The sequence below is a fragment of the Labeo rohita genome, chromosome 4 (assembly GCF_022985175.1).
Source record: "Labeo rohita strain BAU-BD-2019 chromosome 4, IGBB_LRoh.1.0, whole genome shotgun sequence".
In the NCBI taxonomy this organism is placed as follows: domain Eukaryota; kingdom Metazoa; phylum Chordata; class Actinopteri; order Cypriniformes; family Cyprinidae; genus Labeo; species Labeo rohita.
The window spans coordinates 6,862,591-6,934,679 of NC_066872.1; the positions used below are offsets into that span (position 1 = coordinate 6,862,591).

Here is a 72,089-nt window from a genome sequence, read left to right on the forward strand (position 1 = left end):
TCTTTATATCCTTCAGTCATGGCGAGATTAGAAATTAGGTTTCTCCAATCTAAAAAAAACAAGAATCTAAAGAGTATTGAAAACAACAGTGAGGAATCGATTCTTGGAATCAAATCCCATCGATTCCAGAACCAGGAATCGTAATCGATTCCAAAATTTTCGGAATCGAACAGCCCTAGTTTTTATAGTGCTTTAAAGAAGTACACTTCTTTCTTGGTATTGACTAATACACTAAAGCACATGTACAATAACTGATTTTAATTTCAACTTAAATGTGTTGTGCAAAATTACATATTTTAATTAATTTTAAATGTTTAGTCACAGTACAGTTTGTAAGTAATGTGTTGTATTTCACTGTGTACAAAATAATTTTGAAATCATTAAGTACAAGACAGCTGTTTGATATACAGATTTTTTTAAATAATCTCAGTACTTATATATGATGTTAAGAAAATGTACAGTTATCCATTTATTGATTACATTGAGTATCTAAAGCACACTTACATTATACAAAGGATTGGTATAACATTTCTGTACAGCACAAGAAAGAATTTAGCTTAAATCACATTTTCAATTCTTCATTCTAATGAAGAGCATGTTTCAGATGGTGTAAAACTAGATTCTGTTATTCTTATCCAGTTTGGCTATACTGTATGCACCATTCAGTCCCTTTCTACGTTATTTGGGAGAGGTATGACAAATGCACTGTCCTGTAATTCTACCATTACACATTTTCTTTTAAATGAGTCAGTGCTCACAGCATACACGTGATTGGTTTCAGACACCTCATACTCAAACTTGGGTGAAATATTCAACTGAATGTCCCTACACAATGGTCTTCTTGACTTCACGAGCTTCTCCATGACTACACAGACATTTTTTTCACCATCACTGTCCGTGGCACTCTTCCTGTCAGTTTCAAAAGAAACTAAGCTCAAGACTTTACACAATGTCCCATCTTTTAATTCTGCAATAGAATTATTTATTTTCTTTAATCTGCTGTAACCTTCTGATTGATAGACTGTCTCACCAATTAGGAAACGACTGTAGGACAGTGAACAGTTACACACTTTATCACCATTCAGTTCTTCAGTGGCAAAGACATGTGATGCACATACACTGTCAGAAAGAGGACCAAACACAGTCAGCATTTTCCCTTTACAATTCATGGAATTACTATTTTGCAGTTGGGAGAAGAGGCCTTTCAGTCTGTGTTGAATAAGCATTTTTTTCACCCATTTTTGCAGACTCTTCCACCTAAGAAATGTCTTTACTATTTGAACAGGGACATGTGCCATAGCATGCTCATAATGTTCTTTTCAGATCTGAGAAGAGGCTCTGGTCTTCTATATGGATAAGGACCTCCGCCTGTGTGATAGCAGAAATCACACCCATATTGCCCATTGAATTGTTTTGTGTTTCTGAGGAGTGGGTGGGCAACTGAGTCAGATCTACATATTAGTGCATACACCTTGGAAATGTGCTCTATATTCTGTGAGTTTTTCCAAATTAACCCTCCCTCTCAAGAGAACACAGCTCTTTCACAAAAGGGGTTAGCAGAACTGACATGAGAGGCTTCTTTTCATCAAACCAAATACATGGCAGACACATATATTGTTTTTTTTCTGTCCTTTGGCTGGAGTTCTATGACCTGACATTGAATGGGCCACACCTGGTAATTTGAGCTTCTATCACAATTCCACTGTAAGCTTATGTCACATTCACCTAATTGGCTATTTTCTCTCAATTTTCTATATTCAGCTCCGCACTGTATGTCATTTACAACATCTTTCTCAGCTGCAGTCTGCCTTGTCAAAGTTAAACTTTGATTTTCAAGAATGTCTTTGAGCTGCGATGACAAGCTCAATACTAGGAAAAAGGAGCCATTTTTCAGATCAGGATCTGCATCAGGCATTTCTCCCTTGTTTCCAAGTAGTTACAACATGACACACAATACAAATGAGGCTCATAATGTCCAAACTCACCATGATGTTTGTTGAACAGGTATACAGTTTCTGGTACCAATCCTGGAAAATGTTCCTTTTTAAAAGATGTTCTAAGGCAACTCCTGTTAGATTATGTTGCAACACATATGATATCAACAGCAGCAAACTCTGGCCTTTGGTAAGTGATGATCCAGGATACAGCAACTCATCACCATTATGCAGCTCCTAAAAAACATGTACAGAGATCTTTAGGCATTTATTTTTCCATGTTTAAATTAATAGCGTGCTTCAGGTTAGTCAATAATTATTTTTTGTTAAATGGACTCATGATAAAAACATCAGTTATTTCAGTAACATTTATATATATCAGTAATTTTTATTTAGTTTTTATTTTGCTTGCAGTTTAATGCTTATTTTGCTTTGTGAACATGCTGTGGTGCATACTGGTTTGTCGATTTGATTTGTAGTTACAGCAATTACGGATTTAAATTTGATTTAGAGTGCAGAATCTGTTTTGACAGTTACTCCACAATCATTTGTGTTTACCTGTGATGTATTGTTTTGAGACTCTACAACTCTCTCTGGCAGTCTCTAAGTGGCATCAGATTGACTGCAAGTAGTCTCATCACAGTGAAGTTCAGTTAAAGTTGTCTGTATGAATAATAACAAATAAAACAAATGTCAGTTGTATGTTTTGCATTGAAATAAGAACACCTATGGAATACTAAGCATAATCAGTTTTGAGACCCCCCCCCCACACACACACACACACAAACAAACAAACACGTTTGTTTCACTATATAACCTCTTCCTGTAAATGTTCTCATTACAGAATTTTCAAAAATACTAAATATGAAGGCAAACATGTTTGGATAGATTTTTTTATTAATTTTGTCAACTAGTGAGGACCAGTAAAATCTCCTCACAATATCGGTTATTATAATACTTGGCTATATAATTGTGAACATTTGCCTCACAAGTGTAGTTAAACAAGTACACATATACACCAGCACAATCATGTCACAATACCTCTGATGTGCTGCTGTTATTACTCCAGTGTGATTTTTATATGTATTTCACAACTTGGATAATGGATTGATATGTAACTGTGTCATTGTAAACTGATGCTGTCCATCACAGGTGTGTAACATTACCTGTGATGTGCAGCTGTTGCTGCCTGTCTGATTGTATATACAGAAAATGAGCAATTTACTGTAAGATTTCAGTAAGATTATACAGTGTGATTTTTACAAGTACTTCACAACTTGGATCATGCATTGATATGTAATTGTGCCGTAATTGATGTGTAATTGTACTGGTGATAATAACAATTTAGTAATATAATTAGAATAATAACAGTAGTAGTATTAGTACAATAATAGAACATAATACAACAAAACAACAACAACAAACTAATAATAATAACAATAATCTAATAATAATTATAATTAATAATAATAATAATTACCTACCTTTTTTGTTTGTAAATACTTTGTTGCCTTTGGTTCAGGGTCATCGTTGCTTATGTATGTTTTGTACTTCAACGATTCATAATTGGCTAACTTACTGCTAACAATTTGTAAATTCTCCTTTAATTACTGCTGCAACACCGGCTCAAATTTCCCGGTCAAAGTTTGAATACAAATCTGCCAATGACATGAGTGCGTCCATCCAAGCAAACGTTAGGTATTGGTCATGTTCAGTAGTGATGGGTCATTCTTGAATGATTCGTTCATTTTGAAGAAATCTTTACTGTTGCTCGGGATGAACGAGTCGTCTCGGGGAGTGATTCGTTCAGTCGCGCATACACGACATCCTATTAGGTTCTGTACTGGAATTAGTTCACCTGTTTCGAGTCTTCGGGTTTATGGATTCATTCATTCACCTTATGGGGCTGTAATGTGATGGACAAACGACGTGAACCCGAAGACTCGAGAGATGAACTAATCAATTCTCTTTCCGGCTCAGACTGCATAGTTTAAGCTTATTGGGCTGCCACGTGATGAACGAATGACTCAAACCCATAAACTTGTCAGATAAGAGGTGAGGTGAGCTAATCATAGACTAAAGACCCAGGTATGAATTAATAATTTCTGTCTCTTATAGCATTATAGTTTTGTCTTGTTTGTAGTGTGATCAACGTTTGTGTAAGCAGTAGATGTGTTAGGGAAGTAACACGTAACATTTCAATTATAAAAAAAGGAAAAAAAGATTAGTTCATTTTGCTAAATGAGACTCAAAGGTCAGAGTCAGTAAAATGATCCTAACTTCCAATCTCTTTTAATAACGTTTCTGTCTGAAGTATTCCTTCCACGTGTCCAAATTTCCTGACCCTGCCTCTGCTTCAATTTCATTGGTTGAATCTGTAAACCAATCATTTTCCTTTCTGCCCTCAGAACATTTTTGTGTAACTAAAACTCCCATCTGCTTTCAGGACATTTTATCTGTCAATTTTGATAATTCACTCCATCTGAATATAACGTTGTACTTCACGTATGTATATATAAACGCTGCATTTTGATAGTTTAAATAAGTAACATGACATTGACCTTCAGGCCTTCTTCATCACAACTTGATATGAAATGTGTCCAGCTCCTCCACATACTTAAAGATGAATAAAAAGACATACATTACTTCTTTGGGCACTTTATATTTAGTATTTTACAAAAATAATTCAATTTAAAATGTTACAAAAATATACACTACTATCAAAAAGTTTTTGAACAGTAAGATTTTTATTAATTTAATTTTTTTTTTAAAGAAGAGTCTTCTACTCACCAAGCCTGCATTTATTTGATCCAAAATAACACAAAATTTAAGTTTTCTATTTGAATATATTTTAAAGTGATATATATATTTCTGTGATCAAAGCTAAATTTTCAGCATCATTACATCATTAGTCTTCTGTGTCACTTGAGAAATTATTTGAATATGCTAATTTGCTGCTCAAGAAACATTTCTGAATATCATCAATATTTAAAGCAGTTGAGTGCATTTTTTTCTGGATTCTTTGATAAATAGAAAGATCCAAAGATCAGCATTTATCTAAAATAAAAAGGCTTTTGTAACATTATACACTATACTATTCAAAAGCTTGGAGTCAGTGTGTGTGTATATATACATTATTATAGAATTAATAGATTATAGAAATTAATACTTTTATTTAGGATGCTTTAGATTGATCAAAAGTGATGATAAAGACATTTATAATGTTTCAAAAGATTTCTATTTCAGATCAGTGCTGTTCTTCTGAACTTTCTATTCATCAAAGAAACCTGAAAAAATCTACTCAGCTGTTTTCAACTTAATAATAGTAATAATAATAATAATAATAATAATAATAATAATATTGAGCAAATCAGAATATAGAATGATTTCTGAAGGATCATGTGACTGGAGTAATGCTAAACGTCATATTTAAAATCAATGGAATTAATTATATTTTAATAGAAATATAGAAAACTGTTTCAAATAGAAAAAGAGTTATTTTAAATAGTAAACATATTTTAAAATGTTACTGTTGGATAAATTAAATCCAGGCTTGGTGGGCAGAAGAGACTTCTTTAAAAAACATTAGAAATCTTACTGTTCAAAAACTTTTGACTGGTTGTGTTTAACAAAATATATGTTCCAAATATCATAAGTCTGAGCAGTTGAATGAACAGCTGAATGAGCAGACAGTTTGTTATGCAGTACACATACACACATCCATAGGCTACACAGAGAAATTCCTTGCTCTGAAAGACTATTCACACAACATGGCATGAGGCCTTGTTCAATTTGATATGAATGTGTCCAGCTCCTCCACATACTCAAAGACGAATAAAAAGACATCTCTTGCTTCATCCGATTCCCCTAACCTATTTAACCAAAAAGTATCCACTGCTCATCGGTGATGTCACTTACATGGAGTGTGAAAATGAGCTAAAACTATTTCAAACATGTTTTGATCATGCTAAAAATAGTGATTAAAATTGTACTGTGATTTCAGGAGCATCGGATTTAAGTTATTTATTTATTTTTTAAGAATTTTAAGAAGGCTTTGACTTACAAACATACTGTAAGGGACACCATATGAGGATTACTAAATTGGAATTATTCTTCATATTGTTCTCTTTTCTGCATTCCACCTATATTCTAGTTAGTTTATTTCTAATAAACCTGACATAGTATATTACATATTGTTGGCTCTGTGACAAACTGTTTATGTTTCTAACATTAGATTCTTCCATGCTGATGGCAGTACTGCAGTAGAGTTGGAGCAGACCTCCTGTTGAAGAGCATCTCCAAGGCGCTATGAACCATCTGACTAGAAAGTAAAACCTCAAACATACACTACCATTTATTAATTTTTAAAAAATAAAAATCACATAAATGTCCTACAAGGCCATCTCGTTTAACTCTGTTGAGGACACTTGGTATACAGCAACCTACAGAGGGCTCCAACATAATAAGAAAACAAGACACATATGATAATAAAAAAGTAATGAGCACTGTGAATGTTGGAGACTTATGTTATATTTATAACAATCATTGTTGATGGTTACATTATATTTCGGGGCAGTTTGTGAAGACAAATAAACAAGAGATGCTTTGTCAATCTGGACAGAAGTCAGTTTCAGATCCACCTTCCACACCAGACTTCTCATATGGATTGCTGTCTACTAGCATATTATTTGTTCTCCTCAGAATTTGGTGCATGCAGATATTACTCAGGAACATGAACACGAATATTGCAATAATGGGGAATGTGCCTTATTTAGGATATGAATGTTAATTGCTCTTATGCATTAAAATTGTTTTTCCCCAAAAGACCTACAAGCCAATTCACACTGCCGTACTCCCAACAGAGGGAACACACTGACCCAGCCAGTGTGAATTGACCATAATGCTGTATGTTAGGTGTGAGATTTGTTAAACCTTGTTTTCTATGATGCATATATTTAAGTACACCAGTGTGAAGCATATTTCCCCCCACATTTGCTGTATAGTCAATAACTGATTTGTCAAAGTATTCTTTCACTGGTTAAGGGGATTTCACATGATAGTCGGCAGCCCTGGTCAATGTATTGATCTCTAAAAAATGAAGTGTAGATTACACGCAGCATCATATTTTGGTTTTGTACAAAGTTTAGAAAAGGGGTTCTCAACTCTGGCCTGTGTGATCCACTTTCCCACACAATTCAGTTGCAACCCCAATCAGACACACCTAATAATCATTGGCTTTATGTTTTAATAGAAAGCTACAGGCAGGTGTGTTTGATGAAGGTTGGAGCTAAACTCTGCAGGAAAGTGGATCTTACGGGTCAGAGTTGAAAACCCCTGGTTTAGATAATTTACTTTAGAACTTTATTTATTTTTGGGGTTGTACTGAATTCTATGACCCACCAAATTATGTGAACCTAGGCAATGCATTGAGCTAATCTGACATATTACTAAACCCAATCCCTTTTTGTTTTTTGCTGTATTAATTATCATTTGTATAACCATACAGGTAGTTAAAACCTTGTTTTTACAGCAAAACCATAATTAATTTGTGGTTACCATAGAATTTATATAATAACCATATATTTCTTAAATGTTCATAACATACCCTCTATACTAAAGTCATACAATTTGATGGGTCACAGAATTTGGCAACTGAATGAATCAGCACTGAATGAATGGTTTTCTAACTAACTCATTAAGACAGTCCCTTGCTGCCACCTACTGGCATGACAATGCACCCTGCAATGAAAACACTGAAAAATCACTAACATACATTTTTCAAAATCAGGTATGCCAGTATTACAAAATATTCTTTAATGAACAATAATAGCCATTACGAACTGTATTTATTATATAGTAGTTAAACAATTTCTAAATTGGATGCCATATATCTGTAATCTGTGTTAAAAAATCCCTACAAATATAAGCATTAGTATTAGTGCAAACAAGTAATGTAAGGTGAAATGTAAAAAAGTGCTGGTAATATGATCAATATTCAGATTTAACACTGTAAAGAAAACATTTTGATGGCAGCATGTGAAGTACCAGTTTGGACGTGGTCGGTACGTTTTTAAAACGTTGGAAGGAGACATACAGACATGATAAAAATGTTACAAAAACGTTTCTGCAAGCATGTTTACCACCGAAAGTTGTCCGGTCCTGTTACTTTCACACAGCAGTGTTGTGTCTCTTGTTAATCTGTATGTTAACATAAAGACACTCTGGTGCTGGGCTTCTTTACTAGCACAAAAGCATGCATTGTGCGTTCCGCGCTTACAGTATATTGGTGAAACACGTGGAACATAACAACTATACAAACTGTATGGGCGACCTAAACTGAACCATTCACTATCCACAAGTGTCCTACGGCCCATGAGGCCTTGCGTCAAAAGTGGGAGCATCTTCCGGTTCAAAGTAAACAAGCAGGACGTGACACTTATTCATTCAACAGTGGGCAAATGAAGCCTAGTGACTGTCGACAACGACCCAATCTGGTGGTTAGTGAAAAAAATAAATCAGTCAAACGCCTGTGAAAGAAACACCATCGGATGAAACATTTACCACAATTTCCATAGATCGACTCATGTTACATGCACAAATAAACGGCTAACAGTGTGTGTTTGTTTGTTGAATTTCTGTCTCTGATAAATTCATTTACCCATTAAACTGTGGAATTAAATGTTAGAATGAATATCTATATGATATATAGAAGAATAATGATCTGAAAAACACTTAGCCTCTTGCTAATTAGCACACAAAATACCATTAGTATACTACTACTGCCGGCTCACCGGAAGTTGTACCCACGGAATTAGGTGGATAGGCTACTACAACCAGGGCTTTGCTGAAAATAAGTGTAAGTTTGTTTACAGAATGCTGATGTCACTGCTGCAAACTCCCATGTATACAAAGTGTTATTTGAAAAATATAATTTCCCTGCAGCCAGTGGGCCCCCTTGCCAGTATAGGCCCTTGGTCTTCAGCCCGTTGAAGCCTGTGCAGTAATTCGCCCATTTGCATGGCACCAAAATAGATGCATTTTGCAGCATTAAAGTTAACGATTAATTGGAAATGATTGAAAACTGACATCCCTAGTTACCAACCTGGGGGAGGCTGCCACTGCTGCCTTCGCACGTGTTACTACTGTAGGGCAGTTATGGCCTAATGGTTAGAGAGTCGGACTAGTAACCCAAAGGCCAGGGTTTCGAGTCTCAGGTCCAGCAGAGTTTGTAGGTGGGGGGAGTGAATATCCAGCATTCAATACCCCACTGCTGTAAAATTCAGAGAATGGGTCACCATACTTGGCCACACACCATGTTCTTTCCTTCCTTTCCTTACTCTATCACACACCCAACACATCATTCTGTATGTGTATTCTCAGATTAAACGCAAGACATATTGGCATAATTTTTCATATCGGGCCGATGCCGATATTTGCATTTAAAGCCATTATCATCTGATTCCCTAATCAATATACCTGGAAATAAGTGAAATACTACAGCTCAATGGATTTGCATATTAGCATCAGAATAGACAATTTAACCACATACTCTTCATTAACACACAAATACTATAATTCACAATAAGCATGTGAACTAAAGTAACAATCTATCTCAACTAGAAAATGAGAACAATATAATTAACAGCGATAATGAAATCTCACATCAGATACACAAAACGTGTACATAAACAGGTGCTGGTTAATGCGCTCTCAATCAATCGAAAATAATTACCATAACTGCAATTGCCAGCAAGATCACAACTTACAACAAGAACAACTTCTCCGTATTATCAAGTTTAAAGCTGACACACTCTGTTTGGTTCCAAATGTCAAGACTCTGCAACACATTAAGTAAATGATGCACACTCCAATCGTAGTCACTCACTCTGCCAAATGCACAAGCCGGCACCGTTTCCATTCACAGATTTTCTCTGTTTGCTCCAATGTGCAAGGAAATTCCTCTTTATTCCAACAGTAGTTCTATTAGTCCGAGAATGGTTCTTACTTTTGTAGCGGCTTTCTACCCGCCCAGGAACAGGTGAAAAAATGTTCTTTACTCATAAGTTGGAAATAAAGTCATTGTCCACACAGAATCCTTCTTTTGCTTTGCTCATTTAATGAAAGAATAGGTCTACAGTTTACAATAAAAACATGTGGATTCATGGCTCAATAACTCTTAAGATAAGGTAAGAACCATGCATTCACACCTGCACACCCAACCATGAGGGTTTAAATGTCATATGACCTACACCAATTCCTCCCATTCCACACCACCATCTAGTGGTTAAAATTACATTTAGCTCCTACATGTGATTTCAAATATTTTAACATTTACATGTGGTGAAAGACAGCAGCACCAGTTAATACAACAGTATGAGGCGCCACGTAGGATTTAAATCAAACTTCGCTTATCAATACATACATAAAACACGTGCATATACACCTAGAAATTACTTGCATATACATGTATACTGTTGGATGTTCAAAATATACATATGAAATACACACTAATATGAAATCCATACCAATACATCTTTTATTAGTAATGAATACATATACACTTGTGAATAACTTGCGAAAACACTCGCTTATACGTATAAACTTGATCCATACATATACACGCACATACACATATAAACTCGCTGCATGCAGACACACCTGTACATACCTGTACATACTCGCATATACGTATAAACTTGATCCATGCATATACACCTAAAAACACTCGCACATACATATAAACTCGTTGCGCGCATGTACACCCATAAAACACTCACGCAAACATACAAAATAAATTTCAGGTAAGACGCATGCTTGAGTTGTGTATATACATATATGCAAGTGATTTCACATGTGGATGTGCATGAACGTTTCAGTGCAAACGGAAGCAGCGGCACTTCCGGCGGAATCTCCAGATGCCGGGGCATTTTAAAACGCTTAACGTGACTTAATGCATTAAAATAGTGTTTTAAAAAGACATTTAATATAGCATACGATGTACCAGGGGCGAATTTCCACTGGGCACTTTTCAAAATCCCGTTCAGCACCGCCTAGAGTTCGCGCGATCGTTCAAACAAAACCGAAAGTAAAACGCGCACGCGCCTTCAAAAGCAATTTTAATACCCCGCGTTTAGAGCGCGACTCCCCAATGCGTGCAAATTAGGCTACATTACATATTTAGGATGTTATTAGTATGTAGGCTATAATAGGTTGTGTAGTTGTCTATAGTTCTCTATCATGTTTGAAAAGTGTAGTCTCTGTTTGCACTTGGAATACTGAGAGAGTTGCCTACTATGGCTGCATTTATTGTTCGCACTTAATACGATTAAGAAAGGACAGTTTATATATATATATATATATAATTCATGCTCATAATTCATGTACAGTTCTAAGGTCTGAAGAGACTTATGAAATCATACAGGAGAGAATTAAGCCAGTCAGTTGAATTTGTAGCAAAACTTTTTATAGTGCTTGAGTGTTGTTGTCCTTTACTCATGGGCGTCGGAACCATTGAATGTGGGTGGGACAGGACCCCAGTTTTAAAGACCAACGATATCGGACCCACCCACTTTTACCGTCTCTAATTCGGCTAATATGTCTGCGCACTTTTTAAAGCGCCATTAGTCAAATCCATCCCACATGACGAATGCACTTCTGTAACACAGCAAAGTAAATAAAGCATCTGAGTGTATCTGCTGCTCAGATACACCTAATCCTGCTCGATACTTTATTCTAACATTTAGATTAGTTCCTTCATTTTTATGTTTATTGAAAACAAATATCTTTCCGATGTAAAATGAGATGTGAAAAGGCAGAAGAACGATTTCGGCAACAGGTGGACGCGAACTCGGGTCGTTTGCGTCAAAAAACACTGGTTATTCGCTTTACCGCTTACGCCACTGAAAACACACTTAAATTGCCGCGTTTTATACTGTTGTCACGTTAGTGCACAAACGTAATATACATGGTGAAAGGCACCACACTACAGAAAATGGCATATACTCCCCACCCACATTTATTTTGCTTCCGACGACCATGCTTTTACTGCATGTGATAATTCATACTCAGAAAGTACAGAACATAGTTAAAACAATTTAAATAGAGACCAAAAATTTTCAAACATGATAGAGAGCTATAGACAACTACACAACCTATAATAGTGTAAGGCGTGGAGTTTTAGCTGCCCGTGGGTGGATGTAAATAAAGACGATAGACTTGAAAATACCGACGACTAGTAATTTTTATTGAGCAAAGGCCTAGAACTCGGGAAGAGATCAACACTAATCTCTGTGCCCGCCACACTCTACTCTGCTCTCCTCCTTCACATTATAAGACCTTCCTTCTCAGAGGACGCAACACCAAAATAAAAGTCCTTGACAGAAACATGCAAAAATAGAATACAATTAATATTAAACAAACAACTTCACAATAGCCTACATACTAATAACATCCTAAATATGTTATGTAGCCTAATTTGCACGCATTGGGGAATCGCGCTCTAAACGCGGGGTATTAAAATTGCTTTTGAAGGCGCGTGCGCGTTTTACTTTCGGTTTTGTTTGAACGATCGCGCGAACTCTCGGCGGTGCTGAACGGGATTTTGAAAAGTGCCCAGTGGAAATTTATAGCGAGTTTATATGTGTATGTGCGTGTATATGTATGGATCAAGTTTATACGTATAAGCGAGTGTTTTTAGCGTATGCATGCGTTAAGTTTATATGTATATACAAGTTATTCACAAGTGTATATGTATTCATTACTAATAAAAGATGTATTGGTATGGATTTCATATTAGTGTGTATTTCATATGTATATTTTGAACATCCAACATAATACATGTATATGCAAGTAATTTCTAGGTGTATATGCACGTGTTTTATGTATGTATTGATGTATTGATTTAAATCCTAAGTGGCGCCTCATACAACAGTAGTCAAATATGTCACAACTTTTTATAAAATGCTTTTATAAAATACATTATCAAAGGCGACATGTACGTATTTTATTTAAGAAAAAGAGGTAATGTGTGGACCTGAACCTTGTCTTATTCCTCTATTTTAGCTGTTTAAAATGCATTATATGCAGTCAATCCAAAAAGCTGATTTCTAAGTACAAAATGGATTTCACTGTGACAAATTGGCAATCTGACTTTAAACTTCAAGCTAAATGAAACTGAAAATAGGAGGAAAAATGCACGGGCACGGGACATTCCTAAGATAACCTTGCTAACTGAATAACCTGGGGAAAAACACGGTGTAATGGTGATCAGTTTTACTATATTGAAAGAGCGAACTAGAGAATACTGACAAACAGCGAGTCTAAAGACTTCTACAAATGTATTTTTGCTTTTATTCCTCTGTCATTAGATACACAAATTATGTTGCTATGCAAATGATGTCTCATTTTCTCAAAACATTTCTAATAATGTTTTTAAAACGTTTCACTAACAATGCAAAAAAAAACAACCTTTTTTATTGTAATGTGTTTAGAATGTTTATCAATGACATATAACCTTGAGAAAATGTTCTACCAACGTTACTGCAAGAATGTTTTTTGATAACTTTAGAGAACCTTTAGAGAATGTTAGCCAAAGTTAGGAGAATGTTTTCTGTTAGCTGGAATAAGCTTTTTAAATGCTATTTTAGCATAAGAAACAACATTCAGTTAATTTCAGATTTTGTTGCTGATTTTTTTTTATCCTGAAATACTGATGACAACATAAAACTGAATTAAATTTTCAGGAAGGAGAACAATACAACAAGAAAACAGATGAAACATGGCAAATACAGTAGAGGAAAATTAGCAAATATGAAGAAATGTCCACGCATGTAGAAATTAAGTATGTAAATTATTTGCAAACACCAGTCAAGAAATTAACAGACTTTAAACCATGGAAAATCACATGCATCATTCTCAGTGTCAGCAGACAGCTGTAGACAGCTGTCGAGTTGTCTCCCACCACAGGGAATCTGTTTCCAGAGTTGGGTCACACCCCCTTTCTTTATTGTAGTAAACACTTCACTGTAACTTTTGTTTACAACTCATATTTGAAACAACTTATAAGGGATTACTTGAATATGCAGAAACAAGGTTCAAATGTGTTCCCTTATCGCACTAAACCCGTCACAAATCATTACGTCTCACCAACAATACGGCATTGCACTGCGCTTTATTTTTCTATAATTAATACTTACATGTGTCCAAGTGTATTAAAATGACATGACCAAACAGAAAAAAAGTGAATAGAATTTGTTATTTAAAAGAAAGTTCTCCACCCACCCAATGCATTTTTCTGTGGTCCATCCTGACAAAAGAAGCCCAACTGTGGGGGAATCTGCCCAATCTGGCATCACTGTTCCTGTTTCTGTGTTTAACAGTTTTATCTAATGAAATGCCCACTAGATGTCAGTGTCACACAGACACAGAGAAAATAAGTTACAGAAGAAGCTGAAACTGCATGCTGCATCCTGATTTAGTCATTTCACTTTCATGTCTGTTCTGTAGTGTTAATGTTAAAATTGATAAAAAACTATTTGTGAACAACATCGAATAGCTTCACAATAAAACGTTAAGAATAATATAATAACAGTTAGAGCAACAGATTTGTGAAAACAAGTGATAAGTGACTAAAGATATGATCATTTCTTGATATACAAAAACATTTTTTGATGACTTAAAACATATTTGTGGCAAATTAACATATCACTTATTATTCATCTATAAATGTATATTAATTTTAAAATGATTAGTTAACCATTAGCAAAACACTTTCAAATAACTTATAATTGATCGTTATTATAAAGTGTCACCAGAACTGTAATTATGAAGTGTTATCAGTCACTATCAGTCTGCAGTGGTTCACGCAACCAAACTGTGTAAAAACTATGATGATGTGGGCGTTTTTCCAAACATATTTGGCAACTTTTTGACAAAATGAAAGCAATTTGTTTTTCATGCAGCATTTACAAGTGATCATAACATTTTCTTTTCTTCATTTTGAAAAACCAATCATCAAACTGTTTTTTATGTGCCGATGTGAGAATTTACATGTACGTAATGCAAAACCAAGGACATTTTGAGAACTTGTTTTAGTAGCCGAACATTTTGATCAAAGCACGTCTTCAGCTGTGGAGTACAAAGGCACTTCCTTATTAATGTAAGTAAGCATAAAACACTAACTTAATCATAATGCACTCAAAAAAAAAATAATATATATATATAATATATATAAATGTGTGTGTGTGTGTGTGTGTGTGTGTGTGTGTGTGTTTTATGACTCAGTGACTCACAGTTTTGGAGTACATCTATTCTATTGAAAGGACTCTAGAATAGCAGTTTTATAATTTATGCTGAACTTGATGTTGTGTAATCCATTGCTCAGTTGTATTTATGTTCAACAGATCATTAATTGCTCCAGCTCATAGTATGTAGTGTTTATGCCCATTCCACAAATCAACATAACCCTGGCACACCCAGGGTATTATGTATAAAACTTTGAGTAGATTTCATCCTGAAATGTGCATACACAGAAATTTTCAAAAATCCTAGTCAGAATAAGAATGTGTTTACATGCATCCGCACCCTGTATCCTCCCCAAAATAACCACATATATAGCTTACAATGCCTATTTTACTATCCATAACCTCATCAGCATACAATTTCCATTTATTCTGATTTATTATCTGGCATCAGTGTGAGCAGAAAAAGACCACAGAAGGGCTTCTCATTAGGCTGATTGTCTGACAGCAGATGAACAGCTCACTTGTGTGTGGTCATCAGACCTATTCAAACTCACCAATGGACTGTTCAACAAGCAAATGAGTCTTTCTGTGTCTGTCATTGAACTGTCTGTGTTACTAAGCCATTAACTATTAACCTGCAGCAGTTTAATCACTGATGTGTGAATCTGGCTTGAGATCGAGTTGAGTGACATGATGAGAATGTTATAAAAGTGAATGGAAATACAAGTAAATGTTTAATAGAATGATTTATAAAGATGTAAGGCTATTTAATTACTGTAGTTTTTGTGATTTGTTAGTTTCATCTAGAGTCAGCGGTGGAGATCAAACTGTTCCATCATGGATGAAACACAAACATCTGGAGATGAAGATTACTTTCCAGGATTCAGGTATTTTGAGTAACACATATGTTATATGTTGTTATGTTATGTTATAGAAAAAAAGTTTTTTTTCTTTTTCCTCAAGTTTTTATATTGGAAACAATAATACCATAAAGACTCTTTGACAGTTTCTTCTTTCTTTTTTTATAAAAATATAAAAAATATACATTCTGTTTTAGTGCAGTTCATCAGAAAAGATCAGAACCAGAGTCCAGCTGTGTGTCTATGAAGAGTGACCAGTCTATGGATCCACCAATGACATTTAAGAGTGGAGATTCACAGCCTCGTTTGAAGTATAACATTTGTATAAAAACATGATTAGCCTATAGCATGACATTTTATATTATTATAAAAAATATTAAAACATTTTACATTATTTTATATAAACAGTGTATTGGTAAAGTGCTCTTTAAATTGAATTTGGTAATAATAAATTAATAGTTAATTTGTTGCAAACGGTTAATTAAAAGATTAGCTTTAATCTCTCCCTGTTTTTAGTTCAGTTCAGCAGAAAAGATCAGAAGCAGAGTCCAGCTGTGAGTTTATGAGGAGTGACACATCTATGGTTTGTCAAGAACAATTCAAGGGTGGAGATTCACAGCCTGGTCTCGGGTATAACATTTCTTAAAGAGATATGATCTAAAGATATGGTTCAGAATACATAAGACATTGTGCCTTTTAACTCATGTAATGAGTAATGTAATGTAATGTAAATGTGGTATTTTAATTTTACAGTCATGAAGTCCTCAACACATTTAAATCAAATCTGAAGAAGAAGTTTGAGTGTCTGTATGAGGGAACAGAAATGCAGGGAAACCCAACACTCCTGAATGAGATCTACACAGAGCTCTACATCACAGAGAGTGAGAGTGGAGAGATCAGTAATGAGCATGAGGTGAGACAGATTGAGACACAATCCAGGAGAACAGCAACAGAGGACACAGCCATCAAATGCAAAGACATTTTTAGACCTTTACCTGGACAAGACAAAGCCATCAGAACTGTGCTGACAAAGGGAGTCGCTGGCATTGGAAAAACAGTCTCTGTGCAGAAGTTCATCCTGGACTGGGCTGAAGGGAAAGAGAATCAGGACGTCCAGCTCATATTTCCACTTCCTTTCAGAGAAATCAACTTGATGAAGGGCAAAACACTCAGTCTTTCAGGTCTTCTTCATGTCTTTTTCCCTGAAACAAAAGAAATAGAAATATCCAGTAATGGATATAAAGTGTTGTTCATCTTTGATGGTCTGGATGAATGTCATCCTCCCTTATATTTTCAAAGAAATAAGATTCTACGGGATGCAAACAAAGAGACATCAGTGGACGTGCTGCTGACAAACCTGATTGTGGGGAATCTGCTTCCCTCTGCTCTCATCTGGATCACCTCCAGACCAGCAGCAGCTGATCTCGTCCCCTCTGAGTGTGTCCATCGAGTGACAGAGGTACGAGGCTTTAATGATCCACAGAAGGAGGAATACTTCAGGAAGAGAATCAGTGATCAGAGTCTGGCCAATACAATCATCTCACACCTGAAGTCATCAAGGAGCCTCTACATCATGTGCCACATCCCAGTGTTCTGCTGGATCTCAGCCACTGTTCTAGAGAAGATGTTGAGTCGAGCAGATAGTGGAGAGATTCCCAAGACTCTCACTCAAATGTACACACACTTCCTGATCCTTCAGACCAACATCAAACATGAGAAGGACTATGAGAAGAAGGTGACAGATGAAGACATGATCCTCAAACTGGGGAAACTGGCTTTTCAGCAGCTTGTGAAAGGCAACCTGATCTTCTATGAGGAAGACCTGAGAGAGTGTGGCATTGATGAGACAGAAGCATCAGTGTACTCAGGGTTGTGCACTCAGATCTTCAGAGAGGAGTTTGTCTTGTATCAGGGGAAAGTCTTCAGCTTTGTTCATCTCAGCATTCAGGAACACCTAGCAGCTCTATATGCACATCTGTCATGTACAATCAACAACATATATGTGTTTGACCAAACCAAACAAAGGCTGCTGCATAAGACTTTTAACCAGAAGAAATATAGTTCATTATCTGAGCTGCATCAGAGAGCTGTGGATGAAGATTTACAGAATGAGAATGGCCATCTGAACCTTTTCCTGCGTTTCCTTCTGGGTCTTTCAATAATGTCTAATCAGACTCTCTTACGAAAACTACTGACTCAGACAGGAAGCTGCTTCTGTAACAAAGAGGAAACCATTCAGTACATCAAACAGAAGATCAGGCAAAATCGCTTTCCAGAGAAATCCATGAATCTGTTTCACTGTCTGAATGAACTGGGTGATGATTCACTGATGCAGGAGATCCAATATTATCTGGAATATGGAGAAATAAAAAAAGCCAAACTCTCGTCTTCACAGTGGTCAGCTCTGGTTTATGTGTTGCTGACATCAGAACAGAAGATGGATGTGTTTGATCTAAAACCGTTTATTGGAGCTCAACATGCAGGAGATAGAGTTCTTCAGAAGCTGCTGCCTGTGGTTAAAGAATCCAGATCAGTTCAGTAAATAACACTGAAAACAATCACTCTACTCTCAAAACATTATCACATTTTTAATTTTAGCATGTGCTTTCTTACCAAAGCATCAAAATGGGTGAAATCTCACAGAATCTCATTTCTGGTGGTGAGCAGGAGAGGTGTGTGAGACAAACATACTGAGATGATGTTTTTTTTTGTGTCTGTGTGAGAGCTGATGATTGTAGTGCTCAGTGTGGAAGATAAAAAATTCAATTTGAGGGTGGACAAAACTGACAACTAATAGATTTGAACTTCTTGTGCTCTAATGGTGTATACACCGATCAGGCATAACATAATAACCATCTTCCTAATATTGCACTGGTCTCTCTTTTGCTGCCAAAACAGCCCTGACCCATCAAGGCATGGACTCCTCTAAACCCCTGAATGTGTGCTGTGGTATCTGGCACCAAGACTTTAGCAGCAGATCTTTAAGTCCTGTTAGTTGCGAGGTGGGGTCTCCATGGATCGGACTTGTTTGTTCAGCACATCCCACAGATGCTTGATTGGATTGAAATCTGGGGAATTTGGAGGCCAAATCAACACCTCAAACTTGTTGTGCTCCTCAAACCATTCCTGAACCATTGTTGCTTTGTGGCAGGGCACATTATCCTGATGAAAGAGGCCACAGCCATCCGGGAATACCGTTTCTATGAAAGGGGGTACATGGTCTGTAACAGTGCTTAGGTAGGTGGTACACTTCGAAGTATCATCCACATGGAGGGCAGGATGGATAGTTTTCCAGCATAACATTTCCCAAAGCATCTTGCCTTCTTCCCATAGTGCCTGGTGCCATGTGTTCCCCAGGAAAGCAATGCACCTGGCCATCCATGTGATGTAAAATAAAAATGTGATTCATCAGACCAGGCCACCTTCTTCTATTGCTCTGTGGTCCAGTTCTAATGCTCATGTGCCCACTGTTGGCACTTTTGGCGGTAGACATCCTGGGCACCCTGACAGGTATGCAGTTATGCAGCCCCACATACAATCAACTGTGATGCACAGTGTATTCTGACACCTTTCCATCAGAACCAGCATTAACTTAAGCAATTTGATCTATAGTAGCATGTCTTTTGGATTGGACCACATGGACCAGCCTTCGCTCCTCACGTGCATCAATGAGCTTTGATTGCCCATGAACCTGTCGCTGGGTCACCACTGTTTCTTTCTTTGGGCCACTTTTGATTGATACTGACATTTACATTTACATTTATTCATTTAGCAGACGCTTTTATCCAAAGCGACTTACAGGTGGGGTCTGCTGACCTGCTGACCAGCTGACCACTGCAGACTGGGAACACCTCAAAAGAGCTGCAATTTTGCAGATGCTCTGACCCCCTCATCTATCCACCACAATTTGGCCTTTGTCAGAACCGCTCAAATCCTTACGCTTGCCCATTTTTCCTGATTCTAACACATCAAGTCTGAGAACAATAGTCTAATATATCCCACCCACTAACAGGTGCCATGATTAAGAGATAATCAGTGCTACTCAATTCATCTGTCAGTGGTAAAAATGTTATGCCAGATTGGTGTATGTAGGTTTTACTGTCTAAATTTGCTTAAAAGTTTGCTCATTGCAAAAGTTTCACATTTCTTTATTTGCAGCTGGTGTCTTTTATTAATGTATGCTTTTTTAATCTGTACAGGTTGGGTTGTTGTGGTGAAGGTTGTGCTGCTCTACCTAAAGAACAATTGACCACAGGCCTTTGAATTATTTGAAAATAATGCACACCTGAGGTTTTCAATAATTCAAAGTACTGGAATCAATTATTTCACTTTTTTCACATTGTTTATTGTAAATTTATAAGCATTAAATAATTATTTTACATTAATATAAACACTGAAACAATAACAACAATTGGCCACTGGCAATTTATAATTTTGTTGAATGAAATCAGTTGGTACACCATCCATTTTACAGTACAGCTAAAAACAGAAAGGAATCTCTCATTATTATATCTTAAAACCTACTTGAATCAGAAAGGAATGTGGATGACCAAGGAAGTATGAGGTGCTTCAGAGCCCTGGGGTCTCATTTATAAAACTCTAAATAGTTTTCATCCTAAAAGTGTACGCATGCACAAAAATTAGATTTTGCATGCACACAAAAGTTTTCAGATTTATAAAACCATGCAGACGCCAGAACCTGTGCAAAAATCCCTTTATAAAACCCAGTCAAGAGAAGATTGTGTGTACGTGCATTTCCACCTCGTCTCTTCCCAGAAATCACCATATATGGAGTTTACGATGCCTAGTTTTAGTATGCATAATTTTATCTGCATATCATTTCCATGCATATTCCTCTCCATGTGACACCGTGTTTAACACCGTCAAAGCTTCGAGACATTAAGGAAATATGAGATACGGACTATAAATACCATTTGTGCCATACACTTTAATTTTTATCCCTAAAAACCATCCAGTATTCCTGGTTATCTTTTAGAATAAATAGGTCTATATCAAAATACCCATGAAAATAAAACTGTTTAAAATTGTTCTCATAAATATTTTAGAATAGAGTTGCTCTCATTCTCTTCCACTGGCCAAATTGTAGCCTATTTAAATTGGTTTGAACAGTTACAATCAAATCAAATTTATGCAGTTTTTGCTGATAAGGTGAACATCTTTTAGCTATTGTTGTGAATTTTTTTCTTAGAGACCAGGAGACGTTTTTGGATATCTTGAAGCAGAAGTTTCTCTTTATTCAGTTACTCGCTGCTTGGCACTGCAGTCTTCAAAAAGTCGTCTTCTCAAAGCTCAGCACAGCAGAGTATATAGGTTTGAAGGGGGAGGAGTACATAGAGGTGGAAGCAATCTAAACAAAGCATGCAAATGTGGTACAGGAAAACAGCTCAGTTAAAGATTTTTCCCAGCCTTGATCTATTTAGCATACAAGTGTCATTCAAATGCATAGGTGCTTAAACAAAAGGCACAGTTGTACCTTGAGATTAGAATTCACACTTAACTTGGGAAACCTGCCAGATGTTCAGGAATTGAAAGGTTACTGTCTCAGGGCCTGGGCTGCCTGCTCTTAGACTGTCACAATATACATAACTTTTCAGTTCATGTTGTTATATTGGAACCTATAACAAATATGCATAGGATTAGCATATTTTAAACAGATTCTTAAATTTGTAATCCTTCAGTCCCCTCTTTGAGAGTTCTAATAACTCTCACATTATTCAAATTTAAACCTCCATAAATCCATTCTACAGCATATGTTTGTTAACATTAAGCCCCATCTTCCATTCATGTAACTTGAAATAGTTACAGGCACATGTATCTTATTCTGTGTCTTGTCCTAGATTTAATTAGGTGTAATAGTTCTTTTCAGAACCATAACTGTTGACACATGCGACATGGATGGTAACATGTCGTACAAGCTACATGTTGACACAGAAAACCATGTAGCGTAAGAGTGGAAGTCCTGACGTCCGTGGCGCCTGAATAGCTGTGTAGTCTGTAGTTTTCTGTAGTCCATTTCCCACGTAGATTCACTCGAATGACTCTTTGTCCTCGTGAAGCTTGTTCATGGATGTCTGAGGTGACTCTTTACTCCAGGATGCTGCTTTTGAAGACATCATGGCATGTACACATACCTGCAACACAAGAAAACAGAGAAACAGCAGACCAGCAGTATTCATGCATAGACATTTTTAGACTTCTGTTGATCGTATAGTGGTTTTAAGTCTAGTGATCGTATAGTGGTTTTGTTGACCTAGTCTTAAGTCATTTGACACCTATGGACCAGTGAGGTGGCCTGTGTGTCCTAGTCTGTCCCTGTAGTTGGTGTGCGAACCTAACTGTGCAATCACTCTATCCTCTAATGAAACATCAGTCATAGCAAACATCATAACCCATAGAGGACAGGTGAGTGACTGGAGTGTGCTGTAGTATTGTTTTTGGCTGTGAGTGTACTTAACCAGAGTCCCCCAGTGGGAGGAAGTGATAGTGAACTTCCTTTTGTTCTATTTACAAAGAATCTTTTCATCTTTGTTGTAGATTACTGGGGTAATTAAGAACTCACAGCCTTAACAGTTAGCACCTCAGCAAGCTGCCCCACGAGTTTGGTGTGGTGGGGAGGGTCTGCTTCAGAGTTGCAAGCAGACTGAGTAGGAGCTGATTTACACTGTTCATTTCTCTTACATCTTGTTTTTTCTACACTCTTTCATCCAGAGTCCACGTTTACCACAGTAATGACAACTGCCCTCCCTCTTAGGACATTTATTTTTCTGTTGGTTCTTTGTGTTGACCTGAAAGGATGCTGCTGCAATCTTTACTCTTGCTTTAACATCAGAGTCTCTTTCCCAAATAGCTAATATGTCTAGGTTACTTCTGAGAGTTTTGTTAGACCAAGTTAGATCTAGGAATGTCAAGGCTTTTCTGTACTCAGCTACAAGGCCATCTGACCAGATGCGGACTAGGGGTCCCTTGTCATCTAGCACACTTTCAGAATCATTAACTATTCCACTGTAAGTTACAGCTGTCTGGCAGAACCTTTCAGTGTATTCATTCACTGTTTCTTCCTTCTTTTGCACACAGTTAGTGATTCTGGACCAGTCTATTTTGGGTCCCATGATATTCTTAAGAATTTTCAAAACACCTTCTCTCAATTCCGCTTTACTGGCATGTTGTAATTCAGAAGTAACAGCAGACTCAAAACTGTTGAATTCAGATTCAGTTAGAATTTGTGACATCAGCTGTGTGACTTCTGCTAACGACATGTCGTAGAGACGCATTTTGCTAGTCAATGCTCTTCTAAATTCAGAAAAATTTGTGCGTGCTGAGGGTAAGCTCTGGGATAGTCTCTCTATATCTTTAGGTCCTAGCGCTGTATGGACTGCTTGCAACTGGAGTCTGGGGGTTGCAGATGAAAGAGTTTCAACCCCTTCTACCCTACTCTGAGCCCTTTGTCTTGCTCCACATACTTCAACTGCATTTACATTTTTATCTCTTAATCCAGTATTGCTATTGTCCTCTAGTCTACACAAAGACTGTAAGTCAGGATAGCTTTCATCTGACTGTTGGTCTTTTGAATCACTTTTGGCTGAGGCCTTGTTATGGCCCACCTTTTTAGTGAGACAGGACACTTTAGTCTGTAGTTGTTTATTGTGTTCTTTTAATTTAGCAATACACTGAGCTTGTTCTTGTGCTAAGGATAAGGTAAATTCTCTGTGGCAGCAGATAATGCCTTTAATGTTTTTCTTTCGGATACATGCCCCAAGTACCTTTTTGCATTCTTCAACTGACCATACTTTTTCTGGATCAATACCAAATTTCTTTGTTAAATCCAATCTGACTGACTCTGTCACTATTGAGTCCATGTGCTCTCCTAACAATGATTTGAACACATTGTCTGTCCATAAAGGGGTAGCTAGTCCACCCTTCTCAGTTGTTGGAATCAACCTAGCGTTCCTTCTCAACATTTTGTAATGTCTTTCTGACACAACAATACACTTCTAACACCTCCCTGGCAAGCAGAGGATAAATTTGTTAACACAGAACAACTCTTGTTAACCTTCTCTGGCAAAGCAGAGGAAAACCTAGTTAATACACATCATATATTCAACCTTCTCTGGCAAAGCAGAGCATTCCTGAACATAAACTACTAGCACTTTACGCTAATCTTCTCTGCCTAAAACAGAGGATAACAGATATTAGCATGTAATGCTAATCTTCTCTACCTGAATAGAGGAAAACTAGTCTGTTAACCAAACCCTGCAGCTGTTTGTTAACACTTCTCTGGCGGCGCAGAGGCTAACCACATGTACTGGTCTGTAGTGGTTCTTTGAATAGAGTAACACTCACCAAATCGTTGTTGAGCTGAAAAAAAGTTTCTGGAATTCAGTCTGGAAGTCAGATCTTTGTTGAGCTTGAAGTTTCAATCTGGATTCAGGTGAGGAGCTCTATCCGGGTCACGGCACCAAAACTGTTGTGAATTTTTTTCTTAGAGACCAGGAGACGTTTTTGGATATCTTGAAGCAGAAGTTTCTCTTTATTCAGTTACTCGCTGCTTGGCACTGCAGTCTTCAAAAAGTCGTCTTCTCAAAGCTCAGCACAGCAGAGTATATAGGTTTGAAGGGGGAGGAGTACATAGAGGTGGAAGCAATCTAAACAAAGCATGCAAATGTGGTACAGGAAAACAGCTCAGTTAAAGATTTTTCCCAGCCTTGATCTATTTAGCATATAAGTGTCATTCAAATGCATAGGTGCTTAAACAAAAGGCACAGTTGTACCTTGAGATTAGAATTCACACTTAACTTGGGAAACCTGCCAGATGTTCAGGAATTGAAAGGTTACTGTCTCAGGGCCTGGGCTGCCTGCTCTTAGACTGTCACAATATACATAACTTTTTCAGTTCATGTTGTTATATTGGAACCTATAACAAATATGCATAGGATCAGCATATTTTAAACAGATTCTTAAATTTGTAATTCTTCACTATTTTTAGTGGAAACAGACAGGCCTATATTTATTGCAGGTGTAGGCTACTGTCTGACTCTGCACGTTACTGAAAAATATTTTAAAAAGGAAACTAACAAATCTTAGGGTTTTCTTCCAGTTGCATCCTTTAAATACAGTGGTATTTTTCATAATATTGTGAGGATGCCTACGCATGACATCAACACTTCTGTGCTATTCCGTAGCTTCCGTAAGCCATTATCATTGGTCCTGTTGAAATATAAAATATAAAAATATAAAATATTTTTTTCATAACATGAGACCTACAGTTTAAAATTAAAAACTATTGTGCACCTATAGCACTCCTCACTGTCATTAAAACATAGCATGCCACAGAAAAAGTGATTAAGGGCATCCACAACAAATGTGTCTAAATTCATATAATTCATACAATTTTTGTCAACTTCTACGTAATAATTTTATGTAATTTCTGCTTATCTCCACTAATGAGAGTGGAATGCTTAATGTAAATGTGTATATCGAAATGAAAACAGAGTTTAAAATCATTTTTACTTTATTACTTTTCTCACTCCAGGAAAAAGAGTTTGTACACATGGCTTAGAATGTTTATACGGTGCATATATATTTACTGCAAGTTTATTTTTTATAAATCCTGATATGTGCATGAAAAATTGCATACACATACTCCATGCCCATTTTGTACAAATGCAGCGTTTGTAAATGAGACCCCAGACCTACAGTTTTTCTTCCCCTTTAACACATAAGAACCTACTTGATAAAAAATGTCTCAGGTTCTGCATGTACCCATGGTTCCCAAAGAGGGAACTCATGCTGCATCCTTTAGTGGACACTTTGGGGCGGCAGAAAACCCTAACCTCAAGTTCAAACTTATATAACCTTAAAGTCCACAAACATAAAATTAAGTGTCAAAAATAGGCTTTTAAGCCTATCACAAGGTACAAAAAGTGAAAAATGTTTTCCCACTGTTCACAAAAAGGACATTTACTATCATCAGATGAATTAATTATGTTAACAAAAACCTTTACAGCAACAATACCATGCAATATCCTCCACTGCAAATCCCCTTTAGTTTTGGTCAGTGGTGGCTTGTACATACTTACAGGTTTACAATCATTTTCAACGCCAAATGCCATCGTGTTTCTACTCACATTTTAAAATGTTGTGAATTTAACACATAATTCATGCAGCTATTTTCTATTTACATAACAAAAACAAAGCAACAGAACGAAAAACCAACCACAACCCTTTTAATTTTTTTTTTTTACACAAGTAATTGTTGGACTTATGAACTTAAGAAAAATGTCAGGTGCAAATTGTCCATTATCAAAATTCTTTAGAAAAACACTTTTCCTCATCATTCAAAAGTTCCTTTATATTATCCAGAAAAAGATCTACTATTCTCTGTGATCTAAGTCCCAAACACTGGGTCTCGTTTTAACATAATCTTTTGAATTCATGAAAATGTTTGTATTTTCAAAATGTTAGTTGGTACGAAAGAAATTTACACATGCTACTTACCATGTGTAAATGGTGCATAAAACATGCTGTGCTCTTTTTGGCAAACTGATGTCACTGAAGTTTGATGTACTGCCATAATAACTACAAGTTCATTTGCCCTTGTGCACTTTTTTTGATTTTTTTTTCCCCAGCTGAGCTGATAACTGTAAAACACATCGCTCATCACTGCCACTATTTACCCAGTCGTAAATAGAGGGGAGGACAAATACCAACCAACCATCCTAAACAGCGACTGCCAACAACAATGGAGAATGATTATAAATATTATAAAATATTTTTAATAAATATATAATAGATGTAAAAAATGATTTTTTTATATCTATTAAATTTCTTAAAAATTAGATACTAATAATACATTGCCACCATGGATGTTCGAAATCATAGCAAGTAATGTGTCTCAGCTGGAAAAGCAGTGTACAACCAGAGCATTTTCAAGCACCATCGGCTGGTCATTTTAAGAAGAGCGCATGACATTTTTTTAGGTGGCTAAAAACTCTTTGGTGGATACACGATATTGCATATTTATTGTTTGGCATATGGTCTATTAGTCTTTTTTGCATTTTTATTTGCATTTTTTATTCTGGAGCCAAACCTGACAAAGTAGACCAGAATATTCCACTGAATTCCTGGACATGCAATTTCTGTATTTCTGTAAAATGTAATTCATAGGGCGGGGATTATGCTAATTGTTAATGAGTGTGCATGAGCGGCCTATTTACGAATGACAAATTAACTCAACATGTGACAAATCAAATCAACATTTACTAAGCGTTTGTGTTAAAACACTTAGTAAATATATATATATATATATATATATTATTGAGGTAATTTTTCATTTTAATTAAGGTATCAGACAAAAGTCTTTTAAAGATTTGTTTTCTTGCAAGAAACAGGTTGTCATTCAGGTTGGCTGCAGAGAGAGACAAAGAGAAAATACGCTGACTCCGGATGCTTTTAATTCATCCAATCATAATGCATATTCAACATAAGTGTCTACTTATGGTATCTAACTATGTGCTCTAGATGCATTTCTAAGTATTTAATACAAATCAGAATTAGCTAGGATGTAGGGTGGGTCTTCTAAAACAACTTTTCTCATCTCACACTTGTATGCACACACATTCCATACATTTCCTGTTATTCTCCCAGCATATCAAAATAACTAAAGCATACTGATGTAGTCTAAAGAACACTCTAGTAGAGTAAAGCAAATAAAACCTACAATAGTAAAATGTAATACCTATAATAAAAATTCCCTTACCAATGAAAAGATGGCATAGACATAGTCCCTGCAGTTTTAACTAGTGACTATGCTTTAATAACACTATGGGAAGTACTAAGTACTAGGGAAGACTTTTAAAGTCTACCTTTTCACATCTAATTAAATTTTTTTTTTTTTATTTAGTCCCAGACCTCCCACATTTTCCAAAATGAGATTTATCCCTGCTGTCTATGCATTACTTTGACCATACAATATTTTTAGAAAGCTGTCTTGTGGCTTTCTACAGTAGATGCAGAAGACCCTGTCCACCCTCATCCCTTGTTAGATATAAAACACATTGTGGTACCCATTCGAATTCCAAAAAAAAATTAACAGTTAAATCCAAACTCCTGTTAGAAGACCTGCAGGTAGCTCAAATACTGGCAGACAATACCATAAATTTGCTGCTACCAAATTATTAATAAGGTATGACCTCTATATGACATTCATGGCAATAGCTATTTCCATTTATAAGGTTCCCTTCAACAATCTCTATAACATCATCCAGATTCTTCATAACAAATTGTTCATTTACCAAAAAGACTTCAAAATATTTAACAGCCCCTGTAGCCCATGACAATCCACCTGGGAAACTTGGTTTCCTTGAGTCCACCTATCTACTTCCAAAGCTGCACACTTTGACCAATTCACTTTTGCTGAAGACATGTTAATTCTCTGCTATTGCTTTGACTTTTACTACATCAGTATTTCTCTTTACCACCACCACAACATCATCTGCATAGGCGGATAGATAAAACTTTTGTTCTCTAGACCAGTGGTTCCCAACCTGGGGGTCACCAAGCTCCTCTAATTTGGACAATACAAACAGGGATAAAACGGTTACAGTTTGACCACAAACCAAAATGAAATTCCCAACAGTGCTACCATTTAACCCTTTCACATGTGAATTAAAATATTCTAGCTGAGCCCCCAGGGTGAGTTTTTTTTAGGTGACCATTATTTAGAACGTATAGCCTTATTGTTTCCATGGCAACGCGTCGTGTTTGTCACGTGACACAACATAGCCACAATAGCGCTGTATGACACATGTATCACTTTAATATAATTTTTCCCTTTTTATTATATATATTTACAAATATGCTCACTGTATTATGAAATATCTGATATTCTGATTCTGAAATATGTGCAAGTAAATGTATTTGGAGGTTTAAACACTTTTATAATGAGCGTGTTAGTTGATCTATGCCGAGTGATGGGTGCCGCCATATTAGTTAGCACTGAATCTGAGCTGTGGGATTTACAAAATGCAAATTCATCCTCTCCTCCCGAAAAACATTAAAGTAAGGCTCTGGTGAGCTTGGAGAAGAGCAGAGTAAACTTTATAGTTACCTACACAATGTCTATATGATATCAATAAAACATGTTATCAGATTACATTTGTAAGGATCATTATTGCCGCTTCCATAGACATCGGCGTGTATTTTGCTAACTAAAACAAGCATTATATGGTTGAAAACACGGAATAGTTGCGATAATATGACAGGTGCTCAGCGCGTCCGATCTGGCTCAGCGCCAGCCAAAGCGCCGCAGCAGATTTTAATTCAGCAGTTGAAAGGGTTAATATTCTGTATTATCATTAAAACCATATTTGTTTACTGGGATTATAAAAATTCACCTAAATACTATTCAACATTAAGCAAAGAAATGAAAGGTTTTACAGAAGTAAATTATGAATTAAACTATGAATGAATTTTATGAATGTATCTCTAAAGGGAACCTGTTTTCCATGGTATTTTCTTTTCATCTTACATCCGTATACTGCCTAATAAAATAGTTTATTGTCACTGCTGCTTGTTTACAGCAGTACACCGGAGAAACATCTCTGTTTCTACTGTTTCATAAGTGCCACCTGCTGTCAGACAGTAGACTTGCATTTTCATTCAACCTGTCTCCCATTGTTGTTCAAAGCAATGCAAAAAATCAGACAGAATTTTTATGCACAGCTGTACATTTTAACCATTTTAAGTTATTTGATGGAAAATAACTTGATGTGCATTCTAAAAAACTGATAAAATACCTATAACCTACCTAGAATCATTCATCATTTTGATTAATCTCTTTTCTTTAAAATGGTCTGAAGTGATGTGATGATGTGAGGTTTATCATTTTAAAACTTTCTTTTTATAAAACTTTATTTTAACATGTCGTACATGCAGATATATTGTGTTGTATTCATCCAACCAACATTTTTTTGTTCATTTAAAAAACAGCCATGGTCATGCTCCATGCTCATCATAGCAGTACATAATTCTCTGAGAGTTAGTTGGCCTACCAACATTCCTTCTGCCTCCTCCTGCACTTGGGGTAGGCCTCCAAAAAAAAAAAAAATTAGCAAAAGCTTATGATATTCTGCACACAGGCAGGTACTGATGGGAGAACCACTATATTTGATGTAATGGCTGGGATAATATTTATGTGTCAGGTGTGGTGCAGTGCAGGTGCAGGTTGGACAGATGACAGGCATGGGCTGGTCACGAGTACAATATCCAAGACTCAATCCGGTACACGCTCATAGACATCTGCTTTCAAAGGGTCCCATGCTTATGTTCATGCTCTTTCTAAAGTCTGTTAAAGGCTTCTAATTGCAGAGCGATTTACAGCACTAAGCATTGTAGCCAATTGTGCTGCCATTGATTGACAGTTGTGGTGAAATATATATTAAATGGAGTGCTCTTGCTTTCTGTGATCTATTTACAATTATATAAATGATTTATTAGCTGATTAATCCTTTGACTAACTTTTAAATAATAAGTACAAGTTCTACCATTTGTATTTCAAACTTTTATTAAATAATTTTCTTAAAAAAATGCTTCAAATTTCAGAAATAGTCCTGCCTAACACAGTGCAAAGAATATCTGAAAGGTAATCGTCTTGGCTACAACTGTAACCCTTGTTCCCTGAAGGAGGGAATGGAGACGTTATGTCAATACTGACGTAGTTGAGGAACAAATGCTGACAGGCAAGCGTGTCAGGACAAATGAAGCTCAACACGTAACCTTTCCAACGCCCTGTAAGCCAGATAACAAGTCTACCAGGGGAGCCAGGTATCTGAAGCAACCGTTGGGGGGCGGAGCACGATGACCAATTTAAAGCCATATGCAGACTAGTACAAAAAATATTGTCTTTTTTTTTAGGGGGAACACGGTGAATAACCATGGAGAATACTAAGACATTATGTCACAACCTTCAGGGGGCGAAGGAGACTGGCCAACCTCTGCCTGAGGACAGCATCCCCATTCTGCTGATCCATAAGCAAACAAGAGCTGCTCTAATGCTCCAGGTATGGTCCAAAACGTGAATAGCACGAACAGGACACAGCAACGCTAAGGCTGGGTCTGCCTCCTCCAGCGGCAGCGCTTGCAGGTCCACCATCTGAACCCGAAAGTGAGAGGTGGGAAACCCGGGCACATAACCAGACCGGTATCTCAAGAATACGTGAGAATAGCTGGACCAAATTTTAAAGGCACGTTCCGTTGGTTGAAAAATCCATACAGGTTTCTCACCTTCTTAATGAAAGTGAGCGTGATCAGGAGTGAGGTCTAAGCGACCGAATTTGTAGCTCGACTGATCTAAGCGGCTCAAGGGAACACTTCGTAGACCTAAAAGGGCCATGGAGAGACCCCATGAGGGGATAAGGTGCAATCCTAAGGGGACTTATGCCCCCCCTAGGGACGACAGTTTTTTTTTTGATATGCCGAGATGGCCACGATGAACATACAGTGGAGGGAACATCCTTTGCTCCAACTGCAAAAAGGGGAACATAACTCTGACCGAGCATCTTAGGTTAACTAGGCGAATGGAGCACCATGCAACAGAAAGACCTCACCTCAGTGCGTATACCTGCCTCATAAAGGGGGCACTAGCGTAAGTGATAAAGTCTACCACAGCCTGAGAAGGCCAGTGAGGTCTTACTGTGTCTCATCCAGAAACCAGACATACAGGTCCACAGATCTGGATGCGGGTGACAGACTGTGCCCATCCTGAGAAGAAGATTCTTCTTCAGGGTAATCTTCCCGGGAGGGGCTGTCACGAGGAGAATGAGTGTCAGCAACCCAGGTTCGGGTGGGTCAGTAAGACACACCAGAAAACCTGCACCTCGTCCCCCTGATCTAGCACAGGGTTTGTGTAGGGAGGCTTACTCCTGTTCATAGACCCCGGGTCGAGCTGTGTGCCAGTGCGTGCCTACCGAGCCTTTGGTCAGGAACAAGCCAGCAGTAGGAGGACTCAGAGGAAGCAAAACAGGTTACCTGAGCATCACTGAATCGACTCCAGATGAGCTCGAACCCAGGGTTGGAGTCGCCATTCTCAGGAGAGTTGCAGTTGCAGTTCTCAGAGCAAGTTGCAACATGCGACGGAAGCATAGACCACCACAGGGGTAGGTGTACGCTACCGTGGCTATGGTGTCCTAAGGACTAGCGTGTGCTTGTCCCACAGCATCGGTAGGAACCGGCGGAGGGAAAGCACTGCTGGCAACTCAAAGCGACTGATGTCGCTGCAGTCGAGGTCCTTTCCAGGAGCCCGAGGCTGGCAGCACTGAGGGGTTTCCAACCCACAGTGTGTCAAGTGCCATGCCCATCTCAGGATCCGGTCATGTAGTCCGTACTGCAGTGATTTCATACGGAACAGCTGAGCAGACCACCGTGGCTACGACTGCCATATGCCTTAGGCCTCTGAACGTTTAGAGGGACTGCTGTCCTGACTGTAGAATCAGGCAACTGTTTTAGCCGACATGTCTCGACCGGATCCAACTCCATACCGAGAAAAGGAGCTCAGCATTTTTTTTTTTTTTATAGCTCACCTTTCTCCCAGTTGACTTGAAGTCCCTTTGGCTGAAGTGCGAATGCACCAAGTTCCCGTACTCATCCAACAAATCTCATGAGTGAAGTCTTCATACTTCAGTCGTAGAGATTGTTGAGGATCCAGGAGTGTTTTTCTTTTTTCTTTTTTTTTTATACCCCCTGTGAATTTGTAAGAATCGGGGAAGCAATCACTCTGAAAATGAGGGAAGCTGAGGGGAGACCCGTACTGATACGTCTGACCCCTAAAGCAGGCCGGAAAACGATCTGCGTCAGGGCAATCAGAGCATAACAGCACACGTCCTTCAGGTCGAAGCTGTAACCCAATCCTGGTGCTGAAGAACAGAAACATGTGTTTCTGTATCAGCCACCCGAACGGTAGCCCGTTTGTTTTTTTTTGCTTGCTTTTTTTTTGTAAGGATGGCTCAACCCGGAAAGCAAGCATCCCAAAGTAGCGCCAGGCTGCTAAGGCAGCGGTACCTGATCCATGATCCCATGTTGTTTTCCACTAGAGTGTGAAAAATAGCCAAAATAGCACTTTTAGGCCATAAAATTGACATCACCTGATCGAGGGACTGCCCTGAGACTTTTCAGTCACAGAACACAGTTCCTGCATCAACCTCGAGTCAGGCAACCTCGAACCACAGGCTAAGCAAGAAGCACAGACAGTCCCACCAGGTGGCGGCGCTTGCGAGCACGAATGCACCGCAATTACACACTCCACCGGAGGATGTCAGCGTGTTCCCAAGCCACCTCCACTTAGAATTATGGCCTAATTAAATGCAGGAACATTCAGAAACTCGACGGTAATATGCTGAGAGTAGCCAGACCTCTGCGGGGACTGACCCGGCGGAGCAATCCAGACTATAAACCTCAGGTCTCCCATGCTTCCAGCCCAGCGACCCCCGAAACTGGAAAGAGTAGAATGCAAAGGTAACTTACATATTAAGTTGCGTGAGCGCAACCCATTCACAAAGGCCATCTCAACATGCATTTGTTTATATCCCAGACCTGTGGGACAGCGATTGTGACCATCATGAGGAAATAAGAAAACTATCACTCCTCAAAAGCACACAATCGGAAATGCGTCTTGAAAAAGACACTTTCAACGATCGTGTATGCTGTAGGAAATTGCTCTTTTAGGCTGGATTTCCCAGGGGAGGACTGCAGCACTTATCTGTTAGCGCAGCAGGGCGATCTCTCCACTGCAATGGAAAGAAGGGATGTTCCACACAGCCGAGAAACTCCCGCAGTGATGAGGGTATTATCTTTCTTCTTGTAGAAGCAGCTTACAAAGCGATCGGCTCCGAAGCAAAAATCTGAAAGAGTGGATGCATGCCGCCATCTTATATTCCTGTATGGACATGCAAATTCCACTCGCCAATTTCATTGGCTTTTTCTTCTTAAGCTCGGAGGTGATTGGGCTCCCAAGTAGGACCTCAAATACGTCAGTATTGACGTAACGTCGTAGAGTACAACTGAAGGGGAACTATAATTTAAAATCCAACATAAATACTGCATAAGACCGTGCAAAGAAAGAATACTTGAAAGGTAACAATTAGTTTCGAGTCCAACATAAAACCTGCATAATAACACAGTGCAAAGAATACCTGAAAGGCAATTAGTTTAAAGAAGTCCAACATAAATACTGCCCAACATAAAAAGTGCAAAAAAGTTTGGGGGTCTGTGTTACTAATTTCAATAACTTCACTCAATTAAAAAAAGAGTAGTGTAGAAAGTAGTCTAACAAAAGTTTGCATATCACTCAGTATTGTACGTCAGAAAGGGCTCAAACTGCATTGCACTGGAGGAATGAAAGCATGTCTACATACTCTGGAGTCAGGCTTGCTCTTTTTTATTCACAATGTTGCCAGCAACTGAGAAAAGGTGTTCAGATGGGGTTGTGGCCGCAGGCATGGACAAGTAATACTTTGCAAGCATGGCAAAGGTAGGAAACCTTGCTTCATTTTCTTTTCACCATTTCAGCGGATTTTCATCCTTTGGGATAGCCTGCTCACCAAAGTACATGAATATCTCATTCTTCACAGCTTCTCTGGAAGTATCTTGTTCTAGGAAGTGAGCAGTGTCTTTTTCACTGTTACTAAATCAAGCAAAGAGTCTAACAGAAGCTGCGTTTCCATTACCCTTCAATTTGCGCAAATTCAAATCGCAAATTGAAACTATGCCTAATGGAACAGTGGCACACTCAAAAGGCCTCAGGACTTGTTCCACTTCCTCAAGTAGACACCACTGATCATTTTTAAATCCAGAAAATGCTTCCCTTGTGGTGTGACATCAGGATCTGAAAGTGCTGCTGTCACAGGCCACCTCTGTTCAAGCAGGCAGCTGATCATGTGCAAAGTACTGTTCTATCTTATGGATAGAACAGTATTAGTGTATGATCTGGGGTACCCATTTGTTGCTGCTTTCCCTTCAGCCTTGTGGTGGCCAGCTCACTTTTTTTTAAATCCTCCACCAGGCACTGTTTAGTGATCGGGTTGTATGAAGTAAGCTCCCTGTCTTTATTAATAAAGTGGCAGGTGACACCTAAGTATGCCTCTGTGGCAATACTTGTCCAGGTGAGGCTGATTTTTGTTTTGACCTCTTTAAGTGACGGTTTCTCTCTCTCAAAACTCTCCTATATTACTTCTCCATTAAATTAGTGAAATGGAACCTGGAGGGAAGGCTTTCTCACGAAAGCCTTGACCTTCCAAAATAGAAAGGTTCACATACACTAGTTAACAGCGTAGTGTTATTGTAAATCCTCATAATTTGTTTCAAAAGTTACTACTAACAGCTGTCAAATGTAAAAAAAAGCATTATTGCCAGACTACAGTTACAATCACAGTCCATTTTATTCTCGCTTTAGGGAGCAATAAGGTATATCTGCACTGTTAACAATTAACAATTGCATTATTATACAGCATATTAGGACATATTAGCCACTAGCATTAGCTTTAGCGAGGTATTGATGAGTTCTTAACCAAAACACGACAGGTAAGAGTGAAGCAACAACTCACTTTTACTCAACTTTTACAAAGTGAACAAAGCACCATTTTATGCGGCCTCCATCTAAAGTATTCCCACACTTTTCATGTTCGTGGTCAGAATTTCTGTGACACATTTTCACTTTGTCCAGGAGCAGCAACTGCCATAATTTTAAATCAGAGTAAAAATGTTACGCGTTGACGGATTTAATGCACATCAATGTTTTTACTCAATGACGTTGACGCATCGCTGCAGCTCTAGATGGATGTCACGCATGCTCTCTGTTTCCTTTTTTCCTCTCTTTTTGCTCTGTTTACTGTGAGTTTGTAATATCCACAAATCCGAATAGAGCCATCTGTAACTAGTCACTATAGGAGCTGCCCACTCTGCCTTCAAAATTTGCCTCCACCAAGGGCTTAACGGCAAATGGAATTTGTCTGGGCTTATAGAATCATGGTTGGGCCTCAGGGTTGACATGAATTTTAGCTGTGGTGCCTTTTAGCTGTCCCAGCTCTTCTTTAACACCTCTGCATCTCAGTCTAGCACATCTGCTATCTTCCATGTTGGCACTGCTGTTATTTGATTCACCAGCTGTGGCAACAGCCCGAGGTCTTTCAGCCAGCCTCGCCGCAACAAGTTAGGCCCCTCTCCATCTACCACGACCATTGTCATTTCTTTTCTTACATTTTGGATTTCCACTGTTACTGTAGCTTGACCTAGCACTTCCATCTTTCCCCCTGTATAGGTGTTTAGTTTAAAACTACAGGGTCTCCATTCTGGCATTTCTGTTTTCTTTCACAACTTAGAATATTGCTCTCTGCTGATAATTGTGACTCCACAACCTGTGTTGACTTCAAAATCCACTTCCATGCCATTTACACTTACCTTCTGCGTGATAGGGGCCACTTTTGGCTGGACTTGTGATGCCCTGTATATTGTGTTAATATCACTGGTGTCCCCCCTCTCGTTACTTTCCTCCTCTCTAACGAGTTAAGTCCTCCAACATTTCTCTTTTTTCTGTCTTTTTTGACCTTTGAATAGAGTCTTTTGGCACCCTGCAGCAGCTTGTTTTACCCTGCATGCTTGTTTTATGTGTCCACGCTTTCCATATTTATGCCAAAGCTCATACAGAAACTTACATTCCTCCGGTGCATGTTGTCCATTTTATCTGTAACACACTGTGTCTTTTTGTTGTCCCTTTTTCTCAGCTGAGTACACTCTATGTACTTACAGTGCTGTGCTAACTTCAATTCTGCCACGTAATCAGCAACACTCTCACCATCTTTCCATTTGCGTGAGTTAACACTTCCTCACCAGTATTCATCCAGCACTTACGTCAATTATTTACTCCGACACACAACTCCTTAACTCCTCATCACCAATTATGTAATATTCTGAGGCAGCAGAATATGGAGGCAGAGGGATGCACTTTAAGTTTCTTTATCTTACAGATGCCGTTCATTACAACACAAGCTGGGACCGACTAGGGCAACAACACTTCACTCTTCTGAACTCTGCGTGGTTAGCTCTCTGTTACATTAGAATGCCCTCCAGTGGTCACACTCCATAATGACATAATACTTGATACTTCACTACATGTAGTGAAACTATAAACTCAAGTGACAAATATTCTTGTATAAATTAAAGGCAGAAAGGGGGATAAACAACTCTAGAATGACACAACACTTTCAGCACATGAGAGTATGCAGCATGTGTGCTAACACTAACACTCAATTCGGATAACGATCCACACACAGAACATGGCAAAAACCAGATATACACACATACCTGAGAAATACAGGAGGTTGATTAGCAGTGTTGGGCATATTGCTTTAAAAAAGCAATTAGTTATAGTTACTAGTTACTTCTCACAAATAGTAACTGAGTTAGTAACTGAGTTACATCATTATAGAAGTAACTAATCACCAGGGAAAGTTTACTATTGTTACTTTACCTTTTTAAAAAAGTGTTCAAATATATAAAATGTTAAGTGAATGAAATTTAAATTAAATCAATTACATTTTTATTTTACTCACCAGACTAATATTAATATTCTGATGTGGTGCTTAAGATATTGTTTGTAATTTAGTGTTTCTATAAAAAAGGGAAAATAATAATAATAATGATATAATTGCTACAAGTTTTACTACTAATAACAATATAAAATACACAATGGATTAATGAGCTGCTGGGTTCATGAATGTTAATCACATTGTCTGCGTTCGCTCGAAATGATTTGCCTAAAATCAGAACAGGGAAGATAATAGGTGAGCGCCAGCCAACAAGATTGCCATATATATATATATATATATATGTGTGTGTGTGTGTGTGTGTGTGTGTGTGTATATATAGAGAGAGAGACAGAGAGAGAGAGAGAGTCCTCATGTCTGGGTGTCAAGTATTCGCTACATTTCAGTTCATTTTAGTAATGCGTTTCACAGGGATATTCACAGAGACTGAGATGACTGAAAGTGCACCCTGATAATTTTTCTTTATTTTACTAAAGCACAAAAAAATTGTGTATATGGTAAGTGTGCACAAATAAAAATGGACCCTTTACAGATTCAAGTGATATATTACTTCTGTGTGTCCAATCAAAAATGACGGAACAATTTAGGTTCTTTTTGCTGTCATCAGGAAAAAATGTAAGTGCTCCCTCCAGCGCATTTGCCAATCCCAGGCATTGTACGCCTTTTTACAAGATGTAATTTTGTTCTTGGGTCTCCCCAGAATGTGTCTGTGACGTTTGAGCTCAAGAAAACACAGTTCATTTATTATAACATGTAGAAATGTCATTCTTGGGGTGTGTCTAAAAAAAGAGCTAGTTTGTTGTGTATTACTTTAAATGCAAATGAGCTAAATAACTCTGCCCGCCTTCAGAAGAGGATGTAGCATATACATCTCTGCTTTTTTAAATACCTACAGCAATAAACGGTAGTCAGTAGAAGCAACATTACTGAGAGTGAGAGAACATGTTTAGCCATACATGTAGCAAAGATGACACACAAGCATGTTCAAGCAAAAAACAACCCAGATTAGTTATGTAAAAAAAGCAAAATTAACGTTACTCGCCTATCAAGAAGAAACAAAGCAACCTCTGGTCCAATTCTAGGCCTTCCAGGCCTGCTCCGATAGTTATGCAGGTCCTACCTCTTGCCTGATCCCTTCTTTTTAATGTTTTCTTCCTCTGATATTTTACTCTTTTTTTTAATCTGCAGTCTCTATTCAACCTATAGTTGATCTGCTAATATCTGCCCTGTGTACTCATTGAGCACTCTCTTCTCTTTATTATTATTAGACACACCCCTTACTGCTGATTGGCTGCAGGTGTGTTTTGGGACTCGGTCCAACACTAAAAACGTTTTTCAAATATGGCTTAGTGCTCCGTTAAAAGTAGCTCCAACAGGTTAAATTAAAAAAAAAATCTGATGTATTCAATTATTCCTGAGTTTATTTCAACTGTATCACTAGAGTCAAAGTTTTTTGCAAGTCAAATATGTTTGAGATTACAAATATTACCCGATAAACACATTAATGTAGTTTGTTTTTTTCTCAAACACAGACTTTGTGGGTGTAATCTCAAACTATGTCCTGAGAGAGCTGGACCTGAGTAACAATGACCTGCAGGATTCAGGAGTGAAGCTTCTTTCTGGTGGACTGAAGAACAGTAAGCTGGAGATACTGAGGTAAATGGTTCTCCATTTAAAAAAATAACATGTTGCCAACATGACATGACCAAGAAAGATTTCCCTGAAAACAACTGAAAATGAGTTCAAACAAGTAGTTAATACACTTTTTATTACAATATTGTCAAAGTTGACTAAGTTCACAGCGGAACATTCGTGCATCTCTGAGCAACACAGCTGGGTTTCATGACTGAATTATTCTGTGTTTTGAATTAATCATTTCAGTCAATGATTGAAGTGGTCCATTCATACAGGCACTTGCTTCATTCTTGAATTAATCAGCCATCTGAATGTTAATTGTTGCTTGTTTTGTTGTTCAAACAGGCTAGAGTCCTGTAATCTCACTGCTCAGTCCTGTGAAAGTTTGTCTTCAGCTCTTCAGTCATCAAACTGTGTCCTGAGAGAACTAGACCTGAGTAACAATGACCTGCAGGATTCAGGAGTTAAGCTTCTTTGTGAGGGACTGAAACATTGTAAGCTGGCAATACTGAGGTAAAAGGTTTTTTATTAAAATATATATATTCAAATGCTGCCACAATAAATAATTATTACATTTTGTCACCATATGTGTAATCTGCTCTCAGTGGAATGCCAGAACAACAAATGTCCATTTTGATTGTAGAAACTGCAAAATACATTTCTTTCATCTCAGCCGGGCCCCCAAAGGACATTGTTGTGGGCCCCTCTAAGTCTCTGAGCCTTATGCACTAACAATGCATGGTTGTACGTACATGATACGGTTTGGTTTTATTATGATGTGAGCTCTTGATCCAGTGTTCCACACAAACTCCATCTCATGCACGTGCTGAGAGTTTGGGCCACTTATAACATGAATGTGAAAATGCAACATCCGTCAAACTTTTTATTTGATTGGCCATCTCAATCATTTTCACCTGGATAAGCACTGTTCAATTTTATTATTTTTAAAAATAAATGTTCAATTTAAAAAGATATTCAAACACTTTGGCAAAAAAAAAAAAAATCAACTAAAAGGACAAAAACAATGACAAAGAGAATGATAATCAGTAAGGAGAGTTAAGCATGGTGTGTATTAGCTTGAAAAAAATGCATTTTACAACTAAATTCCTTGATTTCAGTGTGATTGATGCATTTTTTTTAAACGGCAGGAGCGTGATGAGGCACAGTTTTTTTCATGCTGAGTGCTGTGTACTCGCACTGAGGGTTGAAATATGTTTATCTTTGGGTAAAATGGAGCACTCACAAAAACAAAAAAAACGCTGCTCACAGCAGAGTGCCTGATGTTTTCAGTGAATATGTGGCCTTAAAGGAGTCATGAACTGATAAACCAAAATTCCCTTAATCTTTTGACATATAAGAGGTCGTTGCACTATAAAAACATCCTGTCTTTTTCAGAACTGAAAACTTTTTTATTTTATTATTCTAAAATTGCTTATATTGAAGGCTGCCTGTCAAAATGACAGCTTTTGGAATGTTTGACTCTGTGATGTAATGGTGTGGATAAGCACCACCTCTGCAGAAAAATATCAATGCTTCAACATCACTGCCTGTTTAGACCCGCCCACGATTTGCGTATGTAGAGGTTACGAGAGAGGCAGGTCTTTGCAGAAAACAAACGATAAAGATGGCTCTGAAGACAAGATTCTGTGCAGTGCCAAGTTGTGGAAAAACACTGTTTGTGTTCCTTCTGATCCTAAAGTTTGGAAAGAGTAAATTAACTTAATTTAAATGAAGATCCAGACCATATTAGTAAGAACTCTGTCCTTGGCTTACTTCATTTTACCATGGATTTGTTTACAAACAAGTGACAATTCGATGCAGGATTTACAGAAAGATTAAAACTAAAAGAAGAAACTGTGAAGACTATATTGCATTTGACAGTAATGTCACAACACGGTTTTCATTACCGTGGTCATTAGTCGACTGATGTTGGTTTTTTGACAGCCAATGCAGATTTCTTGAAAAGCAGGATGGCCGATGGCTGATATAATTTAAATTATTTGAATTAATATTTAAGAAATCTGAAAATAACAGTCCCGCCTCTCACGTATCGGACAAACAAAAAAACAAAAAAATATTTTTCAAATATCAGCATTGGCCGAAATGTTTTTTTGTGGCGATATATCGGTCGACCACTAGTGGTCACTATTTCTTAGTCTGTTCTTACAGATCATTTGATATGTATTGAGTGATGTGCTTTTGACCTAAATAACAGAAGAGTTCATGTTTGGAATGTACGCTGTCAAACATACACAACTATTACCCATCATAGAAGTGGGCATTTACTTCCGAGTCTACAATCCGCCATGCCTATTTAACCCTCAAAGACAGAGACAGCTGCCTGTGGCTAAAAATAACTATTGGTATTAAATATCTAATAACTTTTGAACTGCTCGTCCAATCTGAATGATTTAAAAAGTACTGCAAAGCTGAGATCCTTTTTTCCTGTATCACGTTTGTCTCATTTGGATATTCAGAGGCTCCGTAGTGAACGTGATTATGTCATCACATTTTAATCGCATTGATTCATCAGAGAAACCAATGCATTTCGTTCCTCTCAGCCAAGCAGGAACGATTGTTGATGCTTATTTCCACCCTCGTGCCCAGATTGGTTCAAACTGTCATCTATTCAACCAATAAACATAGTTTTTGGACTTTTGAACCACCAATTAGCATGTTTCTTTGGAAATTTGAACAAACTCAAAGTAAAGTACGTCGTGTGTGCATGAAAACAAACACAAAATAGCACATTTTCATGAGAGGACTCTCTGAAAAAGCATAGAAAAACACACGACAGTGCATTTTGACACAAAACAAAAGCAAGGATGAAACAGCAGTACATATCCGATAATGTGCTGGAATTTGTTTTCACAACGCTATGCGCTGTCCCGGTAAAACGCGAATACATTATGGTATTATATTATGGTAATTCTTATCATATAGTTTATAAAGATCATTTGCACTTTTTTTTCTGTTGCACTCTGTATATTTTCTCTCATTTTGTGTGTAGTCTGTGAATCATTTGCACTGTTTTGTTGCACAAGGCCATTTGTGCAGTTGTTTTCACTACTTGCTGCACTGTTTGCATTTGTTGTTCATACTCTGAAAATATATTTATCTGGAAAAAAAAAACTCACCTTTTATTTATTTATTTATTTTTTTTACTTGTGTTGTCTTATTACATAACACTGTTTCCATTTACTTCCTAAACATTTTTGAACACATCTATATTGTCAATAAACTAAATAGACCTCTTTTTTACTGAAAAGCGCCTATTCCAATATTGTAATAAATGGCTATAACTTGCTTGGGGAATGTTATATGTAGATTAAATTTTATTTTGAAGTGTAAAACACCCAAATACAACTTTCTAAAGAAAACAAATCCAAACTTCATGAGTTTCTGTTTGAGTGCACAGTAAAAAACCTCCAACTGCTGTTTGCTATTTTCTTGGAAATTCATTAATTCTTAGAGAAGACAAAAGGAAAATTCTGCCTTTAAATTAGCTAGACTGAAACTTCAAGTTCTCCTCTTTACAATGATATATATCACTTGATGCTGACTACTAGAATAGGTCTGAAAAAACAAAGAAACGTGCAGGCGTGTCAGATGCCCCGAAAATGTCCTAGGTCTTTAAGGGTTAAACAGTGTGTTCTATGAGATGGGATAAAAACAGGACAGAAAATAGCTTCTAAATTGTTTTTTGATGTAGAAATCTTGTTAACATCAGAAGAACCAGAGAACCAGAAGGGTGTACATGGCATTTTGGGTGAAATGGAGATATATACATCAAATGAAAGCTCTCGATGAGCTCTTTCTTCTGGCAAAATTATACTGTCATCCATGAGTGTACAAATTTTTATTATACATGATTGAAATCAGTACACAAAGTCAGATCAAACTATGGTAAATGTTTGTTTTGGCCCTCCTGTAAAGTTGGTGAAATGTCACTTACGCCTTTCTGGTTCTCATCCCCCATTATAAGTGGACTTTAGAGAACAGCACAATATTAAAAAAATGACCCCTTTAAAATGTAATGTATGATTGTGAAACTAATGTCATGTGGGGTTGTTTTTGTAGATTGTCTGGCTGTATGGTGACAGAGGAAGGCTGTGGTTATGTGTCTTCAGCTCTGAGTTCAAACCCCTCACACATGAGAGAGTTGGATTTGAGCTACAATCACCCAGGAGATTCAGGAGTCAGGCTGCTCTCTGAAAAACTGGAGGATCCAAACTGCTCACTGGACAAATTCAAGTATGTTGAACAAGACAAGTTTAGGTTTAATTATTTTAAAAGCATATTCGAAAGCATAAATCTAGACTATATACTGCTAGTTTCACAGCAGAATGAAAAATTGAGATTTCATTCACTGATTCACTTCACTCTGCAGCGCTAAACCTAGCAGTAATTGCTGGCTATGCCAAAATAAAAGCTTGTTTTAGTTTTAAAAATGATGAAAATTCATATAAAATATAGAAGAAAAATGAAAATCTAAATATTAGCATTGTATTTTTAAGTGTACTATAAAATAATTGTAACTTTATTTAATACTTACTTTTAATTTTAAAATACAATAGCATTGTCACTCTCTTTTTAGTATTATGTTTATTTTATAATAACTTTAATTTAATTTAATAATGACTTTTAAAAGTCACACTATGTGCAGTGTGAGCACCAAATCAAATCACAAAGGAACAAATAAACTCTAATTAACGAATCAGTAAGTAATAGCGTTCAGTTAAAAGAGGTAGTTCACTATTAGCTAATTGGTAACTACTATTTTTTTCATGAATTCTGAGGTTTTAAGCTTTCACATGATATATAATTTATGATTATACTAAAATATGGGATAGAGAAAAAAAGATAATGAAAAAAAAGAGGACCATTGGGCCAATTAAGACATTATAGCCTAATTTATTGTTTAAATGGCATCATCTTTTCCTGATCAACTGTTCCTCCTCCCTCTTTTCTGACTGCTCTACCCTGCTGCTATATTCACCTTGAATCTGATATAAAACAAATTCAAAGCTTATACAACCCATAACCTTTTTTAAATTAACTTATCTGAGGTGATTTTGGGGCCCTTTAGATGTTTAGACATGCCCTGACATTTGTGCTTATTTCAACTACTTATAACATACTACTGGGTAACATATAATTTTTTTGTATTCAGCACAAACAGTGCTACAATAATATGTGAGCAAGATGGATGTACATGTTTGCATTTTTTTAGAAAAAAAATATTATGCATGGTTAGTAAGTTTTGGGAAAATAAATGTAGCTGAAATAAGGCCATAAAACTCATACTGAATAGCCCTGAAAAAGTACATTTTATATCCGAGAAACAAATTATGGTTTAGCACATTATAAAACTCTATTTGGGAACAAATTATTAATAATAAACATGATCTAGACATACTTCGACTCGTAGCATTCATCATGTTACAGTGTACACTCATACTACTTTTGTATCGTATTTTGTTTTATATTATATAGAACATGAAAACTTAATCGCGTCGTAAGAAATTTAGATACAATGAGCTACCTATCATTTTCTAAATATTTCACTCGATTTCAAACATTTTAGCCAGGAATCATAGTTTAGGAAAACCCAAGCTAGTAAATGTGTTCAAACTTATGTCAAAATAAAACGTTAACTAATGCAAAAAAAGAAACATCACTTACTCATCAGACTGATCTCTTCCTCCGGATCAGCTGCGCGTTGCGTTGTTCTTCATCTGAGGTGAAGCGCATCTTTTTTTTCTGAAGGTAAATTCTACTGTTTCTCTCAGCGCGTCTTCCAGAAACGAACAGTAGCCGAGATGAACTTGATGAAATGTCAAGCTTTGTTTACGATGATGTGGGCGCTAACAGGCGGCGCCGCGCACGTGGCTATTTATCATATCAAAAGCAAAAGCAGCTCGTGGGCGTGATCGCATTAAAAATAATTAGCTCTGAGGGAAAAACTAGGCATCACGTTGGTTTCACGTGGATTACTTTAGCACAGAATATTTGTTTTTGATAAGACTTGGTTTATTTAAAAGTAGAGATATCAAGCTTTCTATAGATATATCTCTCCTGTCTGTGTGTCGAGTATTCACTTAGTTTAGGTTCATTTTATTGACGCATTTCTAAAAGCTGTTCGCGGAGACAGTGAAGACTGAAAAAGCACCCTGTTTATTTTCTTTAATTTAAAGAAGAACACAGTTCAGTTTTTATTGTGAGTGTGCACAAATAAAAGTATACACTTAATGGTTTCTAATGATGTATAACACTTATTTGTGTGACCAAAATTGACAGAGTATTTTTAGTGTCTTTTGCACTGATCTTAAAAAATACTCGTCGACCCCAGGGGGTTAATGTATATTTATCAAATTTCTATTTCATAACTGTGAAATGCTCTAAAAAAGAAATAAGTAAATTTGAAATAAAAAAATTTGGTAGATAGCAGCAAGAGCGAGTCACTGTCTTAATTAGTATGTGTCTTAACAAGTCACTTAAATCATGCAACCGATTTGTTATAAAAACAGATTAATTGTGAAATTAAACAAACACTGTATGCTGCTCAGAGAATCACTGTTCTGTTGTGGCTTTGTTTTGAACGTTTTCTTTGGTGAGATTGCAAAAACAGACAATATTGTGCCTAAAATGTCTGTCACTTCACAGTTACATTTATGTTTAATCAGAGATAATTGGGGCTCCCTAGTAAACCCCCTAATGACATTCCATCAGGGAACGAGGGTTATGTACGTAACCAAGATGTTTTTTTGCTGTGAGATGGAGTGTGTGTGTGTGTTTACTGACTGAATGTGTCTCTGTGTGTGTTTTCTAGTGTGGATCATGGAGGAGAATCCAGGATTACAGCAGGAATAAAGAAATGTATGTCTGCATTTATATTACATTTGCATTAAGTGATTTGGCAGATGTTTTCATTCAAAGTGACTTACAAATGAGGACAATAGAAGCAATCAAAACCAACAAAAGAGCAATAATATTTGTTGTTACTAGTATATCACAGCACATCAAGGTTATTTATTTATATTTATTATTTATATATTTTTAAATAATAAATAAAATGAATGAAACAGATAGAATAGAGAATGAATAGAGAGTGCTAGTGTTAGAGGGTCAAGTGCAAATGGAAGAGATGGGTCTTTAGCCATTCTCTAACAGAACAGAAGCATCTAGAGGGCACATAAATCTGACCTAGTGAATTTAGGTAAAGGGCTGCAGAGCCAGTGGTAGTTGTGTAGGCAAACGTCAATGCCTTGAATTTTATGCAAGCAGCTGTTGGTAGCTAGTGCAAATACACACTTATACACATACACACATGACAAGATTCCAGCGTCAAACAATTTTGGGTGTGACACTGCGATGTGACAGATATCACAGCCATTCAAAACCATGGAAGTGCACTGCACTCCCAACAAAATGGACAGGTTTATGACCTTATTCATAAATATTAAACATTTTTAACATTATTAAAAGAATATACTGAGTGACTGATGCCATCGTTGTGGAATACGCTTGATGGTGTGCATAGAGTTCGCAGTTTTAACGTACATGTTTGTTTTAATTTATTTTCAAGATCTGAGGTAAATATCTGTTGTTGCTTTCAGTAACAGTGGCTATAAATGTCACACAATATGATATTCAAACTCTCATTAGGCACCTTTAATACTGAGTAAAGCACATAATCAGCACCTGAGATTATCACTGTCCTAGCTTGTATATTGTTCCAGCCGTGACACCGCAGAAATAGAAAACATTTCTAAAATAGAAATTTTGTGTCGCCGTCGTGGCTAGTTAGCAGTGTTGGGGAAAGTTACTTTTAAAAGTAATGCGGTACAATATTGAGTTACTCCCAAAAAAAGTAACTAATTGTGTTACTTAGTTACTTTTTATGGAAAGTAATGCATTAGTTTACTTTTGAGTGACTTTTTAAATCAGTGTAGGGATGCTTGTTTGTTTTTATATTTATAAAAAGTTATATTTTGCCAAATGTAAAAGCCTTTTCACACCAAAAGCCTCAGGCTTTGAGAAAAGTAAATTCACGTCTGTACAGCAGACCACAGAAGAAGAAAAAAAGTCAACTCTTCAGCAATAAAAAAAGGAAAGCAAATGTTAGATTATATGGAGTAATTTTTGCTTATTAGTATGGTTGAATTAGATCATCGAAGGTCGGCAGCAAAGACATTGGTTAATAAAATGGGATTAAATGCATAAAGGATATTTGTATTATTTAACATATGTTAAGAGTTGAATTTCTGAATCTGTTTTTGTGAGTGAAATTAATACATGTTCACATTTATTCTAGAACTAACATCTTACTCCCGATTTCTCTCAACATGGAGAAAGGAGATCTTTTAATCAATAAATGGGGGGGAAAGTAACTGGAGTTACTTTTTTGAAAAAAGCAACTCAGATATTTTCTTGTCAATTAAAAAGTAATGTGTTACTTTACTAGTTACTTGGAAAAAGAAATAATATTATGTAACTCTCGTTACTTGTAATGCGTTACCCTCAACACCGCTAGTTAGGACAAAAACTCTGATTAACATGGAAAAGATACCTTTTATCGTGTCACGTCACATGTAGTTAGGACACAGTGTTACTCTAAACCTAACCTTTACCTAATTATATCCTGATCCCTAAAAACAAGTCTTGACCCTTAAACAGGCCTTTAAAGGGGTCTCAGAAAGTGAAGACCGGCCAAAATGTCCTCACTTTACAAGATTGTCCTCAGTCCAGTGGTTCAAAACTCAAATTGGCCCTCACAAAGATAGCTGTACAAGTGCATGCACACAAACACAAACACAAACACACACACACACACACAGATTGTTGTTGTGTTCTAAATGTCTCTGTTCTTGTGTTCAGATGCCTGTTTTCTTACACTGGATCCAAACACAGCACATACTGAACTCATTCTGTCTGAGGACAACAGAAAGGTGACACGTGTAAGAGGGCATCAGAGGTATCATCCTGATCATCCAGACAGATATAATGTGTGGCAGGTGTTGTGTAGAGAGAGTGTGTGTGGACGCTGTTACTGGGAGATTGAGTGCAGGGGAGATGTGCGTATATCAGTGTCATATAAGAGCATCAGCAGGAAGGGATGGCGTAAAGAGTGTTGGTTTGGAAATAATGATCAGTCCTGGAGTTTGTACTGCTTTCCCTCCAGTTACGTAATCAAACACAATAACATAAAGACTGATCTCCCTGTAGAGCCCATCAGAGGTAAAACAGAAGTGTATGATGATTATATCTTCAGAATAGGAGTGTATGTGGATGAGAGTGCAGGAACTCTGTCCTTCTACAGCGTCTCTGACACAATGAGCCTCATCCACACAGTCCAGACCACATTCACTCAGACTCTTTATCCTGGGTTTAGATTTACTATATATCCTGGATCAGTGAAACTGTGTTGATGAATCAGAATTGAATGACGAGGGATTCTACCTATAATGCTTTGAGCCGCATGATAAATCAGTAACAGTGAGATGTTATAGAGTCTCTTCATGACAGTTATACTTCACTTCATGGCTTAATACTGAACATCTGTCACTGAAATAACAGAATAAATGTGTGTAATAAATCCTCATATAGACAGTAAAATCAGTCTGCGTGTGTGTGTGTGTGTGTGTTTAAGTCCTCCTGAGTGACATTTTTTTGTTTCTGTGCTTTTGTCAATCTGTTTGTTTCTATTGTAGCATCACATCAATCATTTGTATTAGTGCTATCAAAATGACCTTTTAATTGAAAAGTACATGTAATTAATTTTACTCTATTGTTTGTGCAGAATTAATAAAACAATGTCAAATCGTCTTGAGATCAGATGATAATTGTTGATGAATATGTGAAATGTCTGAATGTATAAATCATAAATATAATCGATTCCTCACAAGATGGAATTATCTAATATGACATTAACCACAGCATTTCTTAAAATATATTTATTGTAAGTATATAGATTAATATGCAGTAAAGCTGTATTAAATTATCAAGCAGCAAAAGAAGCTATCAGAATATTTTTATGTATTTTAGAAAATATTTTCAGTTTTAAAATGAACATGTTTTAATGATTGCATATTTGTGAACAAAATTTTATTATTTCTTCAGTAAAATGTGTTAAAGTATGTACAAACTGCTGAATTGATTTGAACAAATATTTCCTTAGATATCATGCAAATACAACTTCAGCTGAAGTATTTGTATTTATACTGGGGCCCTTTAGATTAATTTATTATTTGAATTATAACACATAACTAAATAAATGTGTTACAACTGCAACAGCCCTATTATTTAAATTATGATACATATGTAACGTGGGAGTCATGACAATGGACTTGGGGATCAAAATGCCACTATATTCATAAAACATAGTCAGACAGGCAGGGTCAGTAACAGCAAACAGAAACATCCAAGATCAAAGAAAGCTAAGGCAAGGCAAGGAAAAACAGAAGACCGGGAAATGTTACAGGCTAGCAATCAACCGCAATGTTAGAGTGTGTGTGTGCCATTCTTACAGTGTGAGATTGATGAGGTAATGAGAGACGGGTGACTGCAATTGATGATGAGTGCAGATGAGTCCAGGCAAAGGATTATAGGAAGCTGAGTCTTGGGTGAATGGTAAAAATCAGGGATGGAGTGGCCACTTTTGGAGCTCATGGGCACTCCAACTGGTGATCATGACAGAGCCCCCCTCCCTTAACAGGAACAGACATGAGTCCAAGAGGAAGGTGGATCGGAGGCAGAACAAGGGGAGGGATGGAGGGTCAGGTCCATGTAGAAGTGAAGCAACAGGGGACTGAGGCAGAACCGGCAGAGCAGGGTACAAGGCCAGAGCAAAGTGCCAGGGCGGTGCAGAGGCCCAAGGAGGAGCCGGCAGAGCAAAGAGCCAGGGCAGAGCCGATGATTACCAGAGCAGAGGGGAACAATAAACTAAGCATGGTCCACCAAAAAGGAACATGCAAAGCTGATGAGCACCAGGGTGAGGCAGGCAGAGCAGAAGACCCCCGGAATGGCACTGAAAACCACCACACTGGAGCTGAAGACAAACAAGATTGAGCTGAAAAGTACCGGGATGGAGCAGTTGGAGCCGAAGACCACCAGAGCAGAGCTGAAGGCCACCAGAGCAGGGAAGAAAACCACCAGGCACCCGGAACATGCAGGACTGGAAAAAGAACACAAGAAACAATAGCCTCTGCATCTGTAATAGGACTGGTAGACAGATCAGCAATGGCATCTTTGATCATGGCTGGACAGTCAGAGTGTTCAGAAACAACCTCCTTGGTCATTACAGGACAAACAGAGGGTTCGGGACCAGCCTTTTTGGCCAGGACAGGACATTCAAAGAGTTCACAGATGTCCCTCTCCCGTTATGGCTAGGGAGACCATAAGGGTTCAGAAACGGTCTCCCCAGCCATAACAGGACAGGCGAAGAGCTCAGTGGCCTTTATGGCTAGGACAGGACAGTCACAGAGCTCAGAAACAACCTTCCTGGTAGGTACAGGACTAAGAGAGACTGAGAGTTCATGAAATGGTCATCTTAGCCGTAACAGGACAGGCAGAGTTCACAGACGGCCTCCATAACCATGACAGGACAGTCAGAGAATACACAGGCAGCCTTTCTGGCCATGACAGGACAAGTTTAGGAAAGGCCTCCTTGGCCAGGACAGGGCATTGAGTGAATTCAGAAATGACCATATGACCATAACAGGCAGGGCTGAGAGTTCATGATTGGCTTCTAGGGCTAAGAAGGGTATGACAGGGGATTCACCGATGGTCTCTAATTTAATATTTGACCCTTTTTATGATGAAATTTTAAACTGCCGGTAATATACACAATTAATAACAGCAGCATCAAACATCACATTTTTTTCTATTCATGTATCATCCATCCATCCATCCATCCATTCATTCCCTATCTATATGTGCTGCAGCCACAAATCACAATTCATCTCTAAATACATTGAGCCAGCATTATTATAACATTACTATACATATACAGAAATATTATATACACAAGTAATGAATGAAGCAGAAACTGTATGTTACATCCTAAATTAGCCATGTCAAAAAAAATTATATATATATATATATATATATATATATATATATTATACTTTAAATAATACTAAAATATATTTTATCATTTAGTTACTATTATATTTCAGTTATAATAAATCAATAAATAAATGTTATGATCACAATGTTATGAGCTCCTGCTCTTTCTTTCTCTGTTTTCTTTCCTAAGTGCAGCTGCCAACTGGATGGGGGCAAAGACTAGTAAGAACACCTGAAGCCTCTGCCTATTTAAGAGCTGCTGGTGGCACTTCAGTGGCGGCTTGCCCTAGGAACTCTGTTTTGTGTTTGGTTTTCATTATTCTATTTTGTTCAAGGATGGTGAGTGATTGTTTGTTTAGTTACTACAGAGTACATAGAAAGCATAGGTAAGTGAGCTGACCCGGAAGATTTTGTTGTGTTTGATTTCTTCCTTGGGAGATAGGAAGGTTTCTTAACTCTTGAGTAAGTTGTAGTTTAAACTAGTTAGCTCACCAGTCCTTGTTTATGATTTGTTTTTGTTTAAATACATTTCTTGCTGTTTCTATTTTTGGTCATATTCTTTTTATTTGTACAATAAAATGTTAACTTTTTGCCCCGGCCACTGTTACATTTGTTTAGAATGGTTTTCGTATGTTGGGCCCTAAATGGGTCGTAACTGTGACGTGGTTATGGACGAATCGTGAGACGTTGGATCCATTTGCAACAGAGGGGAAGTGAACTGAGAGACCCGGAACCGGAAGTGGTGAGCCCCAGGCACGGGATGATGGGAAATGTAGTTAAAACTCCGGTGAAAGCTCCCGCTAGTGCGGGACAGGGGGAGCCACAGAGACCGCGTTGGTGACAGAGCCCCCCCCCCTGCGAGCGCCTCCTGGCGCGAGGAGGCAACCGACGCCGGGGCCTTCCCTTTCCTCGGGGGCCTGGTCGATCTGGGTGAGTAAAGTGGAAATCAGCGGTGAGAGAAGGATCCAAGATGTCCACAGCGGGCACCCAGGACCGCTCCTCGGGGCCGTAGTCCTCCCAGTCGACCAGGTACTGTAGGTGACCGTTCCGGCATCGGGAGTCCAGGATGGTATTGACTCGGTAGGCCTCCTCGCCATCGATGATCAGGGGGGCAGGTCTCTGTGCGGCGGTCTCGTCTAGGATCTCCGCCCCTCCTGGGCGACCAGCGGGCTTTAACAGAGAGACATGAAATGTGGGTGAGATACGATAATCTGCGGGTAAATCTAGTCTGAATGACACAGGAGTAATTTGACGGATTATCTTGAATGGACCCACGTACCTGGGGCTTAGCTTTTTGCAGGGCAGACGAAGGCGCAGATCCCGGGTCGAGAGCCAGACCCATTGCCCAGGCTCTTAGGGTGGATTGGGACGGCGGTGGCGATCGGCCTGGGTCTGATTGCGACGAACCGCCCTCTGGAGGTGGACGTGAGCCCGGTTCCAGGTTGCCTCGCTCTGCTGGAACCAGGAGTTGACCGCAGGTAGATCTGAGGGTTCCCCTGACCAAGGGAACAGTGGGGGTTGGAAGCCTAGAATACACTGAAAGGGGGTCAGGTTAGTAGAGGGTTTGAGAATGGAGTTCTGGGCGTATTCGGCCCAGAGAAGGAAGCGGCTCCAGTCCTCTTGATGTTCTTGACAGTAGGAGCGTAAGAAGCAGGTCAACTCCTGGTTCAGCCTTTCCACCTGTCCGTTGGCCTCCAGGTGGTATCCAGACGTGAGGCTGACGTTGACACCCAGGAGGTGGAAGAAGCTGGACCACAAACGTGAGGTAAACTGAGGGCCGCGGTCAGACACTATGTCCTCCGGGAGACCATAAAACCTGAATACGGAATTACAAAGTGCTTCGGCTGTCTCCAGGGCGGTGGGAAGTTTTGGGAGAGGAATGAAGCGGCAGCCCTTAGAAAATCTGTCCACCACTGACAGGATGGTAGTGTGGCCCTGGGACGGAGGTAGGTCCGTGACAAAGTCCACCGCTATGTGCGACCAGGGGCGCTTGGGAACCGGTAGAGGTTGTAGTAATCCGGCGGGCAGTTGACGGGGAGTCTTGGAGGTGCAGCAGATGACACAGTTCCTTATGAAAGCAGCGGTATCCGAGCGTAGAGTGGGCCACCAGAAACGGTTGCGAAGGAGGTGAATGGTAGCCTTGATCCCGGGGTGGCCGGAGCTTGGGGTGGAGTGGACCTCGGAGAGAATTTGTGGGCGGAGGATCACGGGAACATAGGTGAGATTGCGAGGACATTCAGTAGGAGGAGGATCCTGTACTTGAGCCTCTGTGATCTCGGTCATGATATCCCAGGTGACGGGTGCAACGATCACTGAAGCGGGCAGGACGGTTTCTGGAGGATGGGAGGCGTGGTCGGGCTCGTGAATGCGGGAGAGAGCGTCGGCCTTGTGGTTTTGAGAACCCGGGCGGTAGGTTATTTCGAAACGAAACCGGATGAAGAAGAGCGCCCATCTAGCCTGTCGGTGGTTGAGGACCTTGGCAGTACGGAGATACTACTCCAGGTTCTTGTGGTCAGTCAGAATGACGAAAGGGTGCCGCACTCCCTCCAACCAGTGCCGCCACTCCTCCAGGGCGAGCTTGATGGCAAGCAGCTCCCGATTGCCCACATCATAATTCCTCTCGGCCGGACTGAGCTTATGAGAGAAGAAAGCACAGGGGAAGGTCTTGGGAGGTTGGCCCTGTCGTTGCGATAGCACGGTGCCTACCCCGGTGCTGGAGGCGTCGACTTCAACGAGGAAGGGTAGTTGGGGATCCAGGTGCCTTAACACTGGAGCTGTAGTGAATCTGTGACGGAGCTCGTGGAAGGCGTGTATGGCGTCGGGCGACCAGGTGAGACGGGTGTCGCCCTTCTTGACCATGGACGTGAGTGGGGCGGCTACCGTGCTGAAACTACGGATGAATCGGCGGTAAAAGTTGGAGAATCCCAAGAATCGCTGGAGTTCCTTGAGAGTCTTGGGACGGGGCCAGTCGCGCACAGCCTTGACCTTGGTATCGTCCATTGCCACGCCCTCGGGGCTGATCACATAACCCAGGAAGGCGATACTTTCTTGATGGAATTGGCACTTCTCCTCCTTAGCGTACAGTTTGTGTTGGATGAGACGCTGGAGCACTGCCCTGACATGTTGGATGTGTTCGCTGTAGAAGTTCGAGAAAATGAGGATATCGTCGATGTACACGATAACCCATCGATTGAGCATGTCTCGGAACACATCATTGACGAACGCCTGGAAATAGGACGGACTGTTGGCCAGGCCGAAGGGCATAACCCAGTACTCATAGTGACCAGAGGTGGTTGAGAAGGCCGTCTTCCACTCGTCCCCCTCACGGATGCGTATTAGGTTGTACGCTGAGCGGAGGTCCAGTTTGGTGTAGAATCTGGCTGATCGTAACTGTTCCAGGGCCGGAGGAACGAGCGGGAGAGGGTACCGGTATTTGATGGTTATTTCATTGAGTGAGCGATAGTCTATACAGGGTCGTAAACCTCCATCCTTCTTTTTGACGAAAAAGAACCCCGCCGATGCGGGGGAGGTGGAGGGTTGGATGAAACCTTTAGCGAGTTCTTCTTTGATGTACCTCTCCATGGCCTCCGATTCCGGCTGTGAGAGAGGGAAGACGCGGCCACGTGGTGGTACAGCCCCTGGTACGAGGTCGATGGCGCAGTCTCCAGGTCTGTGGGGAGGTAGTTCCGTGGCTTTGACTGTGCTGAAGGCCTCGAGCAGGTCCTGGTACTCGGTGGGTATGGTGCTGTTGAGAGGAGGCGTAGAAGCCCTGGGCGGAGTCTTGAGAGCTGGATGAATGCAGTGCTTCTGGCAGTATGGTGACCAGTGAGTGATAGTACCTCCCGCTCAGGAGATGGTTGGTTCATGACGGTTCAGCCAGGGGAAGCCCAGGGTGATAGGTGACTGTGGTGAGGGGATAATGAAGAATCGGATGGTCTCTTGATGGTTGGGTTCTAATCGGAGGATGAGATCGATGCGGCCGGATCCTAGTGGTCTCCCGTCGAGGGCGGCCACTGACACAGGAGAGACACATGAGAGATTAGGTAGTTGGTTAGATCTCACAAAGTCTTTATCTATGAAGTTGCCGGCCGCACCGGAGTCAATCAAAGCAGTAGTCTTGATAGATATGCCATCAGAAATGAGTAGCACAGGAATTTCACACCGGTTCAAACAAGGTCTGATCTCACTCACCGAGGTGGGAGGTCGCGGTGGTCGTGTGGGACAGGTGGCCCGGATGTGTCCTGCTTGACCACAGTATAAGCAGAGGTTGTTTCGGATCCGGCGCTCCCTCTCCTCGATGGTGAGCTTGGTGGTTCCCAGCTGCATGGGCTCGGGGGTTGAAGAGGTAGAAGATGGAGTGGGTAATGGGGTGGTGAAAGAGCGGTTGGGTTTGCGAGAGCGCATCACGTTGTCGATCCGGATGGACAGATCAATATACTGGTTGAGAGTGAGGCCCTCGTCCCGGCAGGCCAGCTCCACCTGCAGGTCGGAATTTAGCCCCGGGCGGTAATGGAGCTTGAGGGGACCATCGTTCCATCCACTCTGCGCCGCCAGCGTGCGGAAATCCAAGGCGTAGTCAGCGGCGGTGCGACGGCCCTGCCGCAGGGCCACGATCTGCTCTCCAGCCTCGCTGCTCTCAGGACTTGGCTGAAACACCTCCTTAAAGCTCTGGAGAAAAGTGGCGAACGTGGGATAGGTGGATTGGCCCAGGTCCCAGACCGCGGTGGCCCACTCCAGTGCCTTCCCGGTGAGGAGAGAACACACGAAAGCTATTTTGCTCTCGTCCGTAGCATACAGATTCGGCTGCTGGTTCACAAACAGGGTACATTGTAATAAGAATCCCTTACATTTAGCAGCCGTTCCATCAAATTTCTCCGGGAAGGCGAGTCGGGGGCTGGCTGTGACTGACTGAGCCGCTGGGAGTTGTGCAGGTGGAGGAGATGCGATGGGTGGTGTGGCGACCCGCATTCCCTGGATCGCCTGAACCAGCTGTTCGGTCAAGGCGGTCAGTCGATCCAGTTGTTGCTGGTGCTGAGTCAGCATCGAAGCTTGTGCTGACATCTCCGACGCGATCTGAGAAACTGTCGCTGGATCCGTAGGCGGCGAAGTTTTCTGTGACGCGGTTATGGACGAATCGTGAGACGTTGGATCCATTTGCAACAGCTTTATTAAATCCAGCAGAGTAAACAGGCGTAAGTCGACAACGGCAGACAGTTGTGGTGAAGGCAAGTCCAAAGGGATAGTGATAGTCCATGCACAAGGTCGGGGCCGGCAGCGAGCAAACACAATAATCCGAGAGAATAGTGAGGGTCGACAAAAGGCAGGCAGCAAAGGTTCACACACAACGTTAACAGTCCGGTTGGCAACAGTAAGGCAGTCCGATAAGAAAACGCTCAGGATTGAAGGCATAACCAAACAAAACTTCGCGACGAACGCGCCGAGGCGGCACGCTGAAATGGCCGCCAGAGGGGAAGTGAACTGAGAGACCCGGAACCGGAAGTGGTGAGCCCCAGGCACGGGATGATGGGAAATGTAGTTAAAACTCCGGTGAAAGCTCCCGCTGGTGCGGGACAGGGGGAGCCACAGAGACCGCGTTGGTGACAGTAACACACAATAATACTATTGTTATTATTATTTTTAGTAGTAGTAGTTGTAGCAATAATAATTTTACTATAACTATAGCTAAAAAGCTATTGCTATAGCAATAATCATTCTGCAATGCACAATAATACAGTATTTAATATTAAATTAATATTACATGTAACATTTAAACTTAATATTAAATAACAGTAATAAAAATTTTATTTAAATAATTTCAATATTTTTATTTTACACTTCAATACGATATTGAAAAAATATAAGATATTTCAAAAACTATTTTATAAATTAAACAATTATCAATTAATAACCCACTACAAACAACAACAATAATAATAGTAATATATTACTGCTACGTTAAAGTTGTTACAGTTGTGATAATCCTATTGTACTTTAAAATATGAATATATTAATAGTAATAATAATAATATTAATAATAATAATAATAATAAATAATTTGTTTAAACTTTAATTAAACCAGATATTATATATTATATTAAAAATCCTATATATAAAAATATATTAATACTCATATGGCACTGTAAAATTAAAGTCCGTATTTAACAATAATAATATTAATAAGCAAAATAATTTTAGTATTTAAATGATAACAAATCTATTAAGAAATGTTACAATTGCAATAATCTATCACACTGTAAAAAAGTGAACATTTCATAATAAAAAAAATCAAATAATTATTTTTCATGATTTAAATTATAACAATAAAACAGAAAAACCTTTACTATTACAATGACCCTGTAGCACTATAAAATTCTTATAATAATAATAATAATAATAATAATAATATTTATAAATAATATAATTTAATTATCAATTCATCAATAAATAATAAAATAATAATAAATATAAATATTATTATATTACTTTTATAATAATAATAATAATAAATAACAACAACATAAACAATACTACTACTACTACTACTAATAATAATAATAATAATAATAATTATTATTATTATTATTATTATTATTTCCATTTATTATTTCCATTATAACAAATAAGAAATGTTACAATTGTAATAATCATATTGCTCTATACAGTTAAAAAGTGAGTATTTAACTAATAATAATAATAATACATTTTATTTATTATAAATAATATAGTTTAATTATCAGTTCATCAATAAATAATAAACTAATAATATAATAAAAATAATATAATAGTATTTATATTTATTTAATTTCTAATCAATAAATATGGTCCAATTGCAATAATTGTATTGTACCATATTTTATAATAATTATAATATTAATAATAATAATAACTATTATTATTATTATTATTTTCATTTATTAAAAATAATAATATTTAATTATCAATTCATCAATAAATAATAAAATAATGATATAATAACTATAAATAGTATATTACTTTTATTTAATTTCTAATCAATAAATATGATCCAATTGCAATAATTGTATTGTACCATATTTTAATAATAATATAATAATAATAATTAATAATAACAATAATAATGATTATTATTATTTCCATTTATTACTTACATTATAACAGAAACAACAAATAAGACTGAAGAAAGAGTAAATTATATGTGAATCTTTGTTTTGGAAGTGGAGTTCACCATTAAGGGTGGGGTTGGGTTACGTGCTTATAACGTGAAAGTAGTGTAATGTAAAAAAGTTTGTTTTGACTGTTTACATTGAAACACACACACACACCTCAACATATATGCAAAAATGGCAAAATTATTACCTAATATGTAATTTAATCATGATGATAAAATTTCCAGTACCTGTCATGTCATGGCATATTGACGACAAAGGTTTCTTATTTGAAGCAATGGAGGACCCTGCACATCCAAAAATGAAGCTAAAGGGGTAGCCTTGGCATTAAAAAGTGACGTCAAGGGGTCCTGATCAAGCGTCAATATGTGACAAATTAGTAGTGAGAATGTGTTGTATTTTTAGACTAAACAGCACAAAGGCAGTAAATGATGAAGTGTAGTGATTTAATAGAGGACATCAAACACTCATTAAAGAACCTGCTGCTCCTAGAACTTAGTTCTTAGAACTACGCAGTAGTTGGAAGCCCGTTTCTGCCACTGATATACATATTATATATTATATATATATATACATATATATATGTGTGTGTGGGTGTGGCATCCGAGTCAATTACAAAAGACCCAAAACCAGGCCTGAATACAATTACAATTACCAGAACACCGACTACGCCACCATGGGAATTTCACCCAAGGAATTATGTCTAAAGGCTAAACAGGTTCGCCACCAAGGTAGTTATAAATTGGAGACACAGGCTTGCATACAAATTTACAAAAAAATGTTTTATTTTAGTCAGTTTAAAATAACAATCCAGTGCTTAACACATCCACACACACACACATACTCACACACACACACGACCATCCACAGGGCTGCAACCTTACTTCAGGTTAACTAGGTAAAAGACCAATTCCGGTTTGTGCCACACACACGCACACTTGTACTAATGTGAGACCTCATACACACAGCAAAACACTGCAATCTGTGAGAAACACCACCACCGCATGTCACACACCCTCGTCCCGAGTAAACCTGCAGCTGAGGAACACACACACATACACATACACACACAGCAAAAAAAAACAAAACAAATTAGTAACAAAGTTTAAATTTTACCGACAAACAACCACATAAGAGAAGAACTTCCAATTAAATTGAATAAACCACTAACAATCATCAGAAAACAAAAATAAAGAAAAAAAAAACAAATATCTGAGAATGGTAAGACAGCTATAACCATCAATCCATTTAAATCAGACCCATAATGAAGTTAAATTGAAATTATAAAGTCAGCTGAATAATCAGCAAAAATAAACCAGATACTCAAAAAAATAAAAGGTTTCCAAAATAAGAAGAAATTATCCACTGAGTTATAACACAAAAATAAGTAATCACAAGAAGAAATCACAATATGAAACAAAATAAACAAATGCCCTTAACATAAGTTCAACTATACAAACAAAAAGGAAGAAAATCATATTCCACGCGCCCCAGTAGACGGCATTATGCTCAAAGCAATCCTGATGAAGACAGAACACTGGACGTGTACTCCTCGTGGGAACAAAACAGTCACGAAAACAGTCACGAAAGCGAAGCCACACTTTCTCCTAAAATTTACACAAACAATTAAAAAGGAACAGACCGCAAAGTCATTGGTCGAGACTTACGAACAAAAAGATTTTGCACTTACCAGCAAGTCGTTGCTTCGTCGTAATGATCCGGTGTGCGTTCCCATACACTAAATGCCCTAAAGCCAGGTTAACAGTCATTACCATTGCCAAATGCTGAAACTACATAAGATCTTAATTAAACATACGTACCAGGCCGACAGAGAAAGATACCACGCCAAAGTGAAAGGCACGATTAGATTAAAGGGTATGCACACATACGAGTATAAAACTCGCTTGAGGAGTGACAAAGCCACACGTGAGGGGATGAGCAGATGGGAAGTGAAGCTACCTAATCAAAACACTCCCATTAGCGTTTACACATCAACTCTTAGCTACCAATACATCACTTTTTCCTACCTGAAATGCTTCACTACAATCACAAACCCAGCCAGGAGAAGAGAGAGCACCCCAGAGGAGAATCACTTACCTGAGCTTCTTCTTCTTCTAATGTTTTATGGCGGTTTTGGCAAACCAATGTAAAAGGTGCATTACCGCCACCTACTGATCAGGAGTGTGGAGTGTACATGGATTAGAAAGAAGAAAGGATGGGGAAGAGAATTAAAAAAATAAAAATAAAAAAAAATACCACTAATTACCACAAACTCATATTCTTGCCATATTACCTGTCTTTTTTAAATAATTAAACAATTCCTCATTAATTATTGAACGTAATTGTCTATTCCCTAATAAAGTCTTGAGAGATACTTTATCAAATCCCAACAGTCCGAATTTTTGTTCAAGTTGATGCCTTTCTCTATCATATGCTTCACATTCTATTAAAATATGCTTAACTGTTTCTGGATTCCCACATTTATCACATCTGCCAGTTTCATGTTTCCCTATTTTGTGCAAATTGTAATTTAACGCTGAATGTCCAATTCTCATTCTTGTTATGACAACATCTTTCTTCCTCCTGCCACATCTCATTCTCTCCTCTCCAACGCACTCCTGAATCTGATGAAGATGCCTTCCTTTTGTTCCACTATCCCATAACTTTTGCCATATCTTTCTTACTTCAACTGATATTATCCTCTTGATTTCAGATTTACTAATTGTTGTCTTAATTTCAATAAATGAATGCTTCAAAGCCATCTTAGCCAGACAATCCACTTCCTCATTTCCCTCCACCCCAGCATGAGTCGGAACCCATAAGAAGTTTACCATTATCCCTAGCTGCCGTACTCTATACAGGCATTGTAATACCTCATATAACAAATCTTGCCGAGCTACAGATTTTCCAGTCAACAGACTTGTTAGTGCAGACATTGAATCTGTACATATTACACTATAAGAGGGCTGTATTTCCTCAATCCATTGCTACACTAAAAAAATTGCTAATAATTCTGTCGTAAATACAGATATATGATCTGACACTCTTTTGGCTATCTTTGTTATAAATTCAGGAATATATACTGCTGCTGCTGTTCTACCTGATTCAGGATCCTTTGACCTGTCTGTAAATATCTGTAGCTTTGAGTAATATGTTTGACTTAAATACTGTTGAACTACTATATTTATTGGAATGGTTTTCTCCTTATTGCTTATTTCTTTTTGGATTTGTAAGTCAACCAAAGGCATCGGAAACATCCAAGGGGGTACCACTGGGATAGCTACAGATGGAGTAATTTCATATTTATTCAACCCTAATCTATCGGCCTCCTTCGTTACTGTCCAACCAAAGCTCACTAACTTTTTATACTCATATTCCCAGCAGTTTTTCAAAAGATTTTTAACTGGATGGTGTTCTGAGTGACTCTTTACTCCTGCCCAGTACCTCATCCTCAACTGTATCCTGCGAAGTTCTAAAGGCATTTCTCCCATCTCTACCTGTAAAGCAGATACTGGAGAGGTTCTAAAAGCTCCACTACATAAACGCAGAGCCAGAGCCAATGTAGCGTGTTACAAGCGGGTAACCGTTTATTTATTTATTTTTTTGAGCGCTCCAGTTAAAGATTTTGTTTGTTTGTTTGTTTTTTGTTGCAATGTAAATATTGGGAATTCTCTATTCTGTGTTATTCTTCCGGCCCAGTAGTCCAACGGGTGAAATGTACCTGCTCTAATGTGCAAATGTTAAAGACTGATATAAGTGCATATGTTGAAGTCTACTATAAAGTGCATATGTTGAAGTATATCGAGCATATATTGAAGTCTACTATGATGTGCATATATTGAAGCCTACTACGATGTGCATATGTTGAAGCCTACTATAAAGTGCATATGTTGAAGTCGACTATAATGTACATATGTTGAAGCCTACTATAAAGTGCATATGTTGAAGCCTACTATAAAGTGCATATGTTGAAGCCTACTATAATGTGCAAATGTTAAAGAGTGATATAAGTGCATGTGATGAAGTCAACTATAATGTGCTTGTGTAGAGACTTTTCGTAATATGAATGGACTGAATGGACTAAAATTTTATTTCTCTTTGGAGTTTTGTGGATTGGTCTATGTGGATCCTGAAATTCACCCGTTGTTGTTTTGTGTAGGCTATTAAAAGGTAATGTTCCTGGGCCTGGAAGTATATATATATATCGACTTTTTATCTCACAATTCTGACTTTTTTTCTCTGAATTGTGAGATATAAACTTGCAATTGCGAGTTATGTGGAATTACAAATTTACGAATCTGTTGAAAATATGCTGATCCTATGTTCTGACATAGCATCACAATAAAAAACTAAGGTGCAGTACATTGTATTTAGCATTTAAGGTAAATATGACATCAGACAAATGATTCTCTCAAACAAAGTTTGTAGCAAGATGTCCCTGCCAGTTCCTGTTCTCTTATTGTAAGTCAAATGAGCCAGATTGCTGAGATGTTCACCTTTTGTTAGTAATGGCTCTTGGTACCTCTGCCCAGTCTTTGAGTAGTTATGATGATTGGATTAGGACTGGTGTAAATGGTGCAGTCTGCTATTCCTGAATACTTAATTTGCATGCTTTGTTTGGGGTTGTCACCCAGGTGCTTTTTCTCCATTTCTAAGCACTGCCCCCTAAATATATATAAACTACAATGTATCACTGCCTTAGTTAGACTTTTAATGACTGCAGCGCCACGCAGCGCGTTCTCAATAAAGAACTCTGCTGAAGATACCCAAGAGTCTCCTTGTCTTCGCTTCTGAATTTCCAACAGTTATAAAGTTAGAATTGCGAGATATAAACTTGCAATTGTGAGGAAAAAAAGTCATAATTCTGACTTTTTTCTCACAACTTTGAGTTTGTAACACGCAATTCTAACTTTTGTTTCTCTTCATTTGTGACACTTTCTGGCAAAGCACCACAGGAAACCATGAGACGTGATTCTTAGAGTACGGGGATGCATTGCTGCAACACACATATTTTTTTCCACACAGCTATGTCGTAATAACGAGATCTTTTCTTGTTAAAATGACGTTATATCATAAAAACGATATGATTTTACCGTAATAGAAGATATATGGTTACATTATGTGAGTGAGCTAAGCGATTGTCCACGCTGCCTTCACCACAGTCCTGACATAAAGGAGGATCTGCATGTTACTGAAGTTATAGAAATACACTGTTTTAAGTATTTTAATTGTAATGGTTTCAATTGTAGCGGCATGTTTATTAGGATTAATCTGTCTACAATAACTCAGACCCAAAGGATATGACTCATTTAAGATGATCAGATCAAAACTGTTATTTCTGAATAATGGACTTTGGGCTTGGGATATTATTTGAATGACATAATTTAATTTTAAGAGCAAATCGAAATACTAACAGAAAGAAATAAAAGAGAAATGACAAACGGTTTGATTGTATTATGATGATTTCGGGTAACACTTTAGAATACGGTTCTGTCATTAGTGAATAACTACACAGGAACAAATGACTAATAAAACAAATTCTAGTAACTACTATTAACTAACAAGAAACTCAGATTAACGAATCAGTAAGTCATAGCACTCAGTTGAACATGGTAGTTCACTATTAGCTAATCAGTAACTACTATTTTTTCATATCTCCCAGAGAACTACTAAGAACTACTATATACATGTTCATAATTAATATAAATGATGCAAAATGTATAATTAATTCTAAAGTGAAGCTCATGGTAACCCACTAGTAATGACTCGGGTATTACCAAATACTTCAGAAGGAATTACTAATTATTTGGATCCATATTCTAAAGTGAAGATCATGATAACTGCTTAGTAAAGACTATAATAAAAGACTATAATAAAATAAGAAGATCAAGAGAATATTTGAAAACAGCCTTTTGATGTGAACAGATACATTTAATTCTTCTCTGGCCATCACATCCAGCAGGTGACCAGAGCCGTAATGGATGCCAAAAACTTGTCCGTCGTGTGCGTACGTGCTCGATTCAAAGGCCTTGAACCTGTGGTGCATCGCTGTCTCTCAGGTCTGGAAGAAAGGCTTTAAGCACCCGGTGCACTGCCATCATCTCTAGATATCTGATATGCCAGCAGAGCTTTAGATCCCATCAGGTGCTGGGATGCACAGTGCACACCAAAACCTAAAGTCCCAGACTTGCAACATTTTGAGCTAATGCTCCAGTGTCAGACATGTCTGCGTCTAGGCTGAGTCATGTACTGCACCCAGGAGGGATATTCGCTGGTTGGGTAAAAGCAAGCATTTTGCCAAGTTGACATTAAACCCCTGACATTCCAAGAGGTTGAGAAGCAGTAATCTGTGTGTACAGTTGTAACATACATAGTCTGAACTTCAACAGTGTAGAAACTACAGACCCCAGGTTCCAATAAACCTAGAACCAGGCTAGAAGAATCAACTCTCTGGAGAGGAGAATGGCAGCAGCAAAAAGGGGAGCAGTGGCTTGAAAGTAGCTTGGCTTTTAGTGGTGTTCATCGATAAATTACACTTCACAGCTGACCGGTTCCAGAGCAGATCCTATTTAATGGTCACAAATGCATTCACAGTCTAAAATATCAGGCAGTAGCCATTCCTAATGGTTTGATTGCCCACCTGTACAGCCCTGTAGGTAAGTCTGAATAATTTACACTCTTTGGAAACATTGTCATGACCTTTCAAATTGATACTAATTTCATTAAAAATAGCTTTGAACAGGAAGAAAGAAGCATGACTCTGGAATGCTGGGAGAATCTGGGCTGTTGTCATTGCTAGAACATCATGCCATGTCTGATGATCATCCAATGTGTTTATGAGGACACAGCCTCCCCACTGCGTGTGCATCTGCATGCCCCATTTCATCATGTTCATCTCATCCCTGAAATGATGGAATTAAACAAAAGAATGAGTCAAATCAGAGTGTCTATGGAGTGGTTGTTTGAGGACATAGCAAACTATTTCATGTTCATGGGCTTCAAAAAGAATATAAAAATTATTTTGAGTAGTGTTGTAAAACTACGATGTATCTGCTGTGTTACAAAAATCCATTTACTTGTCTGTGTGGTAATCAGGCATCAGAATTTTTTATTTATTTGTTTTACTTGGATTCTCAACATATCTAAGACTATTGTTCATGAGGTAACATACATACACAGCTATACGGTGCTATGTATGTATGTTTGTATGTGTAAAAAAATACAGCATAGTATAAAATATACAATATATACAGAATTGTATTTAAAAAGAATGAGACATTTTAAGTTAACATTTTTATTTTATTATTAACAGAAAAGAAATTACAGTTTAGTACACAAACAAAATATATCCATATAGCACACAAACATACAAAATTGTACAAAAATTTGACATTTTATGATTACATGATTGTATGATACAGTTTTTATATTTTAATATTAATATTAATTTCATTTGTTCCATATTGGTGATATCCAAACCTTGCTATGACATTTGTTTTAAAGAGATTTCCTTGCTTACAAGGTATGTTTGGTTAATTTGATTGATCTGATTAAGAGCTGAGCACCCTATGGGAGACTCATGCATGTTTCAGCCACTGAATACAACAATTAAAAAGGTAATTGCGACTTCATGTCTGTTTGCAGAGAAAAAAGTCAGAGTAAAGTGCAAGAGAAAAAGTCAGAATTGTGAGATAAAGTCACAATTCTGAAAAATAATGTTACAATTTTTAGAAATAAAGTCATTTTTTTAGAAATAAAGTCATTTTGCAACAGTTTTCATGTTTCCCCAGGAACACACACATTCATCCAGGAAAGACAGAAAGGGTAAATAATAAAAAATAACTGAAATGAAACTTGAATATAAACCAAAGGTAAAATGTTAGAAGACTTTTTACAAAGACAGATTTGTGAGGCACTTCTGCCCTCTTGTGGTTACAGAGAAAGAAGACAATATTCAATAGAAGCTTTTTTGATTTTTTGCAAAGTTTGTCAATGTTGTTCTGACCTGTGAACATTTATGCACAGGCTAGTCAGTGTTATCATCTGTATTTTGGGGTATGAAAACTCCTTTGATCACATTAAACCCACGAATCAGTGTCTATGGTTTCTGTAAAAAATGACTGGATTTATTAAGACAGGTGTTTACAAATTGTAATAGTAATTTTGGACGCTGATCATAATATTAGTTGTGTTATAATTTAGATATCTGATTATTTTGGACTCACTATACTTTCAGTTATTTGTTCATTGGGGACCTAATGCCTCATTTGAGTCTGGCGTCGGCCGATTGCGCCGATCTCACGATCACAAAAACTCCAGTGTGATGTTACCGTAATTTGCGGTAACAAAAGCCTCCTCACAATTTACTAGTAATAATGATTTCAAAAGAGTCTAAAATGAATCAAGAAATAACATTTTATTTTGCCAGGCATAGTAAAACAATCAAAAATAGTAAATTCAATCAGGAATGGATTAACATTTAGTTACACAACTGATCAGCATAAGACACAGAATAAGAAATAATTTCAGAAAGTCAGCATACCTGACAAATAGAGAGACACACGGCAATCGTGCGGGAGGTTCTGCTTACAGATGCTTCCCTGACTGTTTCACCAATCCTCTATAAATACCCAACTCATAACAAAACAGTCATAAATTTAGCATAATAAAGACTTCACAGGACTTTGCTGGGACAGGAGGTGACCTGAAAGCCAAATCTAACTTGAGATTAAAAAAATGTAACATCTGGCGAAGACCTTATCAGAGACACAACCCACACCAGTGGAACAGAGTTCTCCTCAGATTTGAGATCTTTATTTTTGGTCTGTTACACTGATGTGGGACTGAGATCATATTTCCAACTGCAATGAGACCATTAAAAAATAATACCAAACATGAAAAGGTTATGATCATGAATTTTGAAGATAAAATAAATGCATTATGCAAGTGTCTCCCAACATTTCTAAGTCACCTTTTAGTGACCTGGACCATATACCCAGGAGGCAAGGAGGGGGCTTAAGGATGGGTGAAGGGACAGATGAACAAATGGTCTTTCTCCCAGATCTTCCTGTCAGATTAGAAAGTTTATTGTTTTGTTGCATGGCATGTGTGTTGTGAGAATTCCTTGAGTTTTAGCTTCACGAGGAGATCAAGGCACCCTTTCAACAACACAGCCGTTTCACCGATTGGCCAGATTCAGCTCATGACAACAATCACGTGTGTTTCAGGTTTATTCTAACATCCTCAAGTCCAATAATGCTCACAAATCTGTTTTTAGAACAGTAAAAGGTTTTTTACTGCAGCTGCAATGACATGTTGAGTCACATTTGTCATAAAACACTGATAAAAGCATATATAACCCCACTTTATTAGTATTTAAATAGTATATGTTTATGTTGAACATTATTCTTGTTCAGATGGTGCTGTATTAAGCAGTATATGAAAAGTGTTTCTGTTGCTCATGAAAACACTTCTGAAATGTCTGTGTATTTGACAAATATTGCATTTAATTCACTTCATATTTGAGAGTATGCAAGCACAGCGAGAGCAGAAAGTGTCAGACTTGACGGCTGACTGTAATTCAGTGATGTCAAGGCTGTAATGTGATTGGTTATTAAGGGAGATGTGATCCAAATTAGCCGTTGCGCTTTCTCCAATAGTAAGTAATACAGACCTTCTCATCTCCCTATAGCAAAGAGTATAGAATACCAAGAGGCGAAACTCTGATGCTCTTTTGGTAACAGCCGCTAGGTGGCGCTATTTTTTAGAGTTTACCATGAAAAAAATCTGTTTTATAAGAGAAGCCATTTTGGAGTGAAAATGCCAACTGGACAGCAGCACAGAAGCAGACAGAATGGCAACGAAAGAGAAGTCAATGTGGAAATAAACGAGCTTTCTCCAATAGTAAGTAATACAGACCTTCTCATCCTCAACAGAAAGTTCTTGTTCCCTGACAAAACAAATCAAATTCCTTTGAAAACATCATTTGTTGTAGATGTCTGTTCTTGCACTTTTTATTTTTCATTTAACTTGTTAATATTGTTCCTTATTTAATTAATTAAAGTTTTTATTTTATTTTTATATTGTCATTTAATTTTGTTGTTTTATTGTGCTTATGCAAATGATGAATTCCTGTGTGACTCAGTTAAAAGAGTGCAAGGTAAAATCTTGGTAGTTAAATAATTAAACATTTGACCCTTTTTATGATATAATTTTTAAACTGCCAGTAATATACACAGTGTATAACAGCAGCATAAAATATCACATTTTTCTATTCATTTATCATCCATTCATTAATTTTTGTTGTGGCCACAAATATCACAATAATTCATCTCTAAATACACCAAGCCAGCATTATTATAGCATTACTATACATGTTATACAAAAATATTATATACACAAGAAATAAATGAATGAATCAATGCATTTTAGTGCTATATTTAAAGGATAACTTAATTATACTTTCTCTGTTGATCAAACAAAGCCCAAATAGGGGGAACCTGCCCAATCTGGCAACACTCTTCCTGGTTCTGTGTTTGATTTAAGTGTGTAAAACAGGTTTGTCTGTAAAGTCACAGATGAAACGTCCACTAGATGTCAGTGTCAGACAGATACTCTGAGAAAACAATTTACAGAGAAGTGGAAACTGTATGCTACATCCTAATTTAGTCATTTTAATAATAAATAAGGATGATTATTGCTGTGTGTCTCTTCTTACAAAGATAGATGGATATTTTCACACATTTCATCAAATTTTGGAGTCTCTGATTATTATCATCTCATCACAGTGTTTCACCTTAAGCAAATGTTTCATTAACTGTTCAGAAGTGTCAGTTATGAAAACATGTTAAACTTTCTGACAAAAGAAGTGATGATGATTAATTTGAGATTAAATGAATGATAATTTGGTGTCTAAATTATTACTGGGACAGATACTATCTGTAATGATTGCAATGTGGGATGTTATTTGTCAAATTAATTACATGCAACTTTAATGTCACTTCATGAAATACACTTTCAGTGAATATAAAAGTATTTTCTTGCACATCCTAAGGCGTTTGTGACTCTATGACACTAAAACACTTCAAATCTTCAATCTATTATACAGTCATTCATCTACTACAATTACAGAACAACATGTTCCTCATAATATTTTGGCCACAAACTCAATAAAATCTGTAGTAAAGTCTATAGGATATATTGGATGTGTTATTTTTGATTCAAAAAAATTTGTGAGCCCATAAATCTGTTCTGCAGTGTTAATGTTAAAATTGATGAACTATTTGTGAACAATATTGAAAGGCTTCACAATAAAATGTTAGAGAAATGTAATGTAATAACAGTTAGAGCAACATATTTTTGAAAATAAATGATTTATAATATATCTAGGAATTATTAATCATTTACTTATTTAGTGATATGATCATTTCTTGATATACAAAAACATTTTTTGGATGACTTAAAACACACTTGTGGCATGTTAACATACCACTTATTAATCATCTATAAATGTATAAATCTATAATGTTTAAATGATTGGTTAACCATTAGCAAAACAATTTTAAATTACTTATTGTTGATCATTATAATAAAGTGTTACCAACCAAACTGTGTAAAAACAACGATATGTTTTGTTTGTTTTTTCCAAACATACTTGGCAACCTTGCTGACAAATTGAAAGTGAAAGCAGATTGTTTTATATGCAACATTTACACCTGATTACAGGTGATCATTTTGAAAAACTGATAATCAAACTGTGTTTTTTATTTGTTTATGTGGGAATTTACATGTATGTAATGGAAAATCAAGGAGATTTTGAGAACTTGTCTGGTAGCTGAAAAATTTAATCAAAGCAAGTCTTCAGTTGTGGAGCACAAAGGCACTTCCTCATTAATGTAAGTAAGCAGAAACTACTGACTTAATCATAAAGCACTCAAGAAACATGATTAAATATGGACAAATAGAGATTACAAGATTGTTACATGTTTCACTCTAATGTTCTGTAAACACTTTTTCAAACTTTTATATAATTAATATAATCCTGAATTACTGCAGCAATGTGGCGTGGCATGGAGTCGATCAGTCTGTGGCACTGCTCAGGTGTTATGAGAGCCCATGTTGCTCTGATAGTGGCCTTTAGCTCTTCTGCATTGTTGGGTCTGGCATATCGCATCTTCCTCTTCACAATACCCCATAGATTTTCTATGGGGTTAAGGTCAGGCGAGTTTGCTGGCCAATTAAGAACAGGGATACCATGGTCCTTAAACCAGGTACTGGTAGCTTTGGCACTGTGTGCAGGTGCCAAGTCCTGTTGGAAAATGAAATCTGCATCTCCATAAAGTTGGTCAGCAGCAGGAATCATGAAGTGCTCCAAAACGTCCTGGTATACAGCTGCGTTGACCTTGGACCTCAGAAAACACAGTGGACCAACACCAGCAGATGACATGGCACCCCAAACCATCACTGACTGTGCAAACTTTACACTGGACCTCAAGCAACGTGGATTCTGTGCCTCTCCTTTCTTCCTCCAGACTCTGGGACCCTGATTTCCAAAGGAAATGCAAAATTTACTTTCATCAGAGAACATAAATTTGGACCACTCAGCAGCAGTCCAGTCCTTTTTGTCTTTAGCCCAGGCGAGACGCTTCTGATGCCATCTGTTGTTCAAGAGTGTCTTGACACAAGGAATGCGACAGCTGAAACCCATGTCTTGCAGACGTCTGTGTGTAGTGGTTCTTGAAGCACTGACTCCAGCTGCAGTCCACTCTTTGTGAATCTCCCCCACATTTTTGAATGGGTTTTGTTTCACAGTTCTCTCCAGGGTGCGGTTATCCCTATTGCTTGTACACTTTTTTCTACCACATCTTTTCCTTCCCTTCACCTCTCTATTAATGTGCTTGGACACAGAGCTCTGTGAACAGCCTCTTTTGCAATGACCTTTTGTGTCTTTCCCTCCTTGTGCAAGGTGTCAATGGTCGTCTTTTGGACAACTGTCAAATCAGCAGTCTTCCCCATGATTGTGTAGCCTACAGAACTAGACTGAGAGACCAATTAAAGGCCTTTTCAGGTGTTTTGAGTTAATTAGCTGATTAGAGTGTGGCACCAGGCGTCTTCAATACTGAACCTTTTCACAATATTCTAATTTTCTGAGATACTGAATTTGGAGTTTTCATTAGTTGTCAGTTATAATCATCAAAATTAAAAGAAAAAAAAACACTTGAAATAAATCAGTCTGTGTGAAATGAATGTATACATTATACAAGTTTCACTTCTTGAATGGAATTAGTGAAATAAATCAACTTTTCCAAGATATTCTAATTATATGACCAGCACCTGTAGATATTACTCATTGTCTTTATTAATTAATACAATAGTTTTTATGGTAGCCTGGTTTGATAGGGTGTGTATGGTAACTTCCTGTTTCGCGTCCTTTATGAATGGCATGGCATTGGATTTAGATTAATGGCGGCGTGCACGCTGAACGGATAACGCCAGATGGGTTATTGTGACAGCTTTCCTGGAAGTGAAATGTTTTATTGGTTAAGTTGGATGTAATACTTTTTAGATGTGTGTTGTTTTGTATAATCATGTGTAT

At 37.9% G+C, this 72,089-nt stretch overlaps 1 protein-coding gene across 1 annotated transcript; it reads left to right on the forward strand.

Annotated features, from left to right (window-relative positions):
- The first annotated feature begins 15,997 nt into the window (after window positions 1-15,997).
- LOC127164503 (NACHT, LRR and PYD domains-containing protein 3) lies at window positions 15,998-48,712 on the forward strand. The gene is made up of 13 exons (XM_051108470.1): window positions 15,998-16,062; window positions 16,233-16,346; window positions 16,552-16,665; window positions 16,789-18,573; window positions 30,255-30,333; window positions 31,023-31,112; window positions 31,984-32,207; window positions 32,331-32,431; window positions 39,179-39,302; window positions 39,627-39,794; window positions 43,362-43,535; window positions 46,114-46,160; window positions 48,162-48,712. The coding sequence occupies exons 1-13, from the start codon at window positions 16,013-16,015 to the stop codon at window positions 48,710-48,712; spliced, it is 3,621 nt and encodes a 1,206-aa protein (XP_050964427.1). The 5' UTR covers window positions 15,998-16,012.
- Window positions 48,713-72,089: the final 23,377 nt, after the last annotated feature.

What these genes read in the sequence shown, in the direction of transcription:
- LOC127164503 (XM_051108470.1), top strand. Translation starts at nt 16,013, where the DNA reads ATGGATGAAACACAAACATCTGGAGATGAAGATTACTTTCCAGGATTC. An exon ending in AATATCCAAGACTCAATCCG is followed by an intron (nt 30,334 to 31,022) that starts GTACACGCTCAT and finishes CACAACCTTCAG; the next exon opens with GGGGCGAAGGAGACTGGCCA. An exon ending in AGTAAGCTGGAGATACTGAG is followed by an intron (nt 39,303 to 39,626) that starts GTAAATGGTTCT and finishes TTGTTCAAACAG; the next exon opens with GCTAGAGTCCTGTAATCTCA.